Source organism: Pinus tabuliformis, chromosome 5_1 (genome assembly GCF_031772625.1).
Source record: "Pinus tabuliformis cultivar Carrire ecotype Pingquan chromosome 5_1, CPIR1, whole genome shotgun sequence".
Taxonomy (NCBI): Eukaryota; Viridiplantae; Streptophyta; class Pinopsida; order Pinales; family Pinaceae; genus Pinus; species Pinus tabuliformis.
The window spans coordinates 526,413,753-526,485,841 of NC_142305.1; the positions used below are offsets into that span (position 1 = coordinate 526,413,753).

The window sequence follows — 72,089 nt, forward strand, 5'->3', positions numbered from 1 at the left end:
CCCAAGAGAATAATGTAATGTAATAATGTAAGGATGATAAATAAATAGGCCATAACTAATAAATAAAGTGGTTAGCCCACATTATGCAAGGGACCACAAGTAGTTAGGAAATAATGAGATAAGACCATTGTATTAGATGTATGGTATTGAGAGACCCATAGTATTGTATATATGAAGCCTATATAGAGGCTAGAGGCTTTCCATTGAAAGATGTCAAGTATTGTTGTATTGACAAACATATGGCTTGTGCAGTGATCTCCTTCCTTAAGGAGTAGTTGTATGGTGTTGTCCTACCTCAAGTATTTGATATTAATAAAGATATAAAGCTTCTATATTTCATTCTTGTATTTGTATTGAGATTATTGGTAGTTATTGGACATATTTGTAATTTAATATATTCGTAAACCATATCTATTACAAGTGGTATTAGAGATCTATTACAAGTGGTATTAGAGCTCTTTCTTGGGCAAAGTGGGGAGATTTTTTTTTTCATTTTTTGTAGGAAATTTTTGGGTGACATGTTTAGAGATAAGTTATGAAATTTTGGTGAAAAAATTGCAAACAAAATTACATATCTAAATTCATTGCGAAAATATACCCAATTTCAAAAAAAAAATCAGTCAAATCAGAGCCCAAATGAGGGAGATATCATTGATTTAAAATCAATTGTTTTGCAGAATTTTTTCTCACAACAATTTGTGGACGGCAGCTCTCCTGTAATATTTTACAATTTTTGTATAGAATTCAGAAAAATAATGGTAGATATGAGATCATCTTGAAATATAACTCCATTTCAAAAAAACGATTGGTCGAATCAGAGTCCAGATGAAGGAAATATCGCTGATTTAAAATCGATTTTTTTTTTTGAAATGTTTGTGATTGTCAGATAATTGCAGTGCAAATCTATGTTTCCAAAGTGCCTAGATCGTGATTTCAATCAATCAGGAAGAAGCAAAATGGTCGTTTCATTTCCAAAAACATATTATAATAAGGATTCAATGTTATATTGACCGAGTTATGCCCATTTTAAATTTTCGCCAAAGTAAGTGATTTTTTTCAAAACCCTTACTCTATTTTAAAAGTTCTAGCAAGATGAAGTTTACAGGAAAAGATGATGGCCCTACTATTAAAGAATTCCTAAAAAGGGAAAAGACAACATGTCCAAGAGTTTGGAAAGAGGTAGCATGGATTAAATTTAGAGATGAGACTGCCATATGGTGTGACTCACTTAACAAAAAGAAGTTGGTAAGCCTTCCTAATGAAAAATTTGAAAAAGTCCTTTTAAAAAAATGGTCCCATGCTAGAAGACAGTATAATAAGAAACATAAAGGGTTGTTTCTTACGGATATCTCCATACTACAAGTTGATGGAAGTATTCAAAAAGAGAAGATCATTATTGTTATTCACTCTAGTTGCAAGCATAATCTAATGAATCTCAAATTGGCCAAACGCTTGCAAGTTTCAACACAACATATTACAAGCACATAGGTTAATGGGGCACCTATTCAAATATTTAAGGACTTGAAGGATACCATGAATAAATATCTATTACATGTTGACTTTTACACTTTAGACATGGATGAGACAGATGTTGTTTTGGGGTATCCTTGGATGGACTCAATGGGCACCATTAATATTAATGTACAGAAGAAATTCCCGAAGCTATGGTATAAAAAGAAGAAAATTACCTTGCAGGATATTTCCATTAGGAACTAGGAAGATACTGTGGAGGTAGAAACAAAAAACTCTAATGACACTGACATATTAGATGATGAACCTTTGATGGTAGACAACCAAACACAAACATCAAACCAGGTACCAGAAAAAGCACCAAACACCACTCAGGCACCAATAGTGCAGGAAGTAACAAAATATATACCCCCAGTTAAAGTTTCAGCATATCACCACCCTCACCACTGAACAAGACAACAACAAACAATATGGAAACGAATTAGTAATAAGGACAAGAACCCCAGGACGACACATAGAGAGGTGCAGAGATCCATCCATGACACATCATAATATAAGAACTACCAGAACCAACTTCCATCTCAAGCGAGCGAGGCACCAACTAAATCTAGTGTTAACATTTCCTCGGAATGGCTAGATGCACGTGCATGGTACCATTGGACTACTCTTTTGAGTAGATCTTATTATTTTTGTTCTTCTCATGTTTCGGGGATAACAAATGCTTAAGGGGGGTAGAATGTAGTATAGCTAAGGGGGGTAATATGGGATACAGAAGGAGGTACCCAAGGGAATAATGTAATCTAATAATGTAAGGATGATAAATAAATGGGTCATAATTAATAAATAAAGTGGTTAACCCACATTATGCAAGGGACCACAAGTAGTTGGGGAATAATGTGATAAGTCCATTGTATTATATGTATAGTATTGAGAGACCCTTGGTATTGTATGTATGATGCCTATATAGAGGCTAGAGACTCTCCATTGATAGATGTCAAGTATTGTTGTATTGACAAGCATATGACTTGTGGGGTGATATCCTTCATTAATGAGTAGTTGTATGGTGTCCCTACCTCAAGGGTTTGATATTAATAAAGATCTGAAGCTTCTATATTTCGTTCTTGTATTTGTATTGGGATTATTGGAAATCATTGGACATATTTTCAATTTAATGTATTTGCAGGTCAAATATACTACAATCCAACCCTCTGGTGTTGTAAGAGAGTATCATAATTAAGGGATGGAGTTGAGTGAATTTTCTTCTTTAAGGGTCCTAGAGATAGTCATTTGTTTTCCCTTATTGATATCCAAGATGGATTTATACTAAACTTTTAAGAGGTTGGATTTTTGACCAATAGGGTTGGGGAGAAAGGGGTTTAGAGTTAAACCCCCCAAGAGGGTATAATATCTAAGGGTTTGGGTTGAAGCTTGAGTTCATATGGGGGCTTGGAGGAGAGGGGGTTAGGGGGAACAAGGTTGGAGGGGACAACCAGGGTATCAGTTCTTGACTCTAAGGGATCCTCGTTGTTACGAGAATCAAAAGGCATAGGGGAAGGGGAGGAGTGGAAGGATTAAATCCAGGGGGAGGGCTGAAGGCATGGGTAGTGGGGGAAAATGAGATAATAGAGGGGGGATGGGAGACCAAAAACAGAGGGGAGGGGAGGATTGAAGAAACTAGAGAGGGAAGAGTGGTATGTGAAGTTAATCTATATGTCTAAAAATTTGATACAGACATAGAAATAAAGCTTATGTGGGAAATGGGGGAAGGAAAATGTATGCTTACCATGTTTTTAGGAGTCATGAGCTAGTATCTCCTCCTGGATCCTTGTAGTCATGAAAATTTGCAAACTTCTCTAGCCTTATGTGGAGTCTCTGTGGTCTTTCAAAATATTCACATGTTGTTTTACCTAGATTCATTTGTTTCCTTTCATAGGTGGACCAAAACCCTAGTATTGGTGCTTGAGGTGTCCAACCTCATGACATATGAAACACCTGAAGGGAAGTCACTGATAATCTATCATTTGCGTCTAGGAGATATTATCATGTACTATATGAATTTTCCCTAGGAAACCCTCTCACACATCCACCTCCACTTGTAGTTAGAGTCGTTGTTTATTGTCCTTTATTACACAAGTCTATTCAATATGAGGAAATAATCTAATTACCCTCATCCCTGCCCATGGCGACTAAAATATGTTCCAACAAATATATTAGGTGAAGCCTTGATAGTATATCCCACACTTTTCTTTGTGGTTGATTCTCTAGTTGGGTCAAAATATGTGGCTCAGGGTGTCAATTGGAGACCAAAGGCCCCCCATGGCCAATCACGATAAGTTATCGAGGATCAATCCTTTGAAGTTTGAAAACAACAGCAATCAAATTCTGGACAAAGAGAAAACAATTTGGAAAATAACCAAGCAAAGGGCTCCATGAGGAGGAGATCCAATTATTTAACATCGGCATGGAGGAATTTTTTCCATTGAAAAAGCCCACAGGGTTTTCTTCATCACATTTGGGATTGCATTGATAGGGATATCTTGACCTACAACCATAGTGACAGGTGACGGTTTGGTCTTGATGGGTTTCTTTTGGGGAGGGAGTGGGCATAATATTTTCTACATGGGGATCTTAAAGAGACAATGTCCTCTATATCCATTGGGGGGGAAGGTAGGGGAAAAAGTGGGGGATGGAGTGTGGGATGAGGGAATGTCCATGTCCTATGAAGGAGGGGAGCTATGATGAGGTAGTGAGGGTGTGGAGGTCGAGGGGCCATAATCGCAAGAAACTCGAGAGTAATTGCATATGGTACGTGGTGGAATAAGAGGGATGCAAGTTTTTTTCCTCGGTCTAATGTTTTCATGGGTGGAGTAAATTGATTGCAGGTGGAAGATAGGGGACCTGGGAAGGTTGTTAGAAAAATCAATGAGCTCCTTCACATCGGGGTACTTCATACTAAATGAGGATGCCATGTCATTTATCAAGAGTGTAATTGATGGGGAGGTCCCCAAAAAGAGGAAACATGTGGGCTAAGATAGTTGGGGATTGCGCTGGAGTGGCACATAGCTACAAGGGTTGCCAATATTTTCGAGGTTTAGTTTTTGTAGGCTTGGAGTTTGTAGAAATTGACCCTTTTGCATATCATCTTGACCCTTACCTTAAATATATATATATATATATTTAAAAAAACATGTAACAAGAAAAATACACACTAAAACAACAAAAAGCAATAACAGTCCAATAACATATCTAGACATATCTTTTTATTAATTAATTGAAAATGAAAAAAAAAACATAACTACCTTTGAGATTATCCATCAACCCTCTATAGTAACTATTACTAAAAATATTGATTTTTACTTGGCTCCCGCTGCAGATTCTGGAGGCCGCACCCTGCATGCTCTCTCTCCTGCGTGCGTGCCTGCACTCAGTCACACTGCTCCCTGCGGGTGGGCTGTTTCATGGAGATCCACGCTGGATTTTGATAGGCTCTCCTCTAGGGCTTGTGATAATGGAGACAATGGGCTCTCCCCAGAGGTCCCCTTCTCCTCCTCCGCCACTCTCGCCTTCGGAAGCCTTCACTCGGCTTCTGGCAGGTCTTCCTAAGAATAAAATCCCTGAAGCTTCGAAATTTGTTAAAAAGTTGGATGATATCCCAGCGATCTCCCTCCCTCCTGAAACCCCGATCTAGGTTACTTTGTCTCTGTCCGAAAGGGCCCTCATCGGCCAGTTTATTGGGCTATGGTCGTCCCCAAAAATCACGGAGAGCTGGGTCTCCAGAAATTGGGCGTCGTTAATCAGAGAAAACATTACCTCTTACTTTCTGGGGAGAGGATACTTCCTCTTCGAATTTACTGCAAAGGAAGACAAAGACCTGATCTTCCGAAACGGCCCCTACTTCATGGGTCCTCAGGGTCTGTATCTCAACAAATGGACCCCGGATTTTGACCCATCAGTCGATGTACCCAACGCAGTTCCGGTGTGGGTTAGACTCCCGAATCTTCCGGTCCATTGTTGGAATTGGGATTCACTGCGGCACATTGGAAATGCCTTGGGGAAATTTATAGATCGAGCGAACAATAAGGACCAATACGACTACGCCAGGATTTGTGTAGAAGTAGATCTGGAGGTAAGGCTCCCTGAGGCCATCGATATAAATGTAGGAAGTTGGACGCATTTGCAGAAGCTGGACTATGAGCAGCTGCCCAGAAATGTCACGTCTATGGTCACTTCGCTAGAGGATGCCCATCCAACATCGAGGCTATGCAGGGAAAGGAGGATGGATGGAATCAAGTCAAGCGCTCCAAATCCAAGAAGATGGGAGGACCTAGTGGCAAAGGACCTCACCAGCCTTCTGTTCAACATATTTCTCCAACTAAGTTTGATCCCCTCAGCTCGCAACCAGAGAAAACCCAGGAGGCAGAGATCCAAAAGGAGACAGAACCCATGGAGGAGATCGAAAACCAAAATCCAAACTCTTCAAGAAAAGGTACACCTTCAGCCTCCATAAAAGGTACAAACGCTGAAAACCCCAAAGGCAAGAACACTGAAGATAATGAAGAAGAACAGAACACAGATGAATCAGAGGAGGAAGGAGAAACAGGAGAGTCCCAAGCCTCGGTAAGAAGATCCACGAGAGGCCGCAAAACGGACAGGGAAAAAAGAGAGGAGGAGACATACAAGGAAAAATTAAAAGGCAGCTAGCCAACTCTGGAAAAACTGCTAGCCTCAAAGCCAACCCCAAGGCTCCAAGGGAGCCCATCATAAACATAAATAATGAAGATCATCTCCTGGAACTGTAGAGGTATGGGGAGTAAAGTCAAGGAAGAAGCCATGGGAAGCCTGATAAGAACAGAAACCCCAAACATACTTCTCATCCAGGAGACCAAGCTGGAAGACATAGTCTTCCTTCAAGCAAGCAAGAAACTTTGGTTAAAAAGTGAAGCAAGAGTAGTCTCTGCCAGGGGAGCCTCGGGAGGGATTGGCACACTATGGAACGCCAACAAATTTGCAGTCACCAGTGAGGCTAGCAACACACACTGGTTGCTGCTGAAAATGCAGAACCTGGATACTAAAGAAATACACTGCATCTTCAACGTATACTCTCCAGTCAGTGCGAGGGAAAAAAAGTATGCTGGGACTCGATAAGACATCAAGCAGATCTAATGAATCTGGAAAATATTATTATTGCTGAAGACCTTAACCTCACCCTTAACTCGGCTGAAAAAAAGGGTGGTAGCGCAGTCCGAGATCCGGCAAGGGAATGGGCGGAGGATCTCATGCAAGATTGGGATTTAATGGATATCAAGCCCTCTTCCGGTGAGTACTCTTGGACCAATAAAAGAATAGGCCCACGTCATATTGCTGCTTGGATTAGAACCAAGAATGCACATCCTCGCGAACAGTATCTCGGATCATATGCCCATAAAGCTATACCTTCTAGCTCACCTTGATCTGGGTCCTATACCCTTCAGATTCAGCCCACTCTGGGTCAAGGAGCCAGACTTCATGCAACTAGTCAAGGAATGCTGGAGCCAACCTGTTAAAGGATCCCCCTTCTATATATGGGAAGAAAAACTCAGAAGGGTAAAAGGAGCTCTAAAAAAATGGGCCAAAAACCTCTCCAAGCCTGATATAGAAAGAAAAAATATCAAAGTCTCCCTTGCCACTCATCAATTACACATGGAGAATAATACAGTCACAGAGGAACTACTGGATCAAGAAGCCCGTCTGCAACAGAGCTACCATAGGGCCTGCCTTGTTGAAGAGGAATACTGGAGATTATAATCTCGAAACCTCTGGCTCAAATCAGGGGACAGAAACACTGCATTTTTCCATAAACAAGCGCAGAGCAGAAAATGCTTTAATACCATCTCCAAGATCAAGGAGGACAGCGAAACTTACAAGGAGTTTGCAGACATCAAGAAGGCAGCCCACGCCCATTTCCTAAAATTGTATAGTGAAGATCAGGATGAACAACAAGCCTCAGATCTGTTAGGTTCTGTCCCAGCTGCAATTTCTCCTTGTATGAATGAAATCTTGGAGGCCAAAATCACCAAAGATGAGGTCAAAAAAGCCCTTTATGACATGGATCCGGACAAGGCCCCTGGGCCGAATGGATTCTCTGCCAGGTTCCTTCAAACCTATTGGTCTATTATTGAAAAGGATCTGCTCAAAATGATTCGAAAATCTCAGAACTCTCAGAAAATAGGCGGCAGCACAAACTCTGCCTTCTTAGCCCTCATACCCAAGGAAAAAGGCGCCAGCAACTTCAGTAGATTCCGGCTGATTTCCTTATGTAACACTGGGTACAAGCTAATCACAAAAGTTATAGCAAATCGACTGAAGCACATTCTGCCCAAAATAATCCCGGAGAATCAAGGAGGCTTCATTCAAGGGAGGCAGATAGTGGACAACTTCACCCTAGTACAGGAGGCAATTCACTCAAGCCTTCAACGAAAAGAACAAGGTATGGTAATTAAACTTGATTTAGCAAATGCTTTTGACCATGTAAATCATAGTTTTCTTTTAAAAGTCTTGAGCGGGTTTGGATTTGGAACAAACTTCATTAACTGGATCCGGGCATGCATATCGGAGCCATGGATTGCTCCACTTGTAAATGGAAGAGCCACGGACTTCTTCAAAGCATCGAGAGGGCTCAGGCAGGGGTGCCCCCTCTCCCCTCTGCTTTTCGTCATCCAAGCTTCCGTTCTCAGCTTTATGCTTGACAAAAAAATGCAAGACCAAGATCTTATGGGACTGTGTATAGCAAGAGGGGTCAAGAACATTAATCATGCTCTTTTTGTGGATGACACCCTACTTCTGGGTGCTGCCTCTCTCTCCACCGCCTCCAAATTCAAAACAGTTCTAGAAGAATTCAGCAAGGGCTCAGGCACCGTTGTAAACAAGAATAAGTGTCACATTTTCAGCTAGAATACCCCGCCCAGACTTCTCTCTGCTATTTCTAGGTGTCTGGGATTTGCATCCTCCTCTTCATGGACTTCTTTCAAATACTTGGGTCTTCCTGTTGTGCACAAAAGATCCTCAAGCAAAGATTGGCTCCCTCAGCTCGAAAAATTTCAGTCTAAAATCCAGGCCTGGGGCTTCACCTGGCTCAACTCTGCTGGCAAATCTGTCCTTATCAAATCAGTGCTCTCTAGCCTCCCTCTATTTCAATTTGCAGGGATGCTCGCTCCAGCAATCATAATAAAAAAAATGGAAGAGTTTATAAGGAGGTTCTTCTGGAAGGGAGGAAAGCAGAACGAAAGCAAAATTCCCCTCATCAGTTGGGAAGTCATATCCAAGCCTTTGTGGGAGGGAGGTTTAAACTTCAAAAACTTAGGCCAGCAAAATGTAGCAATGGCAGCGAAGATCATCTGGAGGATCATCGCGCCCAATCTTGGCTGGGCCGAAATAGCACTCTAGAAAAAATACTTCCGAGGTCCTCGCTCTCGCTGCTTAGTCAGAGTGATCTGATTGCCCAACTCATCGTTCCTCAAGCTATACAATAAAGCCGCTTCTCTGATCAAAGATAACATTCACTGGATACCTGGAAACGGTAAAAACTAAGAATCTGGACAGACAAAATTATGCTCACAGATCCGATCAATGACAGAATGCCCACGGAAGAGTTACGGGATTGGATGGATAGAGAGAGGTTGCGTACACTGTGGGACATCTCCCTCTGGAATGACACGGAATGGGCAGGATGGAAAACAGTGGAAACGCCAGAACACTTAACCAACAAATGGGTCACGCTGTTTGATCTACTCCACGGTCTTGTGCCCATGCACAGAAGGAAAAAAGACGCGATTGGCTCGGGGAAGAAAGCCAGAGGTTATACAGTCTCTGCGGGGTATGCCAAATTGAGCGAGAGACCGCATGTTCCCACCAATCCTGCACCCTGGAAGGGGAGCTGGCGCTGTCAAGCATGGCCTAAAATCAACTTTTTCGCCTGGCTTGTATGCCATGGCCGAATCCTTACATATGACAGATTGCAGAAATTAGGATTCCATGGCCCCTCTGTTTGTCCTCTGTGTAACAATAATGTCGAGACAGCAACCCACTTAACCTTGGATTGCAGCTCCTCCAAGCAGATTTGGCTCACCCTCATTCACTCCTTGGACCCCTTCTTCCAACTCCCTTGCTCCATTGTCGATCTCTTCTCTAGCTGGGAAAATAAATATCCTGGTCCTCCCCCTAAAAATCTGATAATCAAAACAGTTTGGGCAATACTACCAAAAGTTATTTGCTAGCAGATATGCCTAGAACGCAACAGAAGAATCTTTAGAAACTCTAGACAGCATTACAAGGCCGTTGAAGTTAAGATCAAGTGCCAAATAAAGGAATGCCTGTCTGAAATAAAAGATGATGCCAGCCTCAGCCACCAGGATATCGCTTGGGGATCATCCCTTGAATTACAATTTCTCCCAGCGATCAGAATTCCCCCTCCTCTTAAAGATTGGCAAATAAGGAAACAAGAAGCAGACTTTCAAGACTGGCTCAAAGCGCATTCAAGGTATTCTCTCTTCTTCGATGGGGCAACTAAGGGTAATCCGGGCAGAGCGGGTGCTGGAGGTGTCATTGTAAATCCAATTGGAAAAAAAAATCACTCCTATGCTTGGAGGCTTGGAGATTCAACCAGCACTCAAGCTGAGGCTTTGGCTCTCTTGCAAGGTCTTAAGACTCTAAAGGAACTAAACATAAAAGAAGCAATAGTTATAGGAGACTCCCAAATCACTATAAATGCAATGGTCTCCAATTCCCCTACTGCTGATCTTAAACTAGCCAGGCTGATATTCAGAATTAAGGGCCTAGAAAACGCTTTCCAAAAGTTGAATTACTATCATGTGCTGAGAACACACAATAAAGATGCGGATAGTGAAGCAAATAAAGCAGCCCTCCTCTCTGCCGGGGTCAAGCTGAAAGACGGAGAAGAATCATGGGATCCCATCCCATAAGCTGCGCACTGCCATGTTCTACTGCTTGATCTTAAAAAAATTTGTATGTATTTCCAAGTGGGGAAAAATTTCGGATATAGAGTCAATAGAAACTCAAGCTAGGAAGAAGACTTCAAGTTACAGTGGCATTCTCACTTCCACCAGGATTTAGACATCCTCATTGTAAACAGACTTTCGGCATTCAGGCCAAGATGAATATAATCACTCTATAACCGTTTCTATCAAAAAAAAACTTATTACTAAAAATATTTAATAGAAATTAATTCATCTAATAATTATTGATAAATAAATTAAAATTATTTGATCTAAACAAAACATTAATAAAATACTAAATATTAAAATTAATTTTTGCTTCTAAAGTACATTTTAAAAAATCAAATATTATTATCAAACATTTATTAAATTATAATTTTTTAATTTCAATTAAAATATACTAATAAACATTCAATTTTTTTTAAGATCAATCTCACATAAACATGAAAGCCCTTAAATCTTTTATTTTATAAACAAATATTTATAAATAATTATTATACACGATCTATGTATTTCTACATTATTTATAAATTTCTAATTTGCAAAACTCTTTAAAATATTCTTTTACTTTCATAATTTCCTTTAAGGTCAAATTTCCATAATTTCTTAAAATGTTCCTTTACTTTATTTTCCTTTGACGTGCATATCAATAATATATTTTTTTCATAGAAGAGTGATATATTTTTTTAATGTGAGAGGACGTACTTCATTGTCTGACCCCTGGGGCAACTCAACCATGTTGGCGCAACTCAACCATGTTGGCCTACTCACTGGTTGGGCACAATCGTTCTTTTCTTATATCTGAGTCATGGGTCAGCATCTATATTAAAGTATTTATCTATTTTTTTTGTTTTTCAAATGCTTAGTCATCAAATTGTCGTTATTTTAGAGACCATATGATATTAAAGTGTATCATCCCTATTTAAAATGATACTTAGAGCAAAATAAACTAGCATTTGCACCACATGTTGCAAAAGAAACGACGTAAGGCAATGGCATAAGAAACATTAAAAATTTTGTTTCTTTTGCAATGGCATAAGAAACATTAGAAATTTTGTTTCTTTTTATCATATGTTATGTTTTAGGGAGATTCCAACTAGGATATGTTCAAAGTGAAGGTAATGCAAAACACTTCACTCCAACGATATTTTCAAGATAATATCAAAATCACAGTTTGGCTTTCTTTCATAAAAAAGAAATCCAAAAGACAATGAGAGCAGCATAAGAAGGATTGCATACTATAAGGGTAAAAGAAATTGCCGAAGTTTAGGCTTGAATTTCAAGCCTGATGATTACAAATTATTAAAAAGAAAAAAGAATGGTTTTGACTTCATGAGAAAATTGAGGAGAGAGTACCAAAAAGAAAAAATTGGTATTGGCTTTATTACACTGGAGTTACAAATTATTAAAAAGAAAAAAGAATGGTTTTGACTTCATGAGAAAATTGAGGAGAGAGTACCAAAAAGAAAAAATTGGTATTGGCTTTATTAGACTGGAGAGAGGGGAGAGAGGGTAACAAACTGGGGTTTCAAATAGAACGGATATCAGGGGGAGAGAGGGTAACAAACTGGGGTTTCAAATAGAACGGATATCAGGTCGCTCACCACAAGGTATAGAAATGAATATCCTAAATCCCTTATATCATTCAATGGACTAAAACTTAAAATTAAATAAAAAATAAACCCCGAAAAAATGAAAAAACAAAAATATAAAGAAAAAAACAATAACATAATTTAAGGAAAAAAATAGAAAAATTAACATTAAAAATAAATAATACAACTAAACTTTTAAAAAACAACATTAAAGATAAAATAAAATAAAAAAAAATAATTAAAAAATAAAAAATAAAACACTTCCATAAAAAAAAAACAAAAACAATAAGCTAGAGGAAAAAATTTAAAAACTAAAAAAAAAATATATTTTAAAAAACACATTAAAAACTATATAAGAAAAACATTAAAATTTTAAAAATAATAATAATAATTTAAATAATATTAAAAAATTAAAAACTAAAAGCTATATATATAAAAAGAAATTAATTAAAATTAAAAAAATGCCAATGGTTGAGTCCCGCCTGTCGATTCCGAGAATCAACCCTCAAGCCACGCGAGGGCCTCACGGAGGCCCTGGCCAAGACCCTTTCGTTGGTCCTGTGTTGGCACTTAGGCCCCTACCTGGTCGGGGTTGATTCCGAGAATCGACCTCAGCCAGGCGAGGGCCTAAGCGCTGCCACAGGGTTGGCATAGAGGCTTGGCCCTGCCGCTGCCCTCAAGCCCCTTGGCTGGGGTCAAATCGACCCCGGCCATGCGGGGACCTGAGGGCGGCCACAGGGCCGATGGAGGGGTCTAGCCAAGACTCCTCTATAAATGTGTTACCAATTCATTAAAATTTTCCTCTTTTACTTATAAAATAAGAAAATAGAGTAAAATTATAAATACAATTAGATCAATCAATGGAGAAAAAGAGAACAATCACACACTGTCTTCATACTGCTTTCGGAGGTACCAGCGACATATGTAATTAGCTATGACAAAAACCATGTCACTAATGCAATGAGGAAAAACAAGAAATATAAAAAACAAGGAGAGTATAGAGTTTAAACATGACAATATATATCAATGGTAAGGAAAAAGGGTGGAAAACTTTAGTGTGAAAAATCTAAATGAAACATAGCAATCAGACTAACAAAAATATTGAGAATTGGGTTGAAGGAAAAGAAATAAAAATGATGAGAAAGAAGGCAAGATACACTAAGCAAAAGGCAACCCAAACAAAACCAAGGAAATGTTCCCTTGTGATTAGGGACAAAGCAAAAAGGCCTAATGATTATATTTTGATGTCCCATTGAGATTTATTCATGGAAAAAAAAGTTTACTTTGTCTCTGCTTGGGATTCATTCTTACAAAAAAAAATCACCTTCGTCTCTATTACTATTGCTTTGATGCAACAACAAAAACATGAAATGATAAAAGGGGGCCAAAAAAAGTATACTTTGGCTCTATTATTATTGCTTTGAAGCAACAACAAAAATATAAATTGTAAAGGGGCAAGGAATGACTGCAAAATAATCCAAAGATGATAGAATAGTGAAGAGAGGCAAATAACAAATGCAAAAAAATCCAAGGATGATAGAAAAATTACAGACACAGGACTGGATTTAAGATTTTCAATAAATGAAAGGCTCCAAGATGATGATATAATATAATAAATACAAGCAAAGAAAGAGAGAGCACTATAGGCCTCGAGCAGAATAGGCCTAGAACAAACAGTATAGATCTGCATAATTCATGCAGGTGCTGCATGTCCTGGGCTGGGCCAAACATCGGTACTGATGCTACTATGGCACGCATCAGATGGATTTTGTGGGCATTGAGAGGAAGGAATGAACACGGAATTAATGGAATAAGAACTGACAAATAATGAATTTAGAGGGTTATGACAACTTCAAATGAAAACATAAGAAGAGTAAAATTATAAGAATATCGATGATCAGCAATACAGGAGCAAGAAAAAATATACTTCAAGAATCGGTCCAATATGACCATGAAAGTATTAACATGCCCATCAAAGAAACTGACATATTAGGACCAGATGGTAGGCCGAAAAGAATTGATATAGGGGGGAATAGTTATTGATAAGAGACAGTCTAGCAGAAATTCAAAAAAAAGGGCTATATCAAGACAAGCGGTGAATTCTAACAGGCAACAAGTACTGTAGCTATAAGAATGTGTCATTTACAAAAGACGTGAGAAACATTGTTGCAGAAACTTTAAATTATGAAACATGCCTGAATAAAGGGAAAGATAGGCAGGTCATAACATAGGCTTGTCAAGGAAGAGCAACACAACTTGCAAAAGCACAAAATACGTGCGTCTAGAATTACATCACCGATGCAACCACAAATACACTGCACAACCAAACGGGGAAAATAGCTTCAGGGCAAACAAAGGCTTAACAGCATACAAAATTTCCAAACAAAAAGGGCATGTGGAGAGAAGACTTGTGAATCAAGACCCAAATGGGATAAAGGAGTACAAAGCTAAAATAGTGATCACAAAAAGATGTAAAAACTCTGCACAACCAAAAGGGGAAAATGGCTTTAGGACAAACAAAGGATTACAGAGTACAGAATTTCCAACAGAAAGGGGATGTGGAGACAAGACTTGTAGTGAATCAAGACCCAAGTGGAACAAAGGAGTACAACGATAAAATAGTGATCACAAAATGTAAAATTCTAGATGAAATGGAAGAAAAATTAACAGCCTGACAGGGATACAAGAGAGAGATTATGAACTGTACAAACCCTTCTTCTAGATTGGCATTTCCGATTATTCTATAAATAAATAACTGAAATTTTTATATGATACTCAAATCCCTTTGTTTATGAATGATGTTGTTTCAGACTACATAATTAGACAGATAACAGTGGGCTGTACCAAGTATTCTTTTAGATTAGTATTTCCAGTTTTTCAATAACTTGTTAATTGAAATCTGAAACTCCAACATGGCCCCCGACTAGTCCTGAATTTTCAAAGAAATAAGCCTTGGAATCACTTGCGATAATTGTTTTTAAAGTGCCTCCAGAATCACGCCATGAGCTCCAGAAATTTTCACACAGAATCCTAAAATATTGCCACAATCACAACTTACCAACCTTAACATCCAAATTCTGATGCCATTAGTAACTTACTGAATATGGTATATCATAAATGTGAGGTGATAATAACATTGTTTGATGCACAACCAATGCACAATACAGTAATGGTCTTTAACATAATATAATAATTATAAGCAAGAAATCAACTAACAGAATATAGTACATTGTCAAAGGTAAAGGGAAAGATCACATGCAATATCAAGAGATTGTTGTCCGCAAGCATTTCCTTCACCAAACCACATGATTCCCTAGCCAATTTAATTCCAAAAGAAGGCTAAGTCAGTGTTCATAATGTCAATGTCTTCATATAAGTTTAAATAAGGCAGAAATAATGGTGGAGTTAACTTGAGATCAATCCTACCCTGTCTTTTCCTTGGTGTAAATCCTTATTCAAATTCTTCCTCGAAAATTTAGAGCATGGATCCAAGGATTTCATAACATCTGGATCTGTCCTTAACAGAATATTAACCCATATCTATAACAAATGAAAGAACTTAATATTGAACTCCAAATATAAGCAATGGAACCACAACTCACTCCTTCCATATGCTGGAGTCCTAAACCAATCCCACTTTCTTCTTGTAGATCTGGTGATACTTCCAGAGAAACTCAAATGAAGGAATTCTAATTTGTGGCTCAAGGAATCCTCAATTATTACTTACTGGTCTCCTACGTCTTGCATTGCTTATTTTGGAGTCTCCATGGGAAATTTGAGATGCAATAAAGCTGCCGCTTGTGCATTTTGTTGGCAAGCTTCCTCAATTCAGTATGATCCTTAAAGAAAATGATCTAGTTTTTGTCAATGAGAGCAGCATAAGAAGGATTGCATACTTTAAGGGTAAAAGAAATTGTCAAAGTTTAGGCTTTCATTTCAAGCCTGATGACTACAAATTATTAAAAAGAAAAAAGAATGGTTTTGACTTTGAGAAAATTGAGGGGAGGGTAACAAAAAGAAAAAATTGGTATTGGCTTTATTAGACTGGGGTGAGGGTAACAAACTGGGGTTTCAGATGGAACGGATATCGGGTCGCTCACCACAAGGTACAGAAATGAATATCTTGAATCCTTTATATCATTCAATGGACTAACTCATGTTTTTCTGCATTGTCCACTCTCAATAGAAGCTTGGTTGAAGGAATTGAAACTGAGAAACGGAAACAGTCAGCATATTTTTAAATCATGATTAATGGTTTGCCTCCAGAATAGTGTATTCTCAAGTTACTTACATAAACTCATCCATAGAAAATATATGGGGGAGAAAAAGAGCATATATATAATACATATAATCAGTGAGACTAGTACAGGAGACCAGTACAGGTTGAGGTCATCATGATTAATGTTTCTGCCTCCACAATAGTGTATTCTCAAGTTACTTACATAAACTCATCCATGGAAAATATATGGGGGGAGAAAAAGAGCATATATATACTACATATAATCAGTGAGACCAGCACAGGTTGAGGTCATCTATATAAGTTCCCAAAAACATGCTTCAAAATACCTCCAATCGCAGACAAAGCAAAAAAAAAGTTCAAATAACCAGCATAAGCGAAGGCCCAAAAATAAAATACATTGTAATTATGTTACAATCTATAATCCCGCAGTTGAAAAATTGCAGTCTTCAAAAGAAAAATTGCAGTCTTCAAAAGCAAAAATGGTTGTCCACAAGTTAAGTCCACTATGCTTGTTAATTGTGAGAAACTCTTTTAGTTGAGAAAAATATCTTTGCAGCAAAGTCTGTCCATGGTATAAAAAATAGGACACATTTGCAACCTCTACCACCATAAAAAAATTCCAACGTCCTTCTCACATTGACAACTTCTCACATTCTACCAAAACATACAAGCTCCCATAAATTAACCTTATAAAAGTTGAACTTGGTATCACATCGACAAACTGTATGGCATGTTTACATTTGCAATAAATATGTTAGCAGAGCAGAGCTTTCTAAAAGCAAGACAGGGAGGAGGTCTGATAAACAACATTAACATTGAGATATTATATTTGATCATTGCCAAATTTGCAAATTCCTCAAAGAGATATGCCAAGGGGAATCAAGTGCCATATATTTCAACTCAAAATCTCTGATCAACAAACTTTGTATTTCAGAGCTTTTCAACTGCAACTGGGAAAAGCTGCTGTAGTAGAAAATATTTCCCCTCTTTATATTTGGTGACTCACTACAGCGTAAAGAGCAAACTCCATTGGTGTTGCAGGGCTTCAAATCTGAGGAAAAGAGTCAGACAAATGAGCAAATGATTTGGACAACAGATCTGAGGATCCCATGCTTTCATCCATAATGATTTAATTTCTGCATCACTGAATTTGTAATGAAAGAAACTCAAATCTGTATCAGCATTCTGGAGATAAGCCCATCTGATCTGCAAGTCATTCATTGTGCTCTCAAACGATTTGCAGTCGCGAGAGAAGAGGAAGAGGAAACAAATGCTTCATCCATAATGATTTAATTTCTGCATCACTGAATTTGTAATGAAAAAAACTCAAATCTGTATCAGCATTCTGGAGATAAGCCCATCTGATCTGCAAGTCATTCATTGTGCTCTCAAACGATTTGCAGTCGCGAAAGAAGAGGAAGAGGAACAGAGTGGTTGAAGGATTTAGGGGATCCTAACAGTGATCTGATGGATTGGGCGAGGGAAGAGGCAATGGCTGCCTTCACCTGCCCTCTTTTTGGGATGTTCCTCCTCGAATGAGTAGCAATAGCTGTAGGCATCTTGGTATTTGTGTTTTGGACTGAATGCAATGGGTTAAGCGGTTAAGGAAGATGACAGGCAGTGAATGCTTGAAATATTGAACGAACGGAGTGCAAAAGCAAGGGAGAGAGGGTTTAGAGAAATGAGATGATAACGAGTATTTAAGCTTTACTTTTCATATCTGAATGCAATGTGAATGAATCTAAATTCAGCCCGTTTAGTCAAACTGTGCAAAATGTGCTGTTTATTCAAGGGGCGGGCGGTGGGCCAACCACTGAATTGACAATAAGCGACTTGACTTGACTGTCCAATAACAACTACCTGAAGCCCATATTCCTTATGACACAGAGAAGCTACAGGTGGTGGCAAATTCTTTGTTTTTTGCTGTAAAAGTTATAAGATTTCAATCTATTCAACATATTACTAGGTATCTATATCACTCAATGCAGAGTTAAGGTTTATAGCCACTCACTTATGGATCAAAAGCATGATGAATTAGTAAACTCTTATGGTGGCAAATTCTTTGTTTTTAGCTGTAAAAGTTATAAGATTTCAATCTATTCAACATGTTACTGGGTATCTATATCACTCAATGCAGAGTTAAGGTTTATAGCCACTCACTTATGGATCAAAAGCATGATGAATTAGTAAACTCTTAGCTGTCCAAACATCGGTACTGATGCTACTATGGCACGCATCAGATGGATTTTGTGGGCATTGAGAGGAAGGAATGACCACGGAATTAATGGAATAAGAACTGACAAATAATGAATTTAGAGGGTTATGACAACTTCAAATGAAAACATAAGAAGACTAAAATTATAAGAATATCGATGATCAGCAATACAGGAGCAAGAGAAAATATACTTCAAGAATCGGTCCAATATGACCATGAGAGTATTAACATGCCCATCAAAGAAACTGACGTATTAAGACCAGATGGTAGGCCGAAAAGAATTGATATAGAGGGGAATGGTTATTGATAAGAGACAGTCTAGCAGAAATTCAAAAAAAGGGCTATATCAAGACAAGCGGTGAATTCTAACAGGCAACAAGTAATGTAGCTATAAGAATGTGTCATTTACAAAAGACGTGAGAAACATTGTTGCAGAAACTTTAAATTATGAAACATGTCTGAATAAAGAAAGGGAAAGATAAGCAGGTCATAACAACTCTTCCCCCGGCGCTCTGCCTCCCAAAAACACCCAGTGAGGGTTTCACGAACCCTTCTTACTGCTCAGGTTTCTGGTGGTCTTTCCTCTTTCTTCAAACCTGCCAAGACCGACGGATAAACACCAGGCACTAAATATCAACAAATCCAAAAACCCTGTAACATGCATGATGAATATACCCGCAGGATCAATCTTGAAGGAGTATGCCCCAGAAGTTTGCTTAAATTCCTGCAAGACCAAACACAAATGCAAAGTTTAAGTTCACGCTCACGTTATGCAGGGTTATATGCTATATCAGTTTAAGTTCAAGCTCACGTTATGCAGGGTTATATGCTATATCAGTTTCATTCAGTTGAAACTGAAACGGTATTGAAACTGTTAAAACTGTGAAACTATATTAAAACTAAACCGTGAAACTGTATTAAAACTGTATTAATCTGACGGCACATTATTCTTGAATCGTCTAACATTTGATTTGATGGGATGGTGCAGACTTGTGGCAGGTGGCAATTACGGGTGTTCATTTTAGAGGAAAACGCTTTACCTCCTAAAAATAAATTAAAAAAAATTAAATGGATAAAATAAAAAAAATATAAAACATAAGTTAAATGTGATAGATTTAACTATAATTAAATCATTTATTACAATAAAGTTAACAGGAAAAAAATAAAAAAATTAAATAGATAAAATAAAAAAATGATAAAACATAAGTTAAATGTGATAGATTTAACTATAATTAAACCATTTATTACAATAAAGTTAACAGGGTTCGTGATAAACTGAGAACAACTCTTCTAACTCAAGTGGATACTTCCAAGAGACTCTAACTCAGCTCTTCTAACTTAAGTGGATACTTCCAGGAGACTCTAACTCCTGCCAAAACTGAGTTTAGCAAGAATAAGGAAGAGTACACCAAAATCCCATTATCATAATGTATTTCAGATTCATATTCTGGTGGATACTCACCCAGAAGATAACTACCAACTCCCCACTTCACCCAGACTAAAACATGCAGAGCACTGTATAACCATTTTCCAAATACTTTTATGCCCAAAGTCCCCATTAGTACAGTGCCTGCTATTTCTAAAATTATGACTACCAAAACCATAACAACACTGCGGGAAATGAAATTCTTAGAACTGCTGGAAATGGAATTTTTAGAACGACGCCAACACAGGTAAAGATGCAAAATGTCCATGCCCAACAAAATACTCATGATGCCCATTATCACTGTTACTCTAGGTCTAGACAGTGTTGTGGGGTGACCATCAAACCATCTCCCAACGCTTCCATTAATTGCAATCAGCACAACCCAGCTAATGGAGCATATGAAATTGACACTGCCCACCATAAACGAGAAGGTTCTGATACCAAATTTACCTCTGAAGCTCAGCACATGGCAAACATATTTGAAGTTATCTCGGGATTCAACCCGGGACTCAGCTTTGGTCAGAAACGCATTTGCACCAAACCCACTTCCTTTGCTGTCCACAACATAGTCTCGTATAGCCCTTCGACCAACAAGAGAGCTAGAGAAGCCATCAACTCTGAACCATACTGCGAGTACAAGGTTAATTAATACTTCTGTTAACCTTGGGACTATTAAAGAAGCAGTGCTGAAATTTTCTGTCTTAGCATCCTGTGTGTCTCTGATTCCGAAGGATCTGCTCAACAGCTTTGTCCAATAGTCATGCCCCAATGGACAAAGTGGGATGCAGATGCATTTATGCTCTTCGTCCGGGAAATTCTGATTAAGCGTCTCAAAAATCGCGGATCTCTTGCTTTCTACGATGTTGTGCTCAGGGTCTTTCTTCTTACCCCTCATATACTACTTTCTTCTTTCCATTTTCTTTCACATACAGCAGGCCCTCGTTGCATCCATGACAACCCTCTTGGAAGCATTTCCTTGATGGCAGCAGGAACAGGGAATCCGAGAGTCGTTTCAGGGTTCCAGGAAGCTGCTCAGCAAGCAAGATTATGACCTCTTCCACTGTGCTAAATACGATGCATTTACATTCATGGGCAGTTCCCTTGGATGCAGGAGATTTTACAGGAAAGAATTGGAGGATGGTGGAGTGCACATTATAGGCATTGAATATGTACCTCATGAACTGCTTCATCGAAAGATTGGGCGCGCGGTTTGAAAACATGACGACAGAAACTTGAGTGTAATCCGTGGATGTTGTGAGTCCGAATCCATCATTGATGTCCTCAAGTTTAGGACCTCTCATGGTGGCCAGAACATCCCTGCCACCCAATTCCAAATCGAGTCTGCCTCGTAGCAAACTTGTGACAAACACTGCCAGATTGCCTAAGCAGGCCAATCCTATACCGGGAACATTAGATGAACCAGTCACTTCTTCACCGATCAATCCCCCTGCTAAAGCGATGTTGGAGGCATGCCAAACAGACAATCAATTGAATAATTGAGGAGCGGATCAGGGGTTGCCAATTCATGAATATAACACCCATTTCAAAAGACAGCCCAATGGAAATGGCAAACAGTCAATCTCTGTGGTCGGCACTGATAAAAAGACCGATTCAAAATGCCCGCTATAGCCGGAATGTTTTTATAACGGAGTTGCAGTGGCCCACAATAAATGAGTTTCCTGTGTTTTGGTATTCTGGAGGCAACAGATGTGGCGCGCAATACAGATGGGCCTAAAGATATTTTAAGCCATGGTTATTATTTTTGGCAAGGGCTAACCAGCCATATATTGAGTCATAAATGCCCTTGCCAGCTATGTATGTGGTGCACGTCAGGCAGGATGGCATAGGATGGCATACATAACTCCGGCGGGCGACCTCGCGTTTCCGGTGACATACGCGGGACCCACCATACGGCCCAAAACTCAATAACATAATTCCGAAAACTGCATTTCGCGCGCCACCGAAACTCTGCAACCAGAACCACTGTGCTCTGCAACCCAGTGCCCGCCGGACTGAAGCGCTGCAACCCGCAATCACAGTGCTCTGCAACCCGCAACCCGCCGGACTGAAGCGCTGCAACCCGCCGGACTGAGCTCTGTTACCTCCTACTGAAGCGCTGCAACCCGCCGGACTGAGCTCTGTTACCTCCTGGTATATTCCTGCACCGTCTCTGCAAATGACAAATCGTGGTTTTAAACATTCATTTTGTTTTAAATCTGTTTTAAAGACCGCTGATTTCAGGGGCACAGGAAAGTTGTAAACCCTACGTGAACCCTAAATCTTTTGCCTCAACAAGAATCGATCTCACGACCGTCGCCTAAATCTTTTGCCTCAACAAGAATCGATCTCACGACCACCGCCTAAATCTTTTGCCTTACAAGAATCGATCACACGACCTTCATACCTGATTGAATGTAAACCCATCAACAGTATGTGCATAACGTATGCAGGGGCAGCAACGCAGTTGTTGGATTAGATGTACAAGAGAAATGCGCTTCTGGCCGTATCGAACCCACGACCTGGTCTGGTAAACTAGTCTCGCCAATTATTTCTATGAGACCATAAAGGTCTTTGAAATTAATACCAATTGATTATAGTAACACCAGAGGGAGGACGACCACCCTACGACGATCAGGGTCCCATCGATTTCGATTATACACAAACAAAAGCAGTTTGCTCGGACCTCTCAGTTCAAGAAGATTTAAAAAGATTTCATAGGAAAAAACATAATTACAAAAGCTTGTACCCCCTATATTAATAAAACAAACTCTCTGTATTTAGGAACAGTCACCAGAGAAATTTGCCTACTACATCTCTCAGCAGACAGATCTACAAACAGAATTTGAGTGTCATGTAAGTCACACAGTATCTGATCCAAATGGGCATAGGATGAAGTCAGTACTCGTCATCATCATATCCACCATTTCTATTTATTTTTGCTTCCTTTTCTGCCTGGATGTAACACATCACAAAATAACAAGAAACTCAATCAGATATCTACACCAACATTTCTGTGAATATATATATATATATATGCAGACATAAGATTAACCAATTAGGGTTTATATCGCTGAGCAATGCCTTAACCAACAGATACCAGGTAGTTAGACAACACCAATCATGAACTTGGTGGTAACACTACTTTGTGGCAGTGCTCTGCATGTTTTTAAGATGCAGAATATGTAAGTAACCAATGTAAAGGACATTTTCAGAGATATTTGAAGATGATCAGCAATACTTCAAAAAATTAACCACATATCTGTGAAATTTTCTGAGTTTTAAGATTTCTGAGAGTTAACAGCACAACATACCCTTTGAAGGCATTTGTGGAATATAGACCTCTTTCAGAAGGGCATATGATCCTTCCATATGGAGGAGTAGTTCTAAAGATTAATTTTTCTATATACTAACTTTGAATTTTGGTGTAATCTTCTTGTCAATCAACAAGATGTAATATTTCAAGGATTTGCCCATAATCAACAGTATGGATTTCTAAGAAATCACAATCTACATCTATATTCAACAGTATGGATTTCTAAGAAATCACAATCTACATCTGTATTCAAATCCTTGAAATATTTTTAAGGCTCCCAAAACTTTTCAAAATAGAAACTTTGGTAGGTGAAAATCCCCAAAGCAAATAATCCTCGGTGATGTTGGATTTACCTCTCAAATAACAGAAATATCCTTCATTTTGCTCCGCTAGCTGAGGCATGGTAGGTTTCAATATAAATTCCAAAAAATATGTATAGGGATAAACCAATGCCATTTTGCCTCTCTCCATTACAACACAAATTCTCTGCTGCTTCTATCATCCGAAGTGTAATGTGAAGAAAGAGAATATGTAGGGGACTGAGGAAGAGGGTAAATCTTCTCAATGGAAGAGGGTAAAGGGGACTGACAACGGTTGAGCTAACCCTGTGGGCTAAATTTCTACATTTATGCTTCTGTAATGTGGAATTATTGTATATAGGTTGAAATGGTCAAATACTTCTGTAAAATTTAAAAGATTTTGCAATTTTTTTACTAAATCTTTACAGTTAACATTTTGAGGATTATAAAGATCCACCAAGGTCTCTACAATTTGTAATAAAGATATCGTTCCTTAACCTGGAAACAAATAACTAGTTATGAAGTCCAATGATAGACATGTTAGGTATCTGTTCAGTGCAGAATGGTTAGTTGAAAGCTTGTTCGTTCTGCTTACTATTCCCCAAGCTGATGAAGGTGCTGTTTGAGAAATACTAAATGATTTGCAGTCATGCAATTTCTATTTTATTAGCAAAACCGTTGAATTTGAAACATTTAAGTTACAAATCATTCTATCCATTATGTTATCTTTATCTGTTGGTTTTTGTCTAATGTAAAATTTACATAGTAGAAGAAACATGTGCACACTCACACAGACACATTGTTAAGATTAACATGGAACTCCACAAATCAAATGTTCTTACAACTATCATGCTATAGAAAACAAAATATTGCCACAGGATAAGGGATAACCAAGGCACCTTGCCTCCAGCCCCCTCCAAAAAAGGGAAAGAGGCGAAGACTCATTTTGAACATTGGGCTCATTTGAAAGTACACGAAGGATGAAAGAAGATGGCACAAACAAAAGTCAAGGAAAAATCAAAAGCCTTTTGCCATGGTGAGAATGCTATCAGAATAAAATCTGAAGGCTTTGGATTGTAGGTGTGAATCTTTGGATGAATATAGTTTTACATTGGGTGGACTCAAGTAATTGCTAGAAGAGAGAATATGGGAGGGATTCAAAAGCTTTTCTTGAAGTTAGAATAAACAAACAGAAAGTGTACTCGATCAGTCTAGTGCTTGTAGCATGTTCAACTATCAGACTAGCACAATGCAAAAGATCTTGACATCCATGGATTAGAAAATCAAATAGGTTTTTCATTTGTCTATTTCTTCTCAAAGGTGACAAGCTCAATATGGTTCCAACTCCTGAAACCAACTATTATAAACTGGAGAAAGGACGAACGAATAAAGTAGATGACTGGTGAGTGATGGGCAGATTTTTGTATTCTCTGGCAGGGATGGTTAGGTGAAATGATGAATCATTCAGTACCAAGATCTAGACAAACTTTTCTTCAATTACTCTACACAAGCTATTTTATGCATTCAACGCGATTAAGTTACAGTAGCTCTACAGATGAAGAATATTGTGCCAGTGGAAAGTTATGTTGATTTTACTTGATAATGGTGGGACCACAAAATTACCCTTGAAAGTTTATTTTTCACTTTATTTCAATCGCATTGGATAATTTCAATTTCCAATTATCTTCTTAGTTGGTTATATGTTATCAAATATTATCTTGAGTTTCAGCCATACCAACATTGTGTGCAGAGGATAGGGTTTGAGATTTTCTTTTGTCTCGCATTGTCTTCTAAAGTTATAAATGGTGTTTACGATTTTTATTGCCAAGCTAGGGGTTAGCTTGGTTGAGTGGGTGCTTAAATAGGGTCATTGAGGGGCTAAGTACTGAAAATTATGCCTCAAGATCCCAGCCTGCACCTCCCACATGGTGAGAGGGCTTCAAGAAGCTGCAGTCTGTGGTGGAGTGTTTGGGTGCTCGTTGACATGTTGGCAGCTAAAGCTGCTGGTTGTTTGGAATGCCCTGGGAGTGTCCCAGAGAGGAGGCCAGATCCAGGATTGGGGCTCCTGGAATGCTTTTGAGCACTTGAAAGTGTTTAGTTCTAGCTTCAAAGCTCGTGTATATGGGGGGACCTTGAAACAGGTGCTCCCATTCCTGGGAGCAATCCTGTGTTATAGAGTAAAAAATTCACATATACAATATGAATCATGCCATGTTCTTGAAGAAAATTCATATATACAATATGATTCATGACATGTTCATGAAGAATGAAAAACTTTTGATGTGCATATGCCTTAGGCTGTCTCAACATCAAGGAAATCCAAGTCCTTTGGTGTAAAAATAGGACCCTTCTTGACTAGCTAAGTGGATGTTGGATCTATGTAGCCCAATCCAATTGCTTTATTATCCATGCCATTTGCAGCAATGATGTTGGATTTTGTACTCTATATTCTATAATGTACATTATTTGTTATTAGATAATAGCAGTAGGCTACCAAACGAGCCAGTTAGCCATACTTTTCCCTTGATACTTTTAACTCACCTAATTTTCTTGTCTTGCATTGTCTTTTAAAATTATAAATGGTGTTTACGATTTTTATTGGCAAGCTAGGGGTTAGCTTGGTTGAGTGGGTGCCTAAATAGGGTCATTGAGAGGCCAAGTGCTGAAAATTATCCCTGAAGATTGCAGCCTGCACCTCCCACATGGTGTGAGAGCTTCAAGAAGCTGCAGTCTGTGGTGGAATGTTTGGGTGCTCGTTGACATGTTGGCAGCTAATGCAGGAGCCCTTATTCCATCGGGCTTCTCATTCCTCCTCCCAGAATGGAAAGGTCAAAGAGATCTGAAATCCTTTCTTCAAGCACTGCATTCTTCACAACTGTTGGTAGATCAATAATTTGATTGGATGAGTCCCTTTCAATTGGTCTTCTGCCAGTGAGAATTTCAAGTAATATAATACCAAAACTATAAATATCTGTTTTTGTGTTTGCCTTGTTCATCTTGAGCAGTTCAGGTGCTTTATAACCTTGAGAAGCAGAAGCTTCTAGCATTGCCAGTTTTGTACCCGGATTCATAAGTAAGTGAAGACCAAAGTCAGAAAGATGGGCCTCATAATTATCATCTATGAGTATGTTCTTGGACTTGAGATTGCCATGTATGATAGGCGTTTCCAGGCAAGTGTGAAGGTACGCTAGACCCCTTGCAGCACCTAGTGCAATTCTATGCAGTTTAGCCCAACCAGGTGCTGGTCTGTTTGCATCTACATTCGAAAAGAAAGATCAGATTTTTATAGATGTGTATGCTGCATGATAAAATACCGTAGCACAGTGGATAAGAAAATTGCATAAAAAATGGTTTCCAGATCTTTGAGTCACTGAACTCTTTTGCCAGCATCTACAATATAGTAAAACTAGATTTCTGTAGGTAGTCAAGGTGCACTTGAATCTTACAAAATCAAAGCATCTTACTTTCATAATAAAATAAAACCCTTCCTTTTTCATTTTTCTAGCCTTTATCACTCGCATTTTGGGTTTGTGTGGGTTTGGCATACAGACCAGAACTACTGGAAGAGCCTTCTTCAGTAGTCTTTGAATTAAAGATCAAACTGTTTTCATGCACTGAACACATCACCGGAATTCATTTGAGCATAACAAAGTGGAACAAACTGATTAAAGTTGTATAACAGTTTTTTCTTTGCAACAGATTTTGCATGTTATTATGTTTCTTTCAGCAATGTATTGATTATACCAAGATGAAGCATTTGAAAGTCTATAATACTGTTTTGTGCATGGGTAGGAAATATTGAAGGGGAGATAGGGAATTATGCTGTAAATGTGTTTATATCTGGTGGGGTCTTCAGTGTAAATTCTACACACTACAAAAAATTGCATTTCAAGTGGTGTTCAATATTCATAGTATGAACTGTTGCTCATATGTTTAGTCAATATTCGTGTTCCCTCATTTGTATAGGGATTTGAAGAATGAGGAAGTGGGAATTGATCAATGAGTTGGAGGTTGAGGACCCAGAAGGGATGATAGAGTTTTCAGCGGAAGATTTGACATGGACAGAAGTAGCAGGAGACCAAGTCGCAATTATTCCATATTGTCGACTTGAGGATTTTATAAGGGGAGAGCAAATGAGGGAACCCGCACCTACTCAATTTGTTGCTAAAATTCGAAAAATTAAAGATGTGAAGGATATCAAGAGGACAAATTATTCAACATATCTAGAATATGTTGTGTGAGTCTCTCTCTTTCTCTCTCTCTCTCTCTCTCTATATATATATATATATATATATATAAAATTTTGATTTTAAGTTCACTATGTCAAACATGCATAAATATTTTATTTAATTTTTGGTGAATTGTTGATCACAGATATAGGTGTGCCTATGGTCCAAATCGTGTACAATCCAGCAATGTGGCTGAACCTGGATCCACAACTAAGAAACGTCTTCCACGTCACAGCATCAAAGTTGGTTGTCAGTGTCACTTTATTATGCGACGACTTGCTATTAGACCAAATGATGCCGTTCTAATATATACAGCATGCAGACATATTGATGACAAAAATGTGGTTTGTCATGGAAATGAGGCAAATGACATGCCCAAGAAATTCAATTTTGCGCCGCATTTAACACAGCATATACGAACTATTGTTGAAGATTTGGTTCGTGATGGTTTTAATGCTACGATGATCTGGAAAAAATTTATCTTTGATTTAAGGTATGGATCTAGTGAGCTTTTCACAGGGGCACCTCGAGATTCTTTCATGACAAGAAAGGATGTGTCAAACATGTACAATAATATCAAGAGGTTAGAGTATGTGAAGCATGAAAATGATCCAATGAGTGTGAATTGTTGGGTTAGTGATTGCCCAGAGAGCTTTTTCTTCTACCAACAACAAGATGTTGTTAAAAACATTCCTTTCATTATAGGCATACAAACTAAGTGGATGCTTTCAATGATGGTGAGATACTCACACAACAACATGTTATCAATGGACTCCACTTTTAGCACTAACAAATATGGGGTAAACATATTTACCAAAACTTCATTTATTCTACTTTATTTCAATGTCGTCCTCTTATATGCTTATAATCTTGTTTTCTTATTGTAATGCAGTATCAACTGTACACCATAATGGCTTTTGATGATCATCACAATGGGATTCCAGTGGCATGGGTAATATCATCACGGAATGGTACTCCTGATATTTGTAAATGGATGTCGCAATTATTTGCAAATGGGAAAAAGGAAAACCCAGATTGGCATGTCCGAGCTATGATCACAGATGATGCAGCAGCGGAAATCGAGGCATTAAGGTGAACCAGTTTTTTCTTTTTAGAATAGCTAAAAAGCAATAATGTTCAAGGATATTCTCTTATAATGTTATATTATATCAGGACTTGCACAAACTGTACACTATTGTTGTATGTATGGCATGTCCGTAGAGCCTGGTTGAAAAATGTTGGAACGAAAGTCAGGGGAAAGGAAAATAAAGTCCGTATCTTCCGTGCTCTGGGATCAATCATGCATTCGTGTGAAGATGATGCATCTGTGCAACATGAAATTCAAAGTTTCTTTGATGAATTCAAAGAAGAAACAGTGTTTTTGGATTATTTTGCAACCAACTGGTTAAACAACAACAAGTTATGTAAGTTTCCTAAGGTTGCATTTTATCAATTTATTTTGTAATTCACCATTTTCTATTGTTTTTTCGCATCTAATATATGTTTTTTTTCCAGATATGTGGGCAAAAGCATATAGGGACTTCCCACATTCCAACCAGGATACTAATAATGCTATCGAATCTTATCACCGGTATCTAAAGCAAAGGTACCTCTGTGAGAAGAATAATGCGTCCCATAGAAGGGTGGATTGGCTGTTGCACCTTTTATTAAAAAAGGTTGAGTTGTATTACATTCACATGCAACGTCTAAAAAATGCTGGTTTTGTCCGAGCTTCAAAAATTGAGCAACAAATAAATTTAAGTAAGTGCAAAGCAAAGAATATCCCAGATGAAGATTGTATGGCTGATGGAAACAGAGAAAGTGAGTATTTGGTTCGTAGCCAAACTACGGCAACTCGTGATACATGGTATCATGTCATCTATAAAGGACAGAACCTACACTTTTGTAATTGCAAATGGGCCCTAAATGGCAATATTTGCAAGCATATTCTAAAAGTTGAGATGGTAGTGACTAGCAAGGTTTCAAGTGGCAATGAATTGCCTAATGTCTATAGGTCTATTACAGAAAGACCTGGATATTTACTTGATTTAAATGAATCGTTTGCAATGAGCCCAGAAATTGAAATGAGCCTTCCAGCTTCTCCTTCCACTGATTCAACCATGGTAAGGCAAGATAGCGCCCTAACAATCGATGAGGAAATTGAACTTGTGATGTCATCAACTCATAAGATATTGAGGGGTTTATTACAAATAACCCCCAAATCTTTGGAGCAGGCATATGCACTAAATGAATTGGTAAAAAATGTCAGCCAAGAGTACAATAATAAGAAATTTGATGTTTTAACTCCATCCAAGGTCACTACCAAGAGGCGACATAGTTTCTTGAGCCCAACAAAAAAAGGGGGGCAAAGTGTTCCTGCATTGAAATCAAGAAAATGTGGACCACAGTTTCTAAAGGTTGGACGGTGTCGTGGAAGGAAAAGAAGCCTGAATAAACAATTGGAGATTTCTTCTACAAAAGAAATCAATCTGGACCAGACATCTAGAAGGGTACAAGGTTCTATTTTGCAAAATACTGGTATGGAAATATTAATTGATCTACCATTTAATGTGAAATTCAAAATATTATTATCTTCATTGCCTTCAATGCGATTGCATAACAACGTGTTTTTTTCTTTTTTGTTATAGCTGAAGCTCCTCCTGGTGCTTTGTTATTGCGTGAGGAGATCAAGGATCAACATACCTTGGCTCAGACAAGTACAATTTCAAGTGACTTTACTGCAACCAAGGCTAAATTAAATCTTTGTGCAGCTAATCAAGCAACAAATGATCAAGCCTCTGCACTGTCGAGTGTGGCAACAGTTGCTCAATCTACAGGACTAGTATCTCTGTCTCAATCTACTGGGTTACCTGTTCCTCTATCTATGAGTTCATAGTCAGCCAACAAAATAAATTTTCAAACGCCTTTGCAAGGAGTCAAACAGAGTGAGTTGAAATCAGCTTCATCAATTGCTAAATCCAGTGAAGTCAATCTGGCAGGTGCAAAATTTACCTCAGATGTATCCCAGTCAAAATTGCTTGAGATTGTCTCCAGAAGTAACCGACTTATGCAATGGGCATCTGCCAAACCAGCTGAACATGTGCAACCTGTTTCAAGTGTCCAAACGACAACTTCTGGCAGCACTGGTTTTGATAGAAGGTTGGATGGTAATTCCAATTGTGTGGCCAGGGAACCATATGGTGATACAAAACTATCAGGCATTTCTAGTAGTGTTCCTCAATTTATTCAACAACAGGCACCCATGGACATGCCTCTGCATATGCGTTCACAGCTGAGTTGGAAGCATCCTTAGAATCTGTCATCTCATGCCACTTCTCAGGGAGGTGTAAACTCGATGTTAGAATTGCCAAATTCAACCACACAGAGTCCTTTTAATTGCAGGCAGATACCAATGGGAGCTGATACATCCCAATCTCAAAAACAACTATGGAAGTCTTTACCTTCAAAACAGCCTTCTCAACAGACATCTGAATTTTCAAATTCGATTCCACCAGATTTGAATGTAGAAAAACAGTCTCCAAGGTCTCCAGTTAGGCAGTCTTCTGGAATGCTGGTTGATTCACAGCCTGATTTGGCCCTCCAGCTTTGATTTATTGAGCATTTATCACCAGATTCATTGATTTTCTGGTTATAAGCATGTATCTCCATTTTCAATCTCTGTACATTTCCAAGGTTTAAACAGACTACAGAGATGGGGTTTCCTAAGAAAGGACCCATTATGTTGTAACAGAGCTGTACATGTACCAATTTCTAGTTCACAGAAGCTAGGTCTATTGTTCAGTGTTAACATTATATTTACAAATTTCATAATCTCAGCAAATATTCTTCGGGTTAGCCCTTTGAAGGTCTAACCACGTTCTAAAAAACTCTGGTTATGCTATTCATTCAAGGTCGTTTTCATCTCTTCAGCTATTAGGACAAAAATGTCCATTGGATGCAATCAATGTTTTTTGCTAGTGACACATTCAGAGATTAATGCATGGGATGGAAAACCATTGATTACACAGTTTCTAGTTTATATTATTATTATTTGCATGGTGATAGACCCTCTTAGAAACTAAAATCTAAAGGATGTCCTGGATCTTCTAATCTGAGGCATTCAAGTTCCAAACTGAGCATAACATAAAATCTACTCATTCCAACAGCCATTTAAGTTTGATATCCATCTTTTACCTGCTCTCTTCTGCACTGAAATGATACATAGATACACTCAAATACACCACCCATAACATTTATTACTATTAACACTCCTGCTTTGATTCGTCATTATGCTAGCCTGCGTAATTTATAGAAAAATGGAGGCCGCAGTCAGTCGAGTTTTTCATTTATCTAAAGAAATTTCTATATTTTTTGGAGCAGGTAAATAATTGTTGAATATATCTGATGTCTTTGCAGTGCAGTGGTTTCTAATGGTCAAATTGAAGATAGATGGAAGAAACATGCAAACAAAATGACAAAAATACAATGGACAAAGAGATCTGTCAGTGTACCAAAGAGCCACCGGGGGGAAACAAATAAAATGCAAATTCCAGCGTCTGAACAATGCAACTCTATACAAACACCAATGGTTGTTGAAAGGTTATTTGAGCTTTCTTTGGAAAAGGGAGTGGACGACAAGGATAAATCCATTTTTGATAAGCCACGATAAATTACTGCAATACCTTTTGAAAAGGCTCCCACAGAAATGGTGCATGCCACAAGACTGATAAGGTCTCAATCAGTCAAGTTAACAGATCCCTACAGCTGTTTTCCAAATTTAGCTGAAAAGAATTATTTGGACCAGCCTGGCTCATTTGTACTTTCTGCATCCATGAAAGGCTTTGTTTCATCTACTGGGGATTCTCTCACTGACAGGTTTTCCTTTAGGTGTAAAAGTGCCCGAACGGTTGCGGAGAGTTTGTTTAAAACATTACTTATTTGTTGTTGCTCCTCTACAGAGTTGTCATCATTTAATGACTTTCTCACCTTTAGCTTGGGACCACTGTAGGTAGTTCATGGATCCTTTATACACAACTCTATAATGTTGCCTTTAAACATGTACCACGAAAATCACATATCCCATAAACATTTGCAGATGTGTGTGTCATTTCCAAGGCCGAGGATGGATATTCTTCTGGTGAGTATCTGATGAACGTGGATGGATATTCAAGCGGTATACAAAGCAAAGCAATTCAGAAAATTACAGAGCAGTTTCGAAAATCTTGCGAATTTAAAAGGTTGACAGGGAACATAATTCCTTTTAGAACCTGATTCAGTGAGAAATTATGTGTGAATCTCTTCGGACAGTTTTGAATAACTTGAACTTCTTAGTGGTTGGTGAAATTTGTTGGCAATGCTTTATGCTAACTTGCTGTCTACACTTGCACCATTTGCCTTTAAGAAGTGTGGATTGATAATCACTGCAATGGAGCAAAGTTACATTGGTTGGTGGGAAAGGAATTACCTGATTCGGTGAACATATAATTTCAATTAAACAGTGGTTACCACTGCTCCAATTAAATCTGGAGAGAGTGATGGCACTGGCTGCAGGTTGTAAATCTGGAGATGTTGCTGACTGGCCTAATTGGTCTGCAATTCCTCATGATAAGCGAGTTGTTGTGAGATCTTCAAGAGGTAACTCACCAACTTCAGATAAACCTCTGTCAAACTTAGACTCCATCAAGGAGATTCCATTCAGAGAAGAAAAATGCATTGCCAGCTTGCAAACTGCCAGTTGGGAAGAGCTGCAGCCAAGAGGTGAACTAGATGAATGGTTGGGCACTGCAGCCTCTGCAGCTCAGCTTGAAAATCAATCATCTTCCAGCACTTTGCTCCAATGGTGGCAACATCCATTTGATTGATGAAGCTTGATACATCTACAGAGATTCATTTCAGAACATTGCTGGTGGTGATCCGGGATTCATAATAGATCAGTACTTGAGAAACATTTTACATCTTTGATGATAAGTAGACTTCTACTAAGGCAGGAGCAGCTTGCTGTCCCTGTTGTAGTAGTATGTTTACTGCACAACTTTGTGACAAATGTATGATAAAAGGGCAATTGGACATTAGTTGCAGAGCTAACACTCACCCCTCTTGTAAATTTGATTCAATATTACTTACAACCGAATTTATTCAGCTACATATATGATTTCTTAACGGCTTATTTCACTTACAATCTTGTTTGTGTGAATATTTTTCCTTTTCAGTTTGGCCAGAACATTATATATATATATATCAACCAGGACTATACCCTGTTCTCATATATTGATATAGCACATATATTGAAGGACAGTTTTACAAGTTACGACAACATCACAGGGCACATGACTTTTTAATAGATCAGTACTTGAGAAACATTTTACATCTTTGATGATAAGTAGACTTCCACTAAGGCAGGAGCAGCTTGCTGTCCTTGTTGTAGTAGTATGTTTACTGCACAACTTTGTGACAAATGTATGATAAAAGGGCAATTGGACATTAGCTGCAGAGCTAACACTCACCCCTCTTGTAAATTTGATTCAATATTACTTACAACCGAATTTATTCAGCTACATATATGATTTCTTAACGGCTTATTTCACTTACAATCTTGTTTGTGTGAATATTTTTCCTTTTCAGTTTGGCCAGAACATTATATATATAAATCAACCAGGACTATACCCTGTTCTCATATATTGATATAACACATATATTGAAGGACAGTTTTACAAGTTACGACAACATCACAGGGCACATGACTTTTTAATGATTTGTTTACTTGTTAACTGAATGAAAAGATATTGTTCGCAGGTTGAAATTTTAGTGCCCCCATCCGTGTGCCTTTTTAATATATATCTCCAGGCCCTTCAACTCAATTACCCTTGCCCCTCTTTTCCATTTTGAAACAAGGTTTTAAAACCCAACCACTATGCTAATTTTGCAGACTGGTTTTTCAGTTCCCTCTTTAGGTTCTGTTAGTGGTTTCTTCGATTCCCTGTTCTCTGTTAAAATACTGGTATATAACTTTCTTTGCCATCCTCATATTATATATAAACAAGTGCCACACCAATAAACAAGTGCTCTGCAACCCGCAACAAGTGGTGTGCACAGGACAATATATTAAAAACAACATCCTCTGCCAAAAACTTCAAGAAAAATAGCATCCAACATACCATAGCAGCATATTAACGAGTTTATATGTTACATCAGTGATAAAATAGTACATCTTTGAAGAGAGACATTAGAAATATGTACAAAACGATATACCTAAAATACAATAACCATACAAATATTTTACACAAGCATTGAATTATGGTTACCACTGCTCCAATTAAATGAAGCTTCTTTTGCTACAACTCATTCGCATCTAACAGATTCAATACATATTATGATTCTGCTTATGTTTTCAGGGTTTCTATTCATAAAGCACATCCATACGTAATGCTCTGCGCTTGCCTTGAAGACTGCTCATCTTTATAACTCAAAAAATTTCCTATCTTATTTCACAAAATAACAGATAGGTGAATATAACTTTTATTTTGGCAGAGCAGTTGAACATTCAAATTTATTTAATTTAGTTGGTAATGATAGTGTAAAATTAGGTCAGAAATAGGTAATGACATGAAGGAACTATGTAACTGCAATAAAGGTTATGAACATATTTCAACTATCTATAGGCTCTATTATTTGAAGACATAAATGCAATGCCCCTCTTTTCATTTTTGGTGCTTACGATGTTTTTCAACGTGGTATTAGAGTAGATTGTGGGGCCTCTGCGCAAGACATGACTCTGTGTTTGGACAGAGAAGGAAGCCTTTTCTGTTCTTTCTTACCTAGATTAGAATTCTGATTTAAGAGTTGACAATTTGTATGTTTTGGCCTCATCAATAGCTAATCCGATCCATTGTTTATCTCACTTGAGCATGAGCCTTTTCACAGGTTATCATGTATTTTCTTATTATATGACACATACAAATTTATGATGCATTTTCATGCTTCTTTTGAGTGTGTAGTCTTACCCCTTTGGAAAACATTTCATGAAGAACCAGCAAGATCAGGGAAGATTGCCATTGAAGGTAAACAAACTATTACCATTTGGTTGATGTTTCCCCACTTCTAGGAAAAACAAGTAAATTGACATGTTGAAAGGAAATAAGTGGACTCTTTGAGCTGAGTGAGTAGTCTCTATGTATGAAATGTATTCTTGCAGAAATTTATTCTAACGAAGTTGTGGATCATTAATGCTATTCCATGATAATGTGAGCATCCATGCACTGAGAGTGTAGCGTAATTATGCATGGAGGTTGATTAACCTACAAGAAATAAGAGGTCTAACATGAATGTTACTAAAGTTCAGTTGTGACGGTTGTCTCACCCAAATGTCGAAGAATGGTTATCATCAGACGACCAGAGGTTTGCAAACATGCTTGAACCTGGCTATAAAACAATTGTCCTTAAAGAAACAAAAAGAGAATTAATACTTACATGTTCCAAGTGATCAACATTCTAAGTTTATATGTAGGTGTTAAGGATTCCAACTTCGTGTCAAGCAACAAGTTGAAGGAAATAAATATGTGGTGAGTGCATATAGTATGGAAAGCAAGGAAAAGAAAGGATACATTACCTAGAATTGCTTGTGTGTTGCAAACCCTACTCAACAAAAATGCTTCAAATGAAGGAAATCAGATTGCTTGTGCAGAAAGTTGTGTTGTTTTATGGAGCAGCTGCAAGTATGTGGATGGAATTAACAGGTGTAGATAACAAGGTAACTATGAGCCTTTGGTACCCTCCAAGTATTAATAGGCAATCATGAATGATGCTTGAAGAAGATTGTGCATACATATTATTAAGCTGAGGAGTTATAATTCCATGTCCAATAGTAGTCTAGTCAAGTTTGAAAAATATTAAATGGACATAATTAAAACCAATCAAACATTCACATATTCATATGCACTGAAAGCAATGATCCACACATTTGCCAACTTGTGGATGGCCTTCAGAATCACCAGTAGGTTAAGAATAATTAGTTCACATCAAATATAATATACATAATTGGACACATGAATTCAGTTATAACATGATTGGACATCCAAGGTGAATGATATTACAAAACCAAAAAAAAGTACATTAACGAGTACTTTACTGAAAGAACCACGGTATGAGAATCCCAATAAAAATGACAACCATGGTGTATATACATAGTCGAGACCTATATTGATGCTGATCAATGTTTGCCAGTGGAATGAACGATGATCCTGAATCATCCCTGGCACCTGCATCTACACTTGAGATTGCTCCAACCATTAGATCAGTAGAGATTTTATGGATCTCCGCAATGTGCTTTATCGAAAAAGAATTAAATCGAGCACTCCAGATTTTTGCCTCTCTGTAGAGGGGCTTCAAATTGTCTGCGCGAACATTGTAGATGCCTTCCATGTGATTACAGATTAATTCTGAGTTTGTCAGCACTGTTATGTTATTCACCCCATTGTGTTTTGCCTCTTTTAAACCTGCAACAAGTGTAATGTAGTATGCTTCGTTATTGGTTGTCTTTCCCTGCACTTCCCATGTTCTATAAATCACATGATTTTTTGCCCCATTGTGAAGGACAATTTTTAAAGATGCTGGACCCGGATTGGGGCGGCATGATACTTCAATGCACAGTGTCCACTTTTCCACCATTCCGTGGGCTTAGAAGCACTACATAGTGACAACAACAAAATAGATTCATGTTAGAATACTTTAACATGACAAAATATCCTGATTGAAATTGATTATTTTTATGCTACCTCAAGTCTGAATGCACATCCTTGAAAAATAACAGAAAATCAAATATCAGTGATAAGACTTAGAGGATGCACATCCTCAGCATCAGCAAGTGTCAGTGGATGAGTCCTCTACCACAATTTGGCTTGACAGCTCTTCAGGTTAATTTTGTTTGGTTTATCCTTCGGTAGAATAACTAATTTTTGCATGAAATGTGATGCAGTCTAAAGAGTGTTTGTCTCCCTCCCTGACTTTGGATGTTAGCCATGGTTTTGGATTCTCCTTAACTCATCAGTTAGCTCTGGTATTCTTCCTGATCCAAGAGATCTGTTGTTGAATAATTTCAGGTAGTATCTGATTTGAGTTTGAGTCATGATGGCAAAGGAGAGCTCTCACTCTATTAAGTACCGCATCAATATTTGTAATTTGTTTGTGCTGTTGTAAAACGTTGAGAAAACCCATACGAAACAGAGAAGTAGAGCAACAGATCTCCCGCCCGAGAAAAACAAAGATCAAACAAAGATCTCACCCTTCAAAACTTCTAACAGAGATATCACCATTCAAGACTTCTGCCAAACTGAAAGGAGTTTATCTAAATTAACAGACATATCACCATTCAAGACTTCTGCCAAACCGAAAAAAATAGAAAAATGGAAAAACGGAGATCAGTTGCAGACCCAGGGATGGAAACACCAAGTCCTTCTGCCAAACCGAAAGGAGTTTATCTAAATTTCGACAGCCACAAAAGATGGCAAAACGGAGATCAGTTGCAGAACCAGGCATGGAAACACCAAGTCCTTACAGGTATTGTGAGGAGCATTCACAAAATGTCCTGTGTATTAGGCCTAGCTTAATGAGGTGATCTTTTTGGTTTTTTAAGCTGGAATTTGGTTACATAATTTTTGGTAAAATTATATATATATATTCAAGTTTAAATTGCTTTTTTAGTGTAAAAATAAATTTCACAATTTAGAAATTTTTTCTTAAAATAGTGATATTATATAAACTCAACCGCTTAAAATTATAATTTTTATAATTTTCTTATAATTTTCTTGATTTCAAATCATCAAATTTCTGATAGAATCTCAAACAAAAATCTCTTAGGGGTATTTTGACAGGGCAACTACAAAATCTCCCAATCGATGTGGAGAAAGAGGTATACAACTTTCAGGAATCTAAGTGATCTCCATTTTGATGGCAATAGTTCTAGGAGGAGTTGGAGACATCAGGCGATCTAGAAGACAGAGAAGTATTGATGTGAGACATTATTTTTTTGGGATTATCAAGGTAAAAATAGTTCATTAAGCATATCCATGTCCTTTTATGGACAAGCCATTTAAAATCAGATTTTCCGAAATATACTTTCATAACATCTGAGCACAACCAGAAAGCGGATTGTTTATCCAAACAAGCTTGCAGAAGAGATCCAAGCTCTGTCCATATGACAGTTTTCAGAGATGGGGATAAGGAGATCCTCAGATCTCCTGTGATTGTTGTGTAAGGTGTATACTGAACCCTTGTATAGGGTAGTTTTTCTCTTGTGATCCCCAGAACCGATGACTGTTCTGTGTTTCAGTAGTTTTGTAATGTTTTGGAAAGTATTTTGCTGGCTAGCTTCTAAGCTGAATTTGTGCACCTTTGATTGTATGCTGAACTTGATTGTATGATGAACTATCACAAGCTGTCCTTTTATTTTCAGTCATGGAAAGGTTCAAGACTTTTTTCTCTGGGCAAAGAGATATAACCAAAAAAACAACAAAGGGAAAAAAAACTACCAGGTCTAATAAACTAACTGGGCAGAAGGAACATCAAATAATTCAATCCACCAATTCAATAACAAATAATATAGGCATGGTAACAATTTTCCATAACTGTGATTCATGATATATATGTAATTTCCATACATTTGAGGTTCAATTCAAAGAAGTTTCTACTCTCTATCTGTTTGTGTATTGATTACAAAAAAGTCCTAACCAGGTAGGTATCAAAGCAAACATAAGTACAGAGACTTCCCTGATCTGTAGGACCTCTTCTCGAAAGCAAAACTTATATTGATCAAGGATGTATCAATACATACAGTACATGGAAGGACACAGGCATAAATACCGAAGTCAAAAAGCCTGCAAATCTCTAGTTATGAAAGCTTGCAGGAACAACTAGCAATTTATATAAAATCTGAGTCTTTATCTTGAGTTCCGGAAGCTTGCAGGAATAACTAACCATTTATATAAAATCAGCGTCTTTTTAAACAACAGTGTCTTATGGGCAGACTTAGATTGCAGAGAAATACCTGTGATCGTTGGAATTCTGACATAGTTTTACTATATTGTAGATGCTGGCAAAAGAGTTCAGTGACTCAAAGATCTGGAAACCATTTTTCATGCAATTTTCTTATCCACTGTGCTACGGTATTTTATCATGCAGCATACACATCTATAAAAATCTGATCTTTCTTTTCGAATGTAGATGCAAACAGACCAGCACCTGGTTGGGCTAAACTGCATAGATTGTCAAGCGGGAATGAAACAGGGCAAAGCTCTTGCGCAGACCGATTTCGAACTGTTGTGAATGTCGTTTTGGCGCGCGGGGAGGGTTGCCGTTGTCAAAAACGATATGGGGCTACGGTATTTTATCATGCAGCATACACATCTATAAAAATCTGATCTTTCTTTTCGAATGTAGATGCAAACAGACCAGCACCTGGTTGGGCTAAACTCAATAGAATTGTCAAGCGGGAATGAAACAGGGCAAAGCTCTTGCGCAGACCGATTTCGAACTGTTGTGAATGTCGTTTTGGCGCGCGGGGAGGGTCGCCGTTGTCAAAAACGATACGGGGCGGGCGGGCCCTCGTTGGTGGGTCCCGCACCGGCTGCCGGAAACGCGAGGTCGCCCGCCGGAGTTATGTATGCCATCCTATGCCATCCTGCCTGACGTGCACCACATACATAGCTAGCAAGGGCATTTATGACTCAATATATGGCTGGTTAGCCCTTGCCATTATTTTTGGCCACCAATAAATCCCATGTTATTGGGTATTTAATGTCTGTAAAACAGTGTCTGACAGTATTACAAAATAGATAACCCCATCCACCAGGCAAGAACTAACCAGCCTACCATAAAGCATTTAATGCCCCTAAAGACGCTGGTTCACCCTGCATGGCCATGGGAAGATTTGACAGCATCGGGCAGCCTCGATTCGATGGTCAAACATTTTCTGGCTTCCAACACCTTCACGGCTCTCCTCTATTTCCCGGCAGCTTCGCAGCTCTGACCCCCGCATTAATGCACATAGCCTGGAGGACGCGACAACAGTCCCTCTATTTTAATTTTCGAATTTGAGTTTTGAGCGCGGATGCGCCTTTGTATACGATACATATACCACGAGTTACTTGAATTTTGAAAACCCTCCAAACTTTGAAATTTGAATTTCAAATCACGCTCAAAATTTTTGAAATGTACTGACGACAGAATCATTGCTGGGTTTCCACCATGGTTTTTGTGTTACATTCGCCCAGCGCTGAGGTTTCAGGAAGTTGGTGGTGACAGTATCAAAACATTTCTAATATTTCAGTACAATGCCCAGGTGAGCTCTGAAGAAAGGTGAGCTCTGAAGAAATGCAGGTGAATTACAGAGAGCTTGTGAAGCTTGCCCATTTCTACTAAGTGAAGTTGCTCCTGATGAAATTGGACAGATTCATTTCCAGGGATTGTAAACCAGAACAACTGTGTTAAAGTTTTGAAGATTGATTACTTGTATGATTTGGAGAGAACGAGAGAGGCCCCTATGAATGTTATTGTTAGTGATCTCAACCATGAGTTCTATGATATAGCCTTTGAAGAGCTGCAGCTGGACCGTCCATGGATGGATCTGATCTTTCCAAATCTATTTATAAACGGTTGTGGACAAACAGTTGAGGGAAAAAAATAAAAAGAAAATGACTTTAGTGTTTAGTGTTTTCGTGACAGTGACCCGGTTTGTTCTAACTGGCGTCTCCTCTATTCTTTCGTGTTTTCCTAAACGTAAATTAGTTTGTTCTACTTAGAATCTCGAGTTTCGTCTTTGATTTAAGTTAGTTTGTTTACTTAGAATCTCAAGTTTAGTCTTTGATTTAAGTTTTGGCATCTTGTGATATAATATAATAAGTTCTGAGTTAAATGGTTATTTTGGTTACTGGTCCTTTTTTTTTCTAATTTATTTATTTTATGGTGTTATTTGTTATTTGTTTTATGGAGGTTTAAGTGTATAATTATTTTATTTTGGATTGTAAGAGTTTTTATTGGGTTATTTTTAAGATTTTACTGGAAATTTGTGAAATTATTTTTATCAAATCCCAATATGTTATTGTTTAAAATGTGTTTTTATTATAATATGGATTTGGTATTTTGGAAAAATTTTGGAAAACTAGATTATAAAGAATCTATAATTTAAACTTGTAATTCCAATAAATCTTTATCCCATTCAAAACAAATTCGCTTGAAAAATATATCTGAAAAATTCCAAATTTAATGCAAATAAACTGACTTTTATTTTATTTTCCAACCAATCACTTCTATAACTAATTTATTTAATTTGTAAAATATGATTATTTAAAATTAATTTGTAAAATATAATTATTTAAAATTTTATATAAATGTAGTGCATATGTACTTTAATTGGGATATTGTTTGCTTTGAATCAATGTATTTTCACTTCTTAATGCTTCGATTAACCATGACTATTGATATTATGTTCATGATTATTAATACTATATTTGAGTGAAAAACATTTTTGATATTAAATATCATTTTAAATTAAATTAATTTGTAATATTTAAATTAACATGTGCAAACTAGATTTATATGATCTGTATCATGAAATAAAATTATATTCTAAGATGAAGAGAAATACTTCCTCGTAGGATTACAAATTTTTTAAATAATAAAAAAAATCAAAGGGAAAGGCAATAAAAGGATAATGTGGAAAATGAAGTAAGTAAGTAAGTAAGTAATATATATATATATATATATATATAATTATAATAAAATGTTATAATAAAAATAATAATGTGAAAAATGAGCTATATATATATATATATATATATATATATAATAAAATGTTACAAAGAAAATAATAAAATGTTATAAAGAAAATAATAAAATTTAAAAATAAATAAGATTACACATAGTAAATTAAAAATAAGCCATAAAGAGAAAAATAATAAAAAGTCTACACTAAATAAAAGAGAGCTAAAGGACTTCAATGTATTCCTTTCAACTAGATGCTAAGCAATGTTTAAAAACCTATTATTGAATATTGTTTTGTTGGTTTGTGAGATTATACATTATGATATGTTATCATTGCTGGTAGTAGTGGAAATGGAAATTATTGAGTTTATGTTGCAAGTTTTTTAAATAGATGTCTATACTATGTTAAATGTTTTTAAATTATTATTACATGGATTATAATGTTACATAAACATAAATTGGTTATTTTTATGTTATTTATAAATATAAATATATAAGTTTTGTAAATAAAATTAAGTATAATGTTTTTTAATATTTAAATTTAAAACATAAATAAAGAGTATAAAAGTTGTAAGTATTTTATGATAAACAAATTTATAAGAAATATATGAAAATATAATAGTATATTATGATAATTAGAAAAATATAAATAATATTTACTTATTTTTTATGATTTTTTATTAAGAAAAGCTCTAAATGCTAGAGCATTTGACAAAACACTCTATAGTCTTTTTAACTATTTAAATAGATTTTCAATAATAAAAACTTCATATTACTGTGGTGAATATCAATTATTTCATGGTCTTATTTAAGAAATACAATATTTTTAAGTTAAGTAATTAACCACTATTGTTTAATGGATTTATTAAAAAGGATGAGTGCATGCATTAATTGACCAACTCTTAGGTACATAAAAGTAAGGAGGTTAGGATAAGACTTCAACATCCTCTTATTTTTCAAAAGTAGCAATTTGCCCTTTGTAGGTAAGGAAATTGTTATATAGTTGTTATTGATTCCGATGTTGCATCTTTTTTATGTAGATCTTTCCACTATGTTAGTACTTTGTGGATTGTCCATTGACGTCTTTCCACTAGGCTAGTACTTTGTGGATTGTGCATTGACATAAGCAATGCTCTTTGGTATAAGATATTATTTTCAGTGGGAGCCAAATGGTACGTTTACCTTGAAGCTTTGATTTGTTGGCTTGCAACTTGTGCCTCAATCCTACTACTTTTCTCAAAGAAGACAAAAAACACTACATGCAGTGGGTTTGAAAGAGCCATCATGTAGCCTATTTTGAAGAGCCATAATGTAGCCTATTTATCCAGCGCATTGGATGATCTTGTAAAGGTCCATAAAATTTGATATTTGAAAGAGCCATCATGTAGCCTATTTTGAAGAGCCATAATGTAGCTTATTTATCCAGCGCATTGGATGATCTTGTAAAGGTCCATAAAATTTGATACTTGTGCCACCATTTAGAAAAAAATCATTCAAACGACTTTTATTATTATTTTTATATATTTATTACTAAGAAGTGACTTCTACTTGCATGCCAACATGTACATATTCAACTAGTTAACTCCTCAAAAACTATTAGACAATGCATAATGTATTTATATTATTATTGTAATTCTACTTAATAAATTCATGAACTCCTAGAAAATTATATAAACATCATTATAACTTTTCCTAGTTGTAAAGTGCTAAAATACATAAATGTATTTATATTATTATTGTAATTCTATTTAATAAGTTTTACTTACCATGTATGGATTTTTTAATAGAAAATATGATTATATCTATGAAAATTGATTGATTTACATAAAATATTGTGTTCCCAAATAAAGATATAAAATCATCTAATTCTAAAAACTAAAAAAAATTGGAAAATAAAACTCTTTTACTTTATTTATATATATATATATATATATAATAAATTATATTTATTTTAAATAAAATATATTCACAAAATATATATATATATATATATTATAAATTATATTTATTTTAAATAAAATATATTCACAAAATATATATATATATTATTATATTATATTTATTTTAAATAAAATATATTTATAAATATATAGAATTTTCAATCTAATTTTTTATAATATTATATTTATTTTAAATAAAACATATTTTTAAATATATAGAATTTTCAATCTAATTTTTTAAATATTAAATTTAAATTTAAAATATATGTTAGTAACATTTTATATTTCATTATATATATATAGATATTTAGATATAATGGATCACGTATATTTAAAAGAAAATATTAATTAACAAAAAAAAATTATATTGTTTCTATATGAAGAAGTATTATGATAGTTATTTGTAATTTAACTAAATTTAAATTTATTAATTAAATAATTTAATATAAGCTAGATATTTAGATATAATGGATCAAGTATATTTAAAAGAAAATATTAATTAACAAAAAAAATTATATTGTTTTTATATGAAGAAGTATTATGATAGTTATTTGTAATTTAACTAAATTTAAATTTATTAATTAAATAATTTAATATAAGCTAGATTGTGAAGCAATATTTTCAAAGTTATTAATCGAATACCTTGGGCTTACCTCTCATTCACATTTGATAATTTTTTTTTTTTTTTTTTTTTTTTTTTTTTTTTTTTTTTAGTTAAGACTAACCTAAGTACCCACGAGGATTTGAACCGGTGACCTATCGCAAGGAGGGCTTTAACATCGCACCCATTCACCGTCAATCCAAAGCCCCGTGGGCCATGCACATTTGATATTCCCAATTACTAACTTTTTCTTTAATTTTCCTAATTATTAACACAAGAATGTATTTCTCTAATGAAAGGCTTACCTCTCATGCACATCTAATATTCAAAATTACCAAATATTTCTTTATTTTCCTAATTATTAACACAAGAATGTATTTGTCTAAGTTTATTGGCTAGGAAAATCAAATCCACTTTAATACATTCCTAGCTACACCTTCTATATGTATGACACATGTATTACTCATCAACAACCTACATATGATACATGTATGACTTATGAACAACATAAACTCATAGGTCGTGTACATATTGGCTTCATTTAACAATGTAATACACAAGAATAATAAGTAGGATTTATGTTGCAACATGCAATCTTGTAACAAGTACTTATTGTTGAATGTTTATTTCTTGTGATATTCTATTTGAATATGGATTTTATTGCACCTTTAACTTGTATTAAAAGAAAACATTCATTTGTAACACCATAGTTTTTATCTCCATGAAATTGTAATGTAATTTTGCATATGTGATTAAGGCTATGAGTCAAGTAGTATGGATGAAGACCATAATATGTAAATTGCACATTAGAATTACTAATCATAATACATTGTCAGCTAAGATATGATTTGTATGATAATGTTGGGGGGTTATGATTCCACAAGAGAAGAAGATAAAGGGGTTGTCAAAGGGGGTTTTACATGCCTAATAATCCAAGGTCACCTTTCTAAATTTTTTTGTAATGAAACTTCTATTTCTCTTTTTTATTATTCAAAACCAAATCATTGTATACATGTACAAGGTTGGTGGGAAACACATCTCACCTATTCTTGATACTATTAGATAAGTAAAATCACTTTTTGGAGAATTCAAAGAGTCAAAGTTCCTTGAGTAACAATTTAACCACTGGAAGGTAGATCCTATAGGAATTATGAACAGGCAAGAGAGTCAAGAAGTTTACTAGAGTAGGGTACCGTCTTTGATGGAGCTAATTATGCCTTTTGGAAAGTAAGAATAAAGGCATATCTTATGTCCCTGGGGATAGATGTTTGAACCTCAGTACTAGTAAATTACAATGTCCTAGATATCCCCCCCCCCCCCCATAGATGAATATGGCAAGAAACTATATCTAAGCAATGATAAATCCAAGCATGCCATTCTTGCTAGTCTCAATCAGTCAGAACTTGTGAAGGTTATGCATTGTAAGTCAGCTTATGAGATGTGGGAGAAGCTTAACCAGTGTCATGAAGGAGATGAAAAAGTGAAGCAAGCAAAACTTTAGACTTTCAGAATGAGGTTGAAAGCTTGAAGATGTCTGAGAATGAAACCATAGTTGATTACTTCCTCAAAGTTGAAGAAGTAGTTAATATGATTAGAGGACTTGGTGATGAAGTCAAGGAAGAGTTGATCATTCAAAAAGTATTAAGATCTCTACCTTCAACTGACTCTATTAATTGTTAAAGGTTAATTAACTAAGTACAACTAAAAATAACTTAGCTATATTGCTAAAATTTAGTAGTCAACTCATGCATCACTCAAATCCAAGCCTATAACTTGAATTTACTGAGCTAACTGAATGACAAGAACCATGTCAACTAGTTAACCGCCTCCAGGTTGTCCTACTGATGTGGAAATTCAATTTGACTAAGGCTAAAGTCAAATTGAGCCTTTATTGCTACACTTTCTAATAGGGACAAAGCAAGGAGATCCAGCCTCAAGACAACCATCCCAAGTCACAGAAAAAATAAGGGTAATGGGAAGTAAAAAAAATACATTGGAAAGTGGTGTAAGTTCCATAAAATCCCCTTGCATAACACTCATGAATGTTGCTCAGAACAATCATTGTTGGTGAACCTTAAAGAAAAGGAATAGACTTTGGTTCTTATTATAATTTAGAATAGGATATTGGAAAGTGGTCCATTGATGTATAACCCAATACAACCATCTCAACCATGAAGATATAGCTAAAAGAGCCAGAGGAGCATGAAGAGGGGGGAAACTCTTCTATTCTGATGTGGGTAGGGGACCCCACTACATTTCATCATTGACAGTGGAAGATAAAAGAACCTAATCTCAATTGAGTTAATCAATATATTGAAGTTTTCAATAGTGCCACATCCCTACCAATACAGTAGTTGTTGGTTGAGCCATGGATGATACATTTTCATTAGTGAACAATGGCACATGCCCTATGGCATTAAGCCCTTCAAAGATGAGGTATTGTGTGATGTTTTCCCACTCAAAGTTTTTGATGTTCTTTTAGGACAACCGTATATGCGGAAATTGACATATTGTTTAGATAATCTTCGGCAAAATCACATAACCAATCTTTTGTCGACGCGTTTCGAACCAACCAGTGTGGTTCATCGTCAGGACAAGTTGAAGAACCAATCTGGCCTAGCTTGCTTAAATAGAGGTGCAGAGACTCCAGGGTTAAAAATACCAACGGCTAATTATGACCAATGACCCTAGTCAAATTAGTTAAATTAATATTTACCTATTTTTTGTAACTTTTTATAAAGGCGTTAATTAAAAATATAAATAATAAATCAGTCTAATATTAATTAATTAATAAGAGAGTTCTAAGTAGTACCCTATCTAATAATCTAACGGTTATATCGCATTTATTTATTTCTACAAAGTAATAAACCCTAATAGGTATGGTAAGAATGGTAATAACTTTTTAGAATATATTATTTCTATCTATTATTTACATATAAAGGTTTATTCCAAAATTAATTTTAATAAGTTATATATGCTTATTAAATGATATATAATTCCAAATAAATTGTTAACTCTTAATTCTACCTAGAATTTTGCTCCTTATGGTAAAAATCATAAATTAGGGTTATTAAAGACCAAACCAATATATCGTAAATATCTATAAGACCCCATGGTTAAATACTTAAAATTTTTTGTTTAAATATACTCACACTAATACTATTAATAAAATACCTTACCCATAAACCTACCTTAATAATCCATATTTAATTTTGATGATAAATCTTTAATATTATGATATTAAATATTAATACTATTAATCTATCATAATGATATTAAATATTAATACTATGATGATAATACTATCATAATATACCCATAAACATACCTTAATAATCCATATTTAATTTAATATTATGATATTAAATATTAATACTATTAATATATCTTATTGATATTAAATATTAATATTATGATGATAATACTATTAATCTAACATAATATACCCATAAACCCACTTTAAAGATCCCTATTTAAGTTTGATGATAAATATTTCAATAAAATTAATTACTCGACAAAAGCTAAAGGCCAACTCAATTCTAGGAAAATAATAGAATACTAATGAAATAAGGAAAATCAGAATTTAATCAAAAGACCGCCCAAAAGAATGAAAAATGGGTTAAGGTTAATTCACCAGGAAGCCCGAAAGACTAAAATACACCAAAATAATAGGATAAACATGCCAAAAGAGAAACAAGGAGGACAGAAACCTAGAGACAAAACACAAAGGAGAATGAGGAGGCTAGGAAGACAGGGCTGGGACCCAGCAACGGCTAATCTTCCAGCCATCATCCCTATTGAGATTGCTCGGCCTTTTCTCAATCTCCAGGGCCTCTCTAAATTTGCGATGGTGAAACTGCGGAATCTTGGCAATGACTTGAGCCTCCTCTATGCATACATGATGCATAGTCTTCCCTGCATGCTCAGCCAGGGCCGAGGACTTGGTCCTACCATGTCTTAAGTCAGCAGAATGCTCGCTGATCCGCTGATTGATAGAACGACCAGTTTCACCAATATAGGGGGTCCCACAGGAACAAGGAATGATATAGACACCCTTCATGCTCTTAGGGTCAACCGGGTCTTTTACAGACCTGAGGGAGCCACGGATAGTATTGAGAGGTCTAAAAGTTGCGGATACATCATACCTCCTTAGAATCCTCGCAATCCTATCTGTGGTCCCTTGGATATACGGAAGGTTCACACCTAGAACATGATCTTTAGGAACCTTTCGGGTTGAAGGCTCCTTCCTGGCCTTGAGGAAGGCTTTTTGACCGAGGTGCCTCTTGTAACCATTCTTCTCAAAGACATCAAGGAGGTGAGCCTTCTCAGTTTCCAGGCTCTCCTTATCTGAAATTCTCACAGCACGGGTGGCAAGAGTGCTAAGAACTCCTAACTTCTGAGCGGGGAAATGATGTGACGAGGCATGCAAGTATTGCTCAGTATGCGTCTTCTTTCTAAACACCTGATGAGAAAAGGAACCATCCGCCTTCTTCGAGATGAGGACATCCAAGAACGGAAGACAACCATTCTCTTCCTTCTCCATCGTGAATTTAATGGAGGCGGATTGGTTATTGAGGTGACAAAAGAAACGATCCAGCTCATCAGGACCGTGAGACCAGACAACACCAGTATCATCGACGAATCTTTTCCAAAGCTTTGGTAAGAGACGAGAGGAGGCCAGAGCCTTAGACTCAAAATCCTCCATGAAGAGATTAGCGACCACAGGGGACAAGGGGAGCCCATGGCAACCCCACATATTGCCCGAGTCTCATCCTTCTAGTGCCATTGTTACTTTAGCCTTGGTCTCATCCTCTAGTGTCATTGTTACTCATTGAGTCTCATCCTCTTGAGTCTCATAACTCCAGCAAGTTTTTTTTAAATAGAATATGTTGTAGCTCATAGCTTCAATAGGTTTTTGATTAAGTAGCTCTAGCTCTTACTCATTGATTTATAACTTCAAAGAGATATCCACAATATCTTCCTCCTTGAGTTCTCCTTGTACTAAATTGTCTAGAGTTATTTGATTTGAGGTCTTTGAGTTGACATTCTTGCTTAGAGGAACACCCAAATTCCTTAACATGGTGCACTTTGTCTCTAGGTTACTTGTCTAGGACCTTCACTTAAAAAGTGCAAATAGTAGACTTGTTATTATTGATAATCTTCACTTGTGCTTGCAATTTTTTGGATATTTTTTTTTTATCTTGATATTCGATAACTTCAACTATGAAATCAAACAAAATTTAAGATAAAGAAACTTGAAACAAGCAAAAAAAGTCTATTAAAAACCAAAATTATCCCATGGAGTAGCAAAGCACCAAAACTAGAGACCATTATAACCAATTTTCGTACCAAAGCTCAAGGACTTGTTAAGTGTTGCATCTAACAATATGATAGGGAATGTATGGGTGTGTCGGGGAGAGAGAGGTATACACACAAAGGGACTCAAATCCAGAGTAAATCAAACACCAAACACATAGGGTCGAAATAAAATCAAATTAGAAAGAATCCAAGGAGCTTGAATAAGCCAACCTAGGTTTAAAGGCTCTCCACAAAATGATTATTGTAGAGTCTCAAAGTTTAACAACAAGAATTTGGGAACCCTTGAAAAGTATATGTCACTACTTCAATATAATTTTAATAAACCAAGACTAGAAAATGTTGATTTTAAGTGCTTATTAAATTTGATTATGACTATTTAGTATAGTGACAAATTATGTTAATTTAATAGTGTAATATAATTTTCATGATGTATTTTTACATCAATAGGTTTAAGTTATATATATATATATATATATATATATATATATATATATATATATATATATATATAGTTTTGTATCTATATATATATATATATATATACAAAACTACTAAAGAATATTTAATACAGAAAAAATATTGAAATTTGCTTTTGCATATATATTAATAGATTTTTAAAATGATAATATTAAATTCGATCAAGTAAATTAAGTACATCTTTTACATCACATTTATTTATATGGATTGTTTTCTTGCAATGTCTTTTCTTTTTTGTAATCTAAATTTGATGTCCAATATTATTATAATGATCATTTAAATCAACATCTTTGAGTAAAATCCTTTCTTAAGGTCAATCACAAAATTGAATGTGAATATTGACTTATTCTACTTGAACGTAACATAGACTACCCTATGCTTTACATGAGCATTCACTCTAATGAATTAAAAACTCTTTCCTAAAAAGCAGTCATGCACAACTTGGGTGCAAAGCAACTTGGAATCTATTTCATTCTTCATAGAGATTTCGAATTTAAGTTTCTCAAATGCTATTATATTTCTCCGGATGCATCAATTAAAATATATGGAAAGAAATAATAAAATATAAAAATCAATTTTATTTTTATATATATTAAAAAAGTAGCGAGTAACCTAATTTACAACTTAACATGATAGACAATTGTTTTATATTTGATAAATAACCTTATAAATATATATTAATTTTAGAATTGAATTATATATATATATATATATATATATATATATATATATGTTAAATAATTAAAAATATACACATTTTTTATGGACATATTTTCTTTAAAATACACATAAAGATAAACCTCTTTCACTAGAATATAGTATCAATACTCACGAACATAATATCAATAATCATGGTTAACCGAAGCATTAAGAAGTGAAAATACATTGATTCAAAGCAAACATATCTCAAGCAAAGTACATATACACTATATTTATATAAAATTTTAAATAATCATATTTTATAATTTAAATAAAATAGTTATAGAAGTGATTGGTTGGAAAATAAAATAAAACTCATAGTTTATCTGCATTAAATTTGGAATTTTTCAGATATATTTTTAAAGTGAATTTGTTTTGAATTGGATAGAGATTTATTGGAATTACAAGTTTAAATTATAAATTCTTATAATCAAGTTCTCCAAAAAATTTCCAAAATACCAAATCCATATTAGAATAAAAACACATTTTAAACAATAACATATTGGGATTGGATAAAAACAATTTCGCTTATTTCCAATAAAATCTTAGAAAAAAATCAATAAGAAATCTCAAAACCCAAAATAAAAAAAAATTATGGACTTAAAAATCCCATAAAATAAATAAATTATAACAAGGAAAAGACGAGTAACCAAAAGAACCATCTAGCTCAGACCTTATTATATTATATCACAAGATACCGAAACTTTAAGACGAAACCCAAAATTCCAAGCAGAACAAACTAATTCACTGTTAGGAAAACACGAAAGAATAGAGGAGAACCACTTAGAACAAATTGGGTCACTGTCACGAAAACACTGTAGTCATTTTCTTCTTGTTTTTTCCCTCAACCGTTTGTTCGCAACCGTTTATAAATAGATTTGGAAAGATCAGAGCCATCCATGGATGGTCCAGCGGCAGTACTTCAAAGGCTATGTCATACAACTCATCGTTGAGATACTAACAATAACATTCATAGCGGCCTCTCTCCTTGTCTCCAAATCATACTAGTAATCCATATTCAAAACTTCAACACAGTTGTCCTGGTTCACAATCCCTGGAAATGAATCTGTCCAATTTCACCAGGAGCAACTTCACTTGGTAGAAATGAGAGAGCTTTGCAAGCTCTCTGTAATTCGCATGCATTTCTTCAGAGCTCACCTGGGCATTGTACTGAAATATTAGAAATGTTTTGATACTGTCACCACCAACTTCCTGAAACCTCAGCGCTGGGCGAATGTAACACAAAAACCATGGTGGAAACCCAGCAATGGTTCTGTCGTCAGTACATTTCAAAAATTTTGAGCGCGATTTGAAATTCAAATTTCAAAGTTTGGAGGGTTTTCAAAATTCAAGTAACTCGTGGTATATGTATCGTATACAAAGGCGCATCCACGCTCAAAACTCAAATTTGAAAATTGAAATAGAGGGACTGTTGCCGCGTCCTCCAGGCGATGTGCATTAATGCGGGAGTCAGAGCTGCGAAGCTGCCGGGAAATAGAGGAGAGCCGTGAAGGTGTTGGAAGCCGGAAAATGTTTGACCATCGAACCGAGGCTGCCCGATGCTGTCAAATCTTCCCATGGCCATGTAGGGTGAACCAGCCTCCGTAGGGGCATTAAATGCCCTATGGCAGGCTGGTTAGCTCTTCATCCACCATATATAAAACCATGCTATGCATCCTGAGGCCCATCTTAAATGTGATGACCTATGCATGCATTTTACGGATTTGAATTTATATTCGAGCCACCTCCGCCTCCGCCTTGATTGCCACCGCCACCACCAGTCCGTAGGAACGCTGGCATATACGATACAGGATATACCAGGATATACAACGTACGCATTTAATTGACATATTAGTTTGAATTTGAATTTGAAAGCCCGCTTTCAAAAATTTAATTTCTATAACTGTGACTGCCTGGAGGGTGCAGCAAAAGGCTGCCCATCCTGCTCTCTTGAGGGTGTAACGAAATGCGGTCTGGTAGTGTCGGTGGCCCTCATGGCGAAGGCAATGCCAAGGTCTCAAATCCTCAGCGCGGTGGTAGCACTGCTTTTCAGATGCTGGGGACTTCTCAGACATTGCACTCACTTGCACGAAGACGCTGAGGCACAGCAAGATATACAACAGCTATTCTACCAAGTCCTCTCATGCTGCTAAATATTTCATCTCACCCACGGCAGCCAAACAGTAGTCTCGATGACCTTCCTGAATGCCTGGAGATGAAGATTTATCAGGATGGAGGGAACGGTAGTTTCTCTGTACTCAAATGCCCAAAAGCCGCTGAGGTTTTCTTTAAGTTTAACTATTGAGGTTAGAATATATATCTACATACGCAGTGCAATATATTTTCATCAAAATTTTTCTTTGTTTAAATTTGTTGAGTTTGTTTCTTCTCAGTAACTTTGCGCAGTTACTTCCTCCAGAGATCACACATTTTCATTTATTATATCTTTTGTCTTATGCGTTTGCAGGTTTACATTTACGGGTAATGGCACGTAAAGGGTACTACTAGTTATTTTATTGTGAATACCATTTATTTTCTGCTCTGCCAGAGAGGTTTACAATGGCATAGTCTCAGTTATGCTTGATAAGTTTACACTGCATAGTCTCGGTTTCGGAGGAAAAATTTAATCATTGCTTTGGCAAAACTGTTGAGTATCCTAGAGCTTTCTACATATTTTTTCAAACATAAGAGAGAGAAAATACTGAGAGCCAGAAACAACTGCTATAGATCTTTGAAAGAAACTCTGGCGAAATGCGAAATTGTTTTGCCTTTTTTTTAAATGATGTCTGCTGAAACTCTTACAGGTTCATGGGTTCATAAGATGTCTAAGTTGGACCATTTGTAATTTTGCAAATGATTTTTAAAGTTTGAGTACTCGTGTTTTAATATATCATGGAAATAGAATTGTTATATATCTATACATGTTTTGGTCGTTATGGTTGTGAGGAGGTTATATTTGATTTTAATTTTTTTAATGGTTATTTTAAAATTTAAATGTAAATTTTTTTTATTGAATAATTTTAAAATTATATAAAAATAGATTTAATATTATAAAACATTTTATCATAATAAGTTTTCTCAATTTCATATTTTAAAATATTTTTTATTAAATGTATTGGATTTTTTTGGTTGGAATCCACATATCCTCCAACTAGTAAACCCTTGTAGAAATTTTTTTGGTTTTTCGCCCAATCTACATATAAAAACTTGTTACTTCAAGCAAGTGTATCTTACATCTATCGCTATCGCTTCCAAAATATATACATTTAGGCTTCTCCAAATACCCATAGAATGTAAAAAACGGAGTCCTATAATCTCATTTATAAATTTTACAAATTACACCATTAAAATAAATAAACAAATAAAAATTCTCGTTCTAAAAAAAAATACAACCAATGTTTTTAGTAATACCTTTACTACCACTATGATTCATAAATGAACTATAGTGTACTTTCATCCATTGATGTCACTGTAAGCCCATTTTGGTGACACAAGTACAATTTTAATTAGTTATTCATTTCATAAGCATATGGACCAATTAAAGTATAGTGCTTCATCATTGCTTTAGTGGGGAGAGTGCCATGTTGTGACTGGCTACGTGTGCTCAAATCCCATCAGTGATGCTATTACTGCTAATTTTTCATTTTTTTAGTATTTTTTTTTTAATTTCAATTATTTTTCAAAATTTAAAAAAAGAGTAGGCGAGTGTGAGAAGAGTTGCATTAGGAAAAAAAACTAGGGGAAGGACATCAATTGTTGCGTGTTTTTTTCTGCCATGACATCAAACGATCATCTCAGTATTGAATGGATTGTACGACACGTGTCTAACAGATCATCCCACTTGTCATGGTAGCTGGGGAATTAACACCTGCCTCGTTTCTCATGTTTTTCCTCCTCTTTTAGGGTTTAGTTTTTACTGCATTTGGAAGGTTGTGTTATTTTGATTGGGGTCGGTGTGTGGGCATTCTTCTGCCCCATTGTTGTTCGATTGATGCCTTGATGTTGGTCAACATACACTGGGTGATTGTGCTCGACTGGTTTCATTGCTAAGAGAAGTGGTTTGTGTGCTGAGAGAAGAAATTTGTGGGGGATTCAGGGGTTTGAATGTTGTGATTTAGGGCTTCATTTTTTATGCCTCGTTGCTCCATGGTTGTAGTGCACCAACGCTTGGTACAGTCGTTCATTGTCGATCAAGCCCAAAATTTCCATCAGCTCAACAATGGACATGGTGGACATGGGGTTTTCGCACTCCAGTGGGTTTTTTAGAGGTCAAGTTCTCTTGTTTGTGAATTTTTCTAGCATTTTCATTGGTTTATTTACAATTATTTTTAACACCTTTGTGATTTTTGCGACAAGTGAGAATGGTTGGGTTCGCAGATGAGGTGTCGTGAAGGGTTGAGGTCTTCAACACTGATGCAACATGGTTTGTGTAGCTTGGTGGCTTCGTCGATGATTGTCTGGTAGGATTACATTCCTACTAGTTACTAACTCTATGTTTTTAAACACATTCAAACCATGGGAAGTTTGTGCTCTTTAGTGTTTTTATGTTTACATTTCAATGTAAATTTTGCATAGGGTTCATTGTAAATTTTGCTCGAGGTTCATTGTAAATATTTCCTTGTTTTTATGCTTAGGGTTCACTATAATTTTTGCTTGGGGTTCACTATAAATTTTGCAGGGTTTTTTTGAATGGGGTTCACTGAAATTTTTCTTGGGGTTCAGTGTAATTTTTCTAGGGTTTTATGTTTGAGGTTCACTATAATTTTTGCAAGGTTTTTTTGCTTGTGGGTCATTGTAAATTTGAGGAACCCTCATCTTTTGAGCCTCATGACCAAAAAGAATGAGTCATTTGGATCCTAAAAACCTTCTTTGTCGACATTCCATGGCCCTGACCGCGCCTTCAGCAGAAAATAAACATATAAAAGTGCTACTTTCTTTGGGGGTTTATATATTTCTCAAGGTTGTTCATTTGATCTTTCAAAAGTTGTCAAATCCCCCACCCGAAGGTAGTAATTGGGCCCTAATCCATTGCACATTCTATGATTACTTCCATCTCACTAGGAATATTTTAGGGTTCACCTTAGTTTGTCATCTTGCGTTGCTTATAGTTCAACGAGGGTAGTATTTTTCGCCATATTTTTTTGTTTCTTCTATTTTCTCCACATATATAAATATGCATTGCAATATGGCTAGCTATGCCTCTATAAGGACCTCTGTTAAAATTGGCAACCAGGGCAAAACTTCATGTGGGTCATCTTATTCATGGATGATAATATTTTTATTAGATTCCTCTTGTCGAGAGGTGTAGGATTGATATAAAGATCATCTGATTTCGATAAGTATTCATGGAGATATGAATTTATTTTGATTATGGAGTTATTATCAAGCCGACCTACAACTCATGTAGGCTCAGAAGCCCAACAGTCGCATCTATTCACCCACCAACGTTGTGTATAAATATAAGAGGACTTTTCCTCATTTGGACTCACTCATCTCATCACATCTCTCTCTCTCTACTGCGCAGATATGAGTCTCTTCTCTACTGCGCTGAAATGGGTCTCTCTCTCTCACCTAGTTTGAAGCCGGAAACTGCTAAAACTGAAGCTGCAACTGCAGAAGTAAAGATTGACTTGCGTGGCCTAGAAGATCTCCTCATCTGAACTGCGTTGTAGGTTCATCTGAATCTACTTTGAAAGACGCAACTTTTGGTGGTGGAATGAAGTCAATCCGACGAACGGTTTGCAAGATATCGACTGCCCTAGTTTGAAGCCGGAAACTGCTGAAACTGAAGCTGCAACTGCAGAAGTAAATATTGACTTGCGTGGCCTAGAAGATCTCCTCTTTGGAACTGCGTTGTAGGTTCATCTGAATCTCCTTTGAAAGTCGCAACTTTTGGTGGTGGAATGAAGGCAATCCGACAAACGGTTTGCAAGATATCGACTGCCCTAGTTTGAAGCCAGAAACTGCTGAAACTGAAGCTGCAACTACAGAAGTAAAGATTGACTTGCGTGGCCTAGAAGATCTCCTCATCTAAACTGTGTTGTAGGTTCATCTGAACCTCCTCTGGAAGCCGAAACTTTTGGTGGTGGAATGAAGTCAATCCGACGGTCGGTTTGTGAGATATCGTCTGCCCTAGTTTGATAATGAAGCCGCTAATGCTGATGCTGTTGATCTAGGGTTTTCTACTGCTGATATGAATCAGATTTATTGTACTATTTCTCTCTGCTGAATTATTGAAGATAAAAGAAGATTTGATCAAAGGGTTTCCCGACACATTGTGGGGTTTGTCCCTGGCTAGCCGCCACATCTTGTGTCTCTTGTCTTGGCTTGTTTTCTGTCGATCGTTTAATGTTATATCTACACTTTAGTTTATGTACATATGATTGCTAATCGGTGGAATATAATAAGAAAAAGAAGTAAACTGTTATAAGCATAGAACATACCATAACTTAACATGGTATCAGAGCTGAGGTGAAGACAAAGCCCGAGCAAGAGCAAGAGCAATCATTGAAGAGAAGATTGGCAAGGCTATCCTAAAAGAACTATGGGGTCCTCAACACTCTTTCCTGCCAAAGACAAGCTCTATGAGAAAGCTGACTATCACGGATGGAAAATGTCTATCGACCTAACCCTTGAAGATCAAGGAGTGCTGGACCATGTAAGAGGCAATATTGTTGAAGCCTTCATCAAATGCATCTGTTGCTGCCTGGAACAAATGGAAAAATGGAGAAGTCAAAACAAAGAAGATCATCCGGGACTCTATCGACAAGCGCTTGGTGGCCTACATCTCTGATCTAGACACCTCCAAGGAAATCTACGACAGACTGGTGAGTTTATTTAAAGTTAATGATGCAAATCAAGTTTTGTTTCTTAGAAATAAGTTGAGGGAAATCAAGAAGGGTAAAGATGAAAGTATGCAAGCATACTTCTTAAGAATCACCGAGATCAAGAACGATCTCCTATCTATTGGGGAAACCATTACTGACAGAGAAATGGCACTCACAACTCTCGGAGGATTACCATCTGAATGGTATGTGTTCAGGACTACTCTTCTGAACAATAATGTAATTCCTAGTTTCGAGGAATTAATGGCTAGATGAATTCAAGAACAAACAAGGGTAGAAGAGCAGGAAATGCCCTTGCCTAAAGGTCCTCCTGCTGCTTTTTCTTCTCATGCTAAGAAAAGAAATAATTCTGGGTCTAAATCAAAAGGAAAGGCTGGACCTTAGGGTGGAAGAAAAGGATGATGTTACATCTGCGATAAAGCAGGTCACTATGCAAGGGAGTGCCCTGATAGAAAGGACTCACACCGGGACAATGATCAAAATCCCTCTGATGGAAAATCAAAGGAATGACAAATTCAACAGCAAAGGTAAGAGGAGAGCTGGGGATCGAGGAAGAGGACAACCATTCAAGAAGGCTAGAAAGTCCAGGATGTATTAAATTCACCTGACCTCAAAAAGAACCTAGTGTCCATCTTGGCAATGGAAGACAAAGGCTACAAGGTAACCTTAAGCAATGGCAAGGTATGTATATGGAAATGCCTTTACTCTTGGGTTTAGTGTTGATTCATCATATCAGGTCGATGGAAGTCCGCTAGGTGTCATGTCTTGTGACACAACTGTTCAGTCCGAACTTTGGCATCAGAGGTTTGCCCACATTCATTACAAAGCTCTACTTGGTGTAAAACAAATGGTGACAGGGATGCCCGAATTCCAAGTAGAGAAAGAAGGTGTATGTCCGGGATGTGTCGAAGGAAAGCTCAAAAGGGGACCGTTCCCCTCAAGCCAAAGCAAGACCTTCGATGTATTACAGTTGGTTCACTCAGGCATATCTGAGGCTGGCATTAATAGGGAGACTACTACACCACATACTCTTGAGAAGAATGGTGTGGCAGGAAGGAAGAACCACACGATGATGGAAGTTGTCCGGGCCATGCTACATGATCAAAGACTTCCAAAGTTTCTATGGGCTGAAACTACAATCACTGTCGTATATGTACAAAATTGATGCCCTCATCAAGCATTGGGTTCCTAAACTCCTGAAGAAATGTTCACCACCAGTCAAAGGGAAGTCATGATTAGTCATGATGTCACCTTTGACAAAGATATGGCTCTCAGCAAGGTGGAAAATCTGCTGACTTTGAGTAGCTCTTAAGAAGATGACACCAGGGAACCGAAAGAAAAGGATGATGAATCGATGCCTGATGTAGAAGAATCCATGGATCCAATTGATCCTCATTCACATGAGCCTTCCTCTTCTAGGAAGAGGCCTTCATGGCTTAGGGGGATACTTAATGATGCTGAAGGACATGCTGCACCCTGAGGAACCTTCCATCAAAGTAAGAAACTTAACAGGTATCAGGGATACCTGACCATCATGAGCACGATCATACAAAATGAACCTTCATCATTCTCAAATGTCATCAAGAATTAACTATGGAAGGATGCTATGACCACAGAATATGAGTCTATTATGGAGAATGATGTCTGGGAAGTAGTTCCCAGACCCTGGACAAGACAATTGTTACTTCAAAATGGCTTTACAAGATAAAGCATGCAGCAAATGGAAGTATGGAAAAGTATAAGGTTCATTTTGTTGCTCGTGGTTTATCCCAGAAGAGAGGTATAGACTATGATATTTGCACCTATTGCCAGATATACGACCATCCGCTTGATCATAGCCCTTATGGCTTCACAAGGATGGAACCTACATCAGATGGATGTTAAGACCGCGTTCTTGCCTGGTTCTATCAAAGAAGAGGTCTATGTGGAGCAACCTAGAGGATTTGAGATTTATGATTGAAAATCTCATGTATGCAGGTTGAAGAAGGCTCTCTATGGGCTGAAGCAAGCACCTCGAGCATGGTATGAGAGGATCGATAGCTACTTGATGAAGCTGGGATTCACTAGGAGTGAAGCTGATCCTAACCTTTACTTTAAGGTTGAAGATGACAAGCCTCTCATACTGGTGTTGTATGTGGATGACCTCTTTCTAACAGGTGCAAACCCTCTCATTCACAAATGTAAGAGGGAGATGGCTTCTGAATTTGAAATGAAGGACCAAGGACTTGAAGTGTGGCAGAAGCCAAGGGAAATTTTCCTATCTCAAGGAAAATATGTGGTAAATATGTTGGAAAGATTCAGTATGATGGACTGCAAGCCTGTGACTACCTCGAGGATCTTAACTTTTAGAAGTTATATGGTAGTGATGTCGGACCAGACTTGGGAAATGCCTCTGAGTTTCAAAAACTCATTCGCAATGATGTTCTTGGTGAACCTCCATCCGAGCATATGTTTTGCAGTTAGCATTGTGAGCTCATATTTGGTTAAGCCTCAATGGATTGATGCTAGGAATCTTCTGAGATGTCTTCAGGACACAATCTCTCATGGATTAAGATACACTGCCAGAGATGTGAGACTACTTGGATATATTGATGTTGATTGGGTAGGCAGTGTGGTGGACCGTAAGAGCACTTCCGGGTACTATTTCACCTTGGGATCTGCTTCAATATCCTGGATGAGCAGGAAGCAGAAGTCGGTGGCTTTGAGCACCGCCGAAGTAGGATATATTGTTGCTAGCATAACCTCGTGTGAGGCAGTCTGGTTGCAAAAGCTCTTCAGTGAGCTGTTTGGATTTACATTGGATACCACTATGATTCTCTGTAGCAACCAGAGGTGGGATTTTATTATTGAGGAATCCCGTATTCGTCAATTGCTCCAGCAAATAGACATCATCTGGGATATGGTAAGTCGATGAGCAAGGAAGCTCCATCACATTAAGATGATGTACAGGTTGATACACCTTGTCAAAGCCCCGAGGAAAGATCTAATCTGTGATTTTCCCAAACGACTTGGAGTCGGCAAGAAACCTTTGTACAAGGGTCCTGCATGTTGCATACATTGAGCTCTGGGAGCTCTAAGGGCTTGTGGTTCCTACTAGAGCAACATATGACCACAGGGTGACTCACCCTCCCCTGGTGGTGCACACTGGAACAAGATAATTCGCTCTCTTGTGGGACAAGATGATTCGCTCTCTTGTGGAACAGGATGATTCGCTCTCCTGTGTAGCAGGATGATTAGTTCTCCTGTGAGGCCTGGATTGATGTGTTCTCCATGGAAATTGTAGCAGGATTGATGTGTTCTCCTGTGAGGACAGGATTGATTAGTTCTCCTGTCGAGGCATCCTACCCATGCAGTCTGGGACTCATGGGAAGTACCTCTCATCTGATCAATGAGCAGGGAAATGAAGTTAGGGACCATAGTAGTACCGATGGACGCATCGTTGTAACTACCGTACTCCCTACGCTAGGATGACCTCCATTGATCTGGGATCAATGATACTGGTCTGGGACCAGTGGTAGGAGTTGTACCATACTATGACGCTGACTTCGGGTCAGTTGAGACTGGTCTGGGATCAATCTGAGATTGACTTTGAGTCAGTGGAGGATGATATTGGTCTGGGACCATTGGAGTTGTACTCACTATGACGCTGACTTTGGGTTGGTTGAGACTGGTCTGGGACCAGTGGTACATACTCTGAGACTAACTTTGAGTCAGTATGATGCATCCTCGATCATTTCTTCTTCTTCATAATTCGGACAAAAGCAGAGCAGAACATAACAATGCTGAAGGACATGCTGCACCCTGAGGAACCTTCCATCAAAGTAAGAAATTTAATAGGTATCAGGGATACCTGACCATCATGAGCACGATCATACAAAATGAACCTTCATCATTCTCAGATGTCATCAAGAATTAACTATGGAAGAATGCTATGACCACGGAATATGAGTCTATTATGGAGAATGATGTCTGGGAAGTAGTTCCCAGACCCTGGACAAGACAATTGTTACTTCAAAATGGCTTTACAAGATAAAGCATGCAGCAAATGGAAGTATGGAAAAGTATAAGGTTCATTTTGTTGCTCGTGGTTTATCCCAGAAGAGAGGTATAGACTATGATATTTGCACTTGTTGCCAGATATACGACCATCCGCTTAATCATAGCCCTTGTGGCTTCATAAGGATGGAACCTACATCAGATGGATGTTAAGACCGTGTTCTTGCATGGTTCTATCAAAGAAGAGGTCTATGTAGAGCAACCTGGAGGATTTGAGATTTATGATTGAAAATCTCATGTATGTAGCTCTCTATGGGCTGAAGCAAGCAGCCCGAGCATGGTATGAGAGGATCGATAGCTACTTGATGAAGCTGGGATTCACTAGGAGTGAAGCTGATCCTAACCTTTACTTTAAGGTTGAAGATGACAAGCCTCTCATACTGGTGTTGTATGTGGATGACCTCTTTCTAACAGGTGCAAACCCTCTCATTCACAAATGTAAGAGGGAGATGGCTTCTGAATTTGAAATGAAGGACCAAGGACTTGAAGTGTGGCAGAAGCCAAGGAAAATTTTCCTATCTCAAGGAAAATATGTGGTAAATATGTTGGAAAGATTCAGTATGATGGACTGCAAGCCTGTGACTACCTCGAGGATCTTAACTTTTATAAGTTATATGGTAATTATGTCGGACCAAACTTGGGAAATGCCTCTGAGTTTCAAAAACTCATTCGCAATGATGTTCTTGGTGAACCTCCGTCCGAACATATGTTTTGCAGTTAGCATTGTGAGCTCATATTTGGTTGAGCCTCACTGGATTGATGCCAGGAATCTTCTGAGATGTCTTCAGGACACAATCTCTCATGGATTAAGATACATTGCCGGAGATGTGAGACTACTTGGATATATTGATGTTGATTGGGTAGGCAGTGTGGTGGACCGTAAGAGCACTTCCGGGTACTATTTCACCTTGGGATCTGCTTCGATATCCTGGATGAGCAGGAAGCAGAAGTTGATGGCTTTGAGCACTGCCGAAGCAGGATATATTGTTGCTAACATAACCTCATGTGAGGCAGTCTGGTTGCAAAAGCTCTTCAGTGAGCTATTTGGATTTACATTGGATCCCACTGTGATTCTCTGTAACAACCAGAGGTGGGATTCGATTATTGAGGAATCCCGTATTCGTCAATTACTCCAGCAGATAGACATCATCTGGGATATGGTAAGTTGATGAGCAAGGAAGCTCCATCACATTAAGATGATGTACAGGTTGATACACCTTGTCAAAGCCCCGAGGAGAGATCTAATCTGTGATTTTCCCAAACGACTTGGAGTCGACAAGAAACCTTTGTACAAGGGTCCTGCATGTTGCATACATTGAGCTCTGGGAGCTCTAAGGGCTTGCGGTTCCTACTGGAGCAACATATGATCACAGGGTGACTCACCCTCCCTTGGTGGTGCACACTGGAACAAGATGATTCGCTCTCTTGTGGGACAAGATGATTTGCTCTCTTGTGGAACAGGATGATTCACTCTCCTGTGTAGCAGGATGATTAGTTCTCCTGTGAGGCCTGGATTGATGTGTTCTCCATGGCAATTGTAGCAGGATTGATGTGTTCTCCTGTGAGGACAGGATTGATTAGTTCTCCTGTCGAGGCATCCTACCCATGCAGTCTGGGACTCATGGGAAGTACCTCTCATCTGATCAATGAGCAGGGAAATGAAGTTAGGGACCATAGTAGTACCGATGGACGCATCGTTGTAACTACTGTAATCCCTACGCTAGGATGACCTCCATTGATCTGGGATCAATGATACTGGTCTGGGACCAGTGGTAGGAGTTGTACCATACTATGACGCTGACTTCGGGTCGGTTGAGACTGGTCTGGGATCAGTGGTACATACTCTAAGACTGACTTTGAGTCAGTGGAGGATGATATTGGTCTGGGACCATTGGAGTTGTACTCACTATGACGCTAAATTTGGGTTGGTTGAGACTGGTCTGGGACCAGTGGTACATACTCTGAGACTAACTTTGAGTCAGTATGATACATCCTCGATCATTTCTTATTCTTCATAATTCGGATAAAAGCAGAGTAGAACAGAACAATGCAAGAGCAGAGCAGAACACAGCAAAACAGTACAGATCAGTGCAGGCAGAACAAGACAAAGCAAAACAGGCAGAATAGAGCAGAGCAGGGCAAGGGTCAGGCTGTACAGAGAAGTGCATTTGATGGATGAATAGTAACGACCGATAGACAGATTGCAGATGAAGTTCTCCATGGTTGAGAGGGAGTGTTAAAATTGGAAACCAGGGCAAAACTTCTTGTGGGTCATCTTATTCATGGCTGATAATATTTTTATTAGATTCCTCTCGTCGAGAGGTGTAGGATTGATATAAAGATCATCCGATTCCGATAAGTATTCATGGAGATATGAATTTATTTTGATTATGGAATTATTATCAAGTCGACCTACAACTCATGTAGGCCCAGAAGCCCAACAGTCGCATCTATTCACCCACCAACGTTGTGTATAAATATAAGAGGACTTTTCCTCATTTGGACTCACTCATCTCATCACATCTCTCTCTCTCTACTGCGCAGATATGAGTCTCTTCTCTACTGCGCTGAAATGGGTCTCTCTCTCTCACCTAGTTTGAAGCTGGAAACTGCTTAAACTGAAGCTGCAACTGCAGAAGTAAAGATTGACTTGCGTGGGCTAGAAGATCTCCTAATCTGAACTGCGCTGTAGGTTCATCTGAATCTACTTTGAAAGCCGCAACTTTTGGTGGTGGAATGAAGTCAATCCGACGAACGGTTTGCAAGATATCGACCGCCCTAGTTTGAAGCCGAAAACTGCTGAAACTGAAGCTGCAACTGCAGAAGTAAAAATTGACTTGCGTGGCCTAGAAGATCTCCTCTTTGGAACTGCACTGTAGGTTCATCTGAATCTCCTTTGAAAGCCGCAACTTTTGGTGGTGGAATGAAGTCAATCCGACGAACGGTTTGCAAGATATCAACTGCCCTAGTTTGAAGCCAGAAACTGCTGAAACTGAAGCTGCAACTGCAGAAGTAAAGATTGACTTGCGTGGCCTAGAAGATCTCCTCATCTAAACTGCGATGTAGGTTCATCTGAGCCTCCTCTGGAAGCCGAAACTTTTGGTGGTGGAATGAAGTCAATCCGACGGTCGGTTTGTGAGATATCGTCTGCCCTAGTTTGATAATGAAGCCGCTAATGTTGATGCTGCTGATCTAGGGTTTGCTACTGCTGATATGAATAAGATTTATTGTACTATTTCTCTCTGCTGAATTATTGAAGATAAAAGAAGATTTGATCAAAGGGTTTCCCCACACATTGTGGGGTTTGTCCCTGGCTAGCCGCCACATCTTGTGTCTCTTGTCTTGGCTTGTTTTTTGTCGATCGTTTAATGTTCTATCTGCACTTTACTTTATGTACATGTGATTGCTAATTGGTGGAATATAATAAGAAAAAGAAGTAAACTGTTATAAGCATAGAACATACCATAACTTAACAACCTCTGCCCCAACCTTCCTATTAGAGGTATTAGACTTTCTGAAGATCCATGTTGCAACATCTTGGTGTGTTGTGCAGAGTGATTGATTTGAGAGAACTCAATGAGACAAATGAGAGGAGATATAACATGGGTAACTCGCAGGCCTCCCAGCTAAATATCTCTTGCCCATTCTAGAATTTATGATTGGGTCTTTCAACAGTTTTGAGCCACTCCCTGGGGTACCTTGGACATTGCAAATTCCACTATAATTTGGTCTAATTTGTTTTCAATTTTTGTGAACGATGTCTTTTTTTGCTATGTTTCTTTGGTGAACTCTGCCCTAGAAGGAAGACTTTAGTTGGACATTGATCTCTCTGTTGTTGATGATCTGATCTATGCTACTTATAACCTCTCTTTTTTTAAGTAATGAAAGTAAAGTATTTTTTTGTTCTTGCAAACAAAAGGGTGAAGTATAGCTGCTTTGCTCAATTTTCATTTACATAAACCTCATTTTGATTCGGTTTGAGCCATAATCATCAAATTCATTAAGAAAAATCCTCACAGGTTTTTGGCAACTTCATAGTTTCTATCTCCTTGTTCAAGGCTTGTATTTGAAAAATCATCCTTAGAGAGGAGCCTTGATAGTAAACCTCCTTACAATTAACTTATGCCTGAAAAGATAGAAAGTTATACAGATAAGGTTTAGCTCAAATTAGGTTGTAGTTTGCTCAACAATTTAATCTACACTTGACACTCATATTTAATCCACTTGTTTGTCTCGATTTTTAATGATGATATACGTTTCAGTTGACTAATAAGTATTGACATGAGTTGTGGAGTTAAAAACACCTTGGGATAAACAAATTTTCTTAATTTGTAATACCGAGGAAGTTGAGGATGAGTTCCATTTTGCATTTGAGACTTTTCAACATGCCCAGATTCTTCTAGGATTCTTTCTTGTCATCCATTATGTTTGTTCCACCTTTTGTTATCTATTCATAACAAGACAATTATGAACTTGTTTGATTAAAGAGTTTTGAATCTGTTTGATTCAATGGATTCATGGAAAATTAATTTTTTTAATAGAATGTGTGGTATTTTCTCTTGTCATCCACTATGTTTTGATTGCATTTTCTTCTCTGGTCATAACAAGACAGTTCTGAGTTTGTTTGATTAAAATTTTTTGAATTTGTTTGATCCAATGTAGTGATGACAGATCAACAAAATTGACAGGATAACAATTTTAGAATTCCCGTCAATGATCAATTTTTGATAGTTAAAGTGCTTGCCTATTATTATACCTTGCTCCAAGAATGAGAGTTTCGCCACATTATTAATTTAATTTCCTATATTTCCCACATAAATGTGAGTAGTTTGTCCATGATATCTCTAAATACCCCTCCAAAACTAACAAGGCTAGGATTACCCCTAGAGGCCTCATCAAAGTTTAGTTTTAAGAAGCCAATAGAGGTGGTTTCCAGTTATCAGGACTTAAGGGAATATGTTGGGGTTGTGGAGCTTAAAAAATTATGAAGGATTGGTTGAGCCCAAAAAGTGTGAGAATGCGTGATTCCTTGGAACTACATCCCCAATCTTGTGTAAACCAAGGGGTTGTGAGGATTGCTTCTCTTACCCTTCCCATTATGGAGCTCGAATAGTGTCCAGATTTAATGACTAATATTTGGATATTCTTATGTTCCTTTCCTTCCATCTTTCCCACATTATAAAACCTGGAAACCAATTTAATGTTCTATTCACTGTAATACTTGTAAAAGGCCAAAAGTTACATTCTTAAAGTGTAACATGGATATTGGTTCCATTCCAATTTGATCATCTAAAAATTATGGCCAAACAATTCCATATTTATGATGAAAATTTATAGTTATTAAGTAAATGCTTAGTTGTTTCTATGCTTTTCCAGCATAAGCTAGAGTCTACCTGGACCTTGAAAACCCCTTTTTGGAGATTGTCTCAAGTTAATATCTTGTTTTGCATGAGCATCTAAAGAAAATGGATCACCTTGGGCCAGAGTTTTGATTCCATAGCTTTTTCCATTTACTTTTGTTGGGGTGTCCTTCTATGCCAACTAACTATATGTAAGCCTCCTTGAAGCTAAAATATCCTTTAGGCCAATGTCCTTAGTAGAGGATATCTTTCCCAGATTGTATTTTAATTCTTCCAATTTCTAGTTCGTTTGTGATGGTTCCTTGTGTTTCGATTCTTATCTTCAATGGTTAGTGTGTGCACTTCTCCCACCGCCTCCATTGTTTTTGAGATTGAGGTTATACCCAACACTATTAGACCGCGACTCCACCTTGAAATATCAAACAAGTTTTTAGCTAATTAAACTCTCCTTTTTCCAAACTAGTCCATTTCTTATAGGAATCCTACCAAAAGAGGGTTAAATTTATGTGCTTGATTTCCAAAAACTTGTGAGCTTGAATTCCGAAGATGAGATCCATCAATTCCACCCCCCATCCAAATCAACAGATTATTGTTTGTTCATGGCATGCATTATTCCTTCCATACTTTACTCCATAAAGCTTCTAGGTTTCTAAGACACCACCACCAAGTTTTGGCTCCTAGTGATTGAGTGAGAATTTTAGGGTCACTTAGTCATAGGCCCCCTAGGTGGTTAGGATAATATAATTTTCCTAGGTGACAAGGGCCCATTCTTTTTACTCTCTAGCTCCCCCCAAAGGAGGGATCTCTGTATGTTTCTTATTTTTTCTAGAATGGCTTTAGGGGTTGCCAAGGATGAGAATAGGTACATAAGGATGGCTTGCAAAAGTAATTTAATAAAGGTAAGTCTAATAGAAAGGTTGAGTTTCCTAAAGGTCCAACAATATATTTTTTTCTCTATACTTTGCACGAGCTTTTCCCAAACTTTTGTTCTCAGAGACTTCTTACAAGGGAGGCTCCAATGTATTCAGACAAAAGGGAGCTTCATTATATACCCATTCATCTTGAGATGTTTGAATGGTCATAGGGGTATTGAAGAAAAATATGTTAGGCTCAAACATTTTAGGAAACCAAAAACCAATATGTAGGAATATTTTAGGGTTCTCTCACCTCTAAGTAGGATACAAGAATCATAAGTAGTCATTTTGTAGTTGAAATGTTGAGGTATATGCATGGTCAAGTGGGAAATAGTGACCCCCCTACGTAAACCTTCTTGAGATCAAGCACCATGAACAACACCTAGAAACATTGAGTTAATCTCTTTATAGGGATTCTCTCACATTTGAGTCGATTAACACATTATACATAGGCATAATTGATGGGTCTCAAGTCTATCATTGTAGTTAAGGGAAGGAAATAAGAACATCTAGCCATAAATATTTCTTATCAGCCTCAAGCACCATGGGCAAGTCCTTGAACCACCACATTAGACCTTTGCTAGATACAATTTTCTTCCAAGTGTCTAATGGACACCATGATTAGGTTAATTATGCATCAAAAATGGGTCTATAGTCCCAACCAAGGTTATGAGTTAACAATAACAACCTTATGCCCAAAATGATGCTTGCTAGTCTCAATCACATGGAAAACACCTCTAATTGATAACCACGAGTCTAAAATATGAGTGCTTTACCATGGGATATTATGATGCTTCTAGTAACCATGATCGGTCTTTATAACTTATCAATGGTTAGGAAAGCATAAAAAGGGACTTAGGAATTTATCCAAGCTTCCAAGGCTTAAGCATGATGAAAGATAAATTGAAACACCACATACGAACTTTTTATGAGATATTTAGCCTTTAAGTGGAAAGTGGCTACAATTAATTGGTTTTGGATAGTAGTGAGGGGTCTAAGGGCCTAAGCCATGGTTGAAGAGGAAAATAAGAGCCTTACATAAGAAAATGGATATTGTAGGCTTTAGGCACTATGATCAAGGTGTCCAACCATGACACATGCATTCTCTCTGGTGTCCTTGACCCCATATGGTATTTTAGGTACCATTTGGTAAGTTTTGCATAAAGGGCATATGCCTTCTTCATTATGCATGGTTATTAATTTATGTAATAGGAATATATATTAAAAAATAATTAGTGGATATACATGTTTTCCTCTACATGTTTAATGAGTTGTATTCTTTGGTTTTAGCTTATGATTGCAAAACTTATTGGATCAGCCTACATAAATAAACACACATTCATTTTTCAAACTTGTTATTCTTATTTTTATTTTCAATGACATATTAAATATTATCCAAATGTTTGCTAACTAAATCACACAAGGTTTATAAATCTTTAAACAAATATAATGGAGATCATCTTTTCCTCCTTGATGATATTTATCCCCATTGTCTCTGTTATTCTTCCTTCCATGTCTTATTCTACCAATTCTTCCTCTAGAAGAATATTGTGACTAATTCCTCTCTTTTTGTGCAAGGCACACAAATTCTTCATGGGATTGATAAGCTATATTCCTCTTCCCAAAAGCTTTATCCCTTCTTGCGAACGCCTCCACAAGAGTGTCAAAAGTATCATCCTTGAGTTGGGAACTAACTTGTATGGATTGAAGATAGTGATAATATGTAGGATAGAGGGCCTTGACAAAGGCTATGATAGGGATGCCCATTTTAATTCCAATGGCTTCCACATCATGCATCATAGGTATAATTTATGAACTACTTCCAATTATGAGAGTGAGTCAAATAAATATTTTGACTTCATTAATGCATCATAATAATTTGTAATTGGAATAATGTGATGACTCGCCTCTTCCAATTAGTTTGAAACAAAATCAATTGCTATATGTTTGGAAGAGATCGATAAAAGTAAAACGATGGATCAGGCCGCAAAGCCATAAGAAAGCCACCCAAAAAACCTTTTGAATCTAATGAGAAGAAAGTCTAATTTCTACACCGTATTTCTAAAATTGAAACCACATAGGCACTCGATGACATAGTTTCTTGAATCATTATAACATCCAAGATGTGGGCTCGAATGAGCCACTTTAGAGTCAATTTTTTGGGGTTGGCCCTAAACCCCCTAATATTCAAAGACAAGACCTTCATTTTCCTTCATGGGAGGGGCGTTTTATCTAAGAAACTCGGATATTATGGTATTTTTTCCACTTAGAATGTCTTCCCTAACCTTAGATTGGGCCTTAGAAAGCAAGGATTTGTGATTGTTATGAATAACAGAAGGAGCATCCATGGCTAGATCACTAGACACTGAGACATATTCATGCGTCAAAGAAGATGAATAGAGAGCATTTCACTTAACATGGAGGTCAATAGAAACATAGAGCTCGTTTGAGGAACAAATGACCTTATAATCTACAAAAGGAGGTTTCCCACAAGAGTTGGATGAAGAGTTGGAACCATAAGGAAAAATCGGTTTTGGAAAGACATCATTCTCCTTGACATGTAGAAATATTTTATAGAGGGAGAGACCTTGAATAGAAGGCACTAGAGACGTTGCTATCAGGGACATAACTTTGGAAAATTTCTCAAGCATATTACCATCATGAAGAATTTTATCATTATTTTTTATAGAAAAAAATGAGGGGGTGTGAAACCACTTACCTAAGGAGGGATGATGATTGTCGTCATTATCTTTGAGTTTGGAATCCAAAGGATCCTTCTCCCTCAGTGTTGAGGCCTCAATCTACATGTTCAAAAGTTTCCTAATATAAACTTTTTTAGATGATTAGAATTTTTCTTTCTTGTGCAATTAGAGACGAGGTGACCTACCTCATGGAAAGGAAAAGAATGGAAGAGAAACTTCCAACAATCAATCTTTTGATTCCATGCAACCTCGTTGAATACCAATTAAATATCCTCTAGGAAACCTTCACTTGGGTTGATCTCCACTTACTTCCATGCCACTCATCCATCTTGCTTTGAAAGGAAAACTTCCTCCCAACAAACAAATTGGCCAATATGATTTCCTATTTTTTCCAAAACTGATTTGTTCTAGAATGGCGTTGACAAATATGTGAGGAGGGCCCATTTTCTTTTCATTCATGGGGCTAAGCGAAGCGTCGAAATCCATATTCCACTTTTGAAGCATCAACCTAGATTTTCACCAACATTAGTCGGAGGATAGGAGAGTTCTCACTTCATCTACTTTAGTGAGGATACCACATAATTAAGCTTTAGGAAATATGTGGAATTGCATAAAACACTGATAATAAGAACCCAATTGGAATCGATCAAG

At 37.1% G+C, this 72,089-nt stretch overlaps 1 protein-coding gene and 2 long non-coding RNA genes across 5 annotated transcripts; 1 reads left to right on the plus strand and 2 right to left on the minus strand.

Annotated features, from left to right (window-relative positions):
- Positions 1–16,941: 16,941 nt before the first annotated feature.
- Positions 16,942–20,951, minus strand: LOC149165837 (uncharacterized). 3 transcript variants are annotated; one of them, XR_016260356.1, is made up of 3 exons: positions 20,384–20,951; positions 19,066–19,231; positions 16,942–17,343 (listed from the first exon to the last, which is right to left on the minus strand). XR_016260356.1 is itself a non-coding variant. In XM_089431203.1 (2 exons), exons 1-2 carry the CDS (start codon positions 20,826–20,828, stop codon positions 17,126–17,128), a joined length of 663 nt encoding a protein of 220 aa, XP_089287329.1. In that variant the 5' UTR covers positions 20,829–20,951; the 3' UTR covers positions 16,942–17,125. The 3 variants fall into 3 exon arrangements, 2 of the variants coding, with proteins under 2 accessions (XP_089287329.1, XP_089287330.1); XM_089431203.1 differs by lacking the exon at positions 19,066–19,231; XM_089431204.1 differs by having other exon boundaries at positions 16,942–19,231.
- Positions 20,952–21,716: 765 nt separating this feature from the next.
- Positions 21,717–33,611, plus strand: LOC149165838 (uncharacterized). Its single transcript, XR_016260358.1, has 2 exons — positions 21,717–22,084; positions 32,191–33,611. It is a non-coding gene; the product is annotated as an uncharacterized LOC149165838 (long non-coding RNA).
- LOC149165839 (uncharacterized) lies at positions 22,620–23,090 on the minus strand. Its single transcript, XR_016260357.1, has 2 exons — positions 23,031–23,090; positions 22,620–22,885 (listed from the first exon to the last, which is right to left on the minus strand). It is a non-coding gene; the product is annotated as an uncharacterized LOC149165839 (long non-coding RNA).
- Positions 33,612–72,089: the final 38,478 nt, after the last annotated feature.

Coding starts and splice junctions, on each gene's coding strand:
- LOC149165837 (XM_089431203.1), bottom strand. CDS start 20,828: ATGAGGGGTAAGAAGAAAGACCCTGAGCACAACATCGTAGAAAGCAAG. Junction 17,344..20,383: donor CCATGTGCTGAGCTTCAGAG/GTAAATTTGGTA, acceptor TCTTTTCCTCAG/ATTTGAAGCCCTGCAACACC.